At 36.1% G+C, this 72,089-nt stretch overlaps 1 protein-coding gene and 1 non-coding gene across 2 annotated transcripts; both read left to right on the top strand.

Annotated features, from left to right (window-relative positions):
- Nucleotides 1-27,155: 27,155 nt before the first annotated feature.
- On the top strand, nucleotides 27,156-41,440 carry LOC124828269 (callose synthase 5-like). The gene is made up of 40 exons (XM_088106431.1): nucleotides 27,156-27,500; nucleotides 27,719-27,819; nucleotides 29,696-29,817; nucleotides 29,922-30,018; nucleotides 30,141-30,251; nucleotides 30,338-30,466; nucleotides 30,540-30,632; nucleotides 30,808-30,899; nucleotides 31,015-31,141; nucleotides 31,271-31,408; nucleotides 31,496-31,572; nucleotides 31,683-31,761; nucleotides 31,840-31,965; nucleotides 32,050-32,164; nucleotides 32,318-32,652; nucleotides 33,153-33,198; nucleotides 33,314-33,363; nucleotides 33,466-33,552; nucleotides 33,799-33,921; nucleotides 34,002-34,055; nucleotides 34,229-34,309; nucleotides 34,386-34,546; nucleotides 34,936-35,059; nucleotides 35,163-35,257; nucleotides 35,360-35,477; nucleotides 35,578-35,729; nucleotides 36,233-36,342; nucleotides 36,425-36,550; nucleotides 36,636-36,704; nucleotides 36,936-37,125; nucleotides 37,236-37,347; nucleotides 37,429-37,548; nucleotides 37,623-37,738; nucleotides 37,820-37,903; nucleotides 38,350-38,462; nucleotides 38,593-38,822; nucleotides 39,161-39,958; nucleotides 40,365-40,415; nucleotides 40,497-40,682; nucleotides 40,976-41,440. The coding sequence occupies exons 1-40, from the start codon at nucleotides 27,320-27,322 to the stop codon at nucleotides 41,210-41,212; spliced, it is 5,556 nt and encodes a 1,851-aa protein (XP_087962557.1). The 5' UTR covers nucleotides 27,156-27,319; the 3' UTR covers nucleotides 41,213-41,440.
- Nucleotides 36,633-36,711, top strand: LOC124828270 (small nucleolar RNA J33). Its single transcript, XR_007028002.1, has one exon. It is a non-coding gene; the product is annotated as a small nucleolar RNA J33 (small nucleolar RNA).
- Nucleotides 41,441-72,089: the final 30,649 nt, after the last annotated feature.

The following is a 72,089-nucleotide window of genomic DNA, read 5'->3' as shown; positions in this document are numbered from 1 at the left end:
CCTGGTTTGGTGGCACTGGCCACGGCTCGCGATGGTTGTGCTCCCTCAGGCGGCGAAGATGCGGCGCGAAGAGAGGAGAGAATCTCTCGCGAAGGCTCCGATGGCTTGCGGCGGCTCACGGCTGCCAGTCGAATGGAGGTTTGGGCGTGCGGCGGTGGCTGGAAGCAGTGACGTCGTGGCCGCTGTTGGTTTCCGGCGATTTCGAGGCTGATGGAAGGCGGTGGCGTGGTGGCCGGTTCTGGCTGGGGCGGCGACGAACCTCCGCGAAGGGAAAGAGACCTCGGGTCTCTGAGGGGCTGAGTATGAGTATTGGGAATGAAGAAGGTGTGAGCAGACCCCTAATGGGATTCTGAATAAAAGACCTTGGGCCTAGGTATTGGGCCACATTCTCTCTGTCTGCCACCACGCGTAACTCCATTCACACCCTCATTCCATTTGGGCTTAAGCCCATTCTGTTTTTGCAAACAAAACAAAGAGAATTGGGCTTGAACATATATTTCGGGATGCACCTCCCATTTCTCATTCTTACACTCCTGACAGCATTGGCCCAAGCAAAGGAGCCTCATTTCTTCGCACCCCTGGTTTTTAATCTCTACACCCCTATTCATGTTGGGCTTTTCTCTTGCTTTATTTTTATGCTTTTGTTTTCTTTTTATTAGTTAGTTTTTTATTGCATGTAACCCCTTTTTGATAGTCCACACGCTTTTGTTTTATTTATATCGGTTAGACTTGTTTGTTTCATTTTCCTTTTCTTTTATAAAAATCAAATAAAAATATTTTGAAAAGGTTTTAAGCACACGTGCGACCGCTCGCGTAGGCCTTGTGCTGAAAATCTTTTCCTTTTCTTCTACAAAAGTTAAAAATCAAATAAAAATATTTTGAAAAGGTTTAAGCACACGTGCGACCGCTCGCGTAGGCCTTGTGCTGAAAATCTTTTCCCTTTCTTTTACAAAAGTTAAAAATCAAATAAAAATATGTTGAAAAGGTTTAAGCACACGTGCGACCGCTCGCGTAGGCCTTGTGCTGAAAATCTTTTCCCTTTCTTTTACAAAAGTTAAAAATCAAACAAAAATATTTTGAAAAGGTTTAAGCACACGTGCGACCGCTCGCGTAGGCCTTGTGCTGAAAATCTTTTCCTTTTCTTTTACAAAAGTTAAAAATCAAATAAAAATATTTTGAAAAGGTTTTAAGCACACGTGCGACCGCTCGCGTAGGCCTTGTGCTAAAAAACCTTTTCCTTTTCTTTTACAAAAGTTAAAAATCAAATAAAAATATTTGAAAAGGTTTAAGCACACGTGCGACCGCTCGCGTAGGCCTTATGCTAGAAAACCTTTTCCTTCTTTATTAAAAATACTAAAATATTCCCAGCTACAAGTAAACTTTCAGCTAGAACTACGTAACCCTGATTTCTCATTTTGAATGAGAATACGTAGGAGCAAGGTCAATCCTTGTCGGGCCCAAAAAACTAAAAAAATATATTTTGTTTATTTATAATTTTATTTTAGGGGATAATTAAATATTTTGAAAACCACATCACATTCGCGCATTTAGTTAAAGGTACTGCCTTCGGGCAGGCGCTGTAGGGTGCTAATACCTTCCCTACGCGTAACCGACTCCCGAACCCAGAATCTGGTTTTCGTGGACCGGGTCTTATTATTTTATGGTTTTTCCGTAGTTTTCCATAATAAACTATGGTGGCGACTCCAAATCTCTTTTCGAAACCCGTTTCTTATTTGGATCGTCGTCCCGTCGCGATTCCGGTTGCGACAGATGGCGACTCCACTGGGGATGTCTAGAGAGTCGAGCCATTTAATTAGATGCGCGAATTCAATGTGGTTTTTCTTTATGTTTTTCTTCCCTTTTTCTTTATCTATCTTTGATATTTGAATAATCGCATGTGAGTAAATTTGCCTGTTGGATATTGAACCCTAGGGTAGAAACCATGTTTATATCTGCCTGGGAATTTTTCTGGTTGTTTTGCAGGTGAGGGTTTGGGTATGCATTGCATTCTCCCTTCACACACGCACATTATGCATATCATGAGTGAGGCCCTATACCCGGGTCTGAGCGCAACTTAGAATTAGAGGGGTTGTGTAGCGGTGTCACTCTGGGATGTACTTCCTGTTTGGCTATCGTGAGAACCCCAGCTAGAGTCTGTTCTCTTCATTTGTGTCTTCACACCTAGTTGATTACTCTGACTGTTGTGGAGATACTATGAAGGGGGCCATAGCTCTAGTGACCGTCGACCTTTAAGTTTAGGGAACCATCCTGGTGAGATTGCATATGGTTGACCTCGAATCCGAAGCGTTGAACCTTATCTAGGGCACAAAGGGAGATGTGTGCAGCCTTATAATCCTCATTGTTTCTTAATAAAATCCAACACCTTGTATATATCTTTATACCGTTTTTATACACCTTTTTCTTTTCTTTCTTTCTTTTTCTCATGCATTTTTATGGTCTTGTCACTGGTTCTAGTCAGGAAATTATAAATTTGTGACTAAGCCTTTGAGATAAAATGGAAATTAACATGAGATCTGAAGTCAAGGGGGCTTCAAGTTCAGACATTTTAAAGGAAAGGATAGCCATTGAAGTAAAGGAGGGTAATATGGATGGCCTGAGAGAACCGCTGAAGAAAATGGAGACAACCCAAAAGGATGCATTCAGGAAGGAGTATGGGAATTTGTTGAGCCTGTTAGAGGTGGAAGTTCAAACACCGGCCATTACTCTTTTAGCCCAGTCTTATGAACCACCATTGAGGTGCTTCACTTTCCAAGATTTCCAACTAGTGCCATCAGTGGAAGAATTCGAGCAAGTCTTAAATTTGGAAAAAAATCCATACAACTACTTTGAGCAGTATATCCTTGTCTTGCAGTGAGCGAGGATCAGGAAAATACACCTAATGAAGTTGGAAAGCGAGTTCAATCAAGGGCAAAGTGAGGGGCCTTCCTCAAATATACTTATAGGAATACCTACATCATTTGGCTTAAGAGGAAAATTGGGAAATGTTTACGAATGTATTAGCTCTTCTCCTCTATGGTGTCACGCTTTCTCCTAAATGTCAAGAACCTCGTCGACTATGCCGTTATGAATGCATTCGTGGGATACGAAGAGCGCTGTGAGAATCCAATCGCTACCATCTTGGCTGAAGTTCATGGGACCCTTAATCATTGTTATGAGTTGAAGGGAGGGAAAGTGTTATGTTGTGTTCATCTCCCGTGTGACTGAGGACGCCTTAAAGGCCACCTGTCCCATGTTTGAGCTATGGCAGTATAAACCAAATGTGAAAGGGGCAAATGAATGGGCGCAACTTTGTACAAGTTTAAACAAAGAACAATTTAAATGGTGTGTCCCTTGGCAGCATAGATCGCAAATTATATATCATTTGCAGGAGTTAAAAATGAGCTTGGAAGAGTCTCCAACAAAATTATAGAGATGAATCAACAAGGCACGCAGAAACGCTCGTCACACATGCAGAAACGCTTGGCGCAAGGGTGACGCCAAGTGAACGTTCGTCCAGCTCTCAAAAGACAACGCTCGTCCTGAAGCAGAAGAGGACGCTCGTTTTGAAGGAGACGTTCGTCCAGATGACGTGAGAAGAGGACGTTCGTCCAGGACTCTTAGAGAGGACGATCGTCGAGGTAGAAATGGACGCTCGTCACATAGCGAGCGCACACAAGTATCGCGGACGCTCGTTGATAGAGAACGAACGGCAGAAGAAGCACAGGACGCTCGTCGCAAGAGTGGCCGCTCGACCAGACATCTCGCACAAGAGGACGCTCGTCCTAGACGCTCGTCCAGACATGTTAACGCTCGTTCAGAAAGGGAGCTCGTGCAGGACGCTCGCACGCTCGTTTCATGGCGAGCGGACGCTCGTTGACAATGAAAGTGGACGCTCGTGTAGCAGAAAACGTTCGATCAGATAGTGGACGCTCGTCCAGACATCCAACGCTCGCACACGGACGCTCGCCGAACACAGCGCTAGTCCAGAAGAGGACGTTCGTCCACATTCGTCTGCACGTTCGTCCAGAAATGGGACGCTCGTCCAGGAACGCTCGTCCAGAATCCAACGCTCGTCCAAGGACGCTCGTCCAGAATTGGGTCGCTCGTCCAAAAAAATTGGACGCTCGTCCAGAATTGTATCGCTCGTCCAGAAAATTGGACGCTCGTCCAGAATTGGGCCGCTTGTCCAGAATTTGGACGCTCGTCCAGAGATGACCCGTGACTCAATTCTTGTACCCTTCTTTATATCAGAATCCAGAGGCAGTTGGAAAGGGGGATCTAGAACGGGGAGGAGACCAGGGACGCTGCTGCAGCTGCTCCAAGGGACTTCCATGGTGGAAAAAATCCAATTTCCACCACCCAATCCATCATTTCTCTCTTCTATGTTGTATATGTGTAGCTAAAACACCATTTCACTGGGGTTAATAAAGATTCCCTTGGCCAATGAATCGTAGAGAGGGTTAGGACAATCAAGTTACCATTCAAGTCGATCCCTCCTTACCGAAGAAAAAAAAAAAAAAAAAACTTCGTAGTGCTGAGCAGCGGATGGAATCAGCGGTTGAGAAGTTGGAAAAATGTAGCATCAAGTTAAAAAGGAGACATCTGTAAATAATGATCTATATAAGAGTATTTCGTGGAACAAGGACAACTTACAAAGAAGTGGAAGAGAAGTCTCTCATAGCTAGCTTCCCTTGCCAATGGAGCTATTGAAAATGTCCCTAAGTTCTTAGCTGATGCTGAGTCTGTAATGTCAATCATCAACCCGCCTAAGGGGATTGAAACATTTCTCAATTGCTGCAAGAAACTGATAAGAGAAATGAAGAATGTGATGGCTAAAGCCTGAGGTGGTTGACCAAGACTTCCTGTGTCTCACGTTTTGGGAACTTCTGAATGATGAACCGCCTTATGGACTCCGTTTCGTGTTAATTTCCAAATTATACCAAGGCAAAATTTTCACAGCTTTATAATTTCCGACTAGAGTATTTAAACTACATTGTCTCTTCTTTTTCTTTTCATTTTCATTTTCATTTTCTTAAATTGTTTCATCTAAAAAAAATAATATACCTAAACATCCAAGATACCCTAAAGGACTTGAACCAGTTAATAAATCTTGGAGAACCAAGGAGAAATTCAAGATGGGATGAAAGTCGATATCCAACAACTGAAGGGATAAGTGAGCCAAATCCTAGAGGCTCTGAATGCCTTACAAAGCCCTGAAGATTCGTGTGCACCACGACTACAATACAGAGTTCGAGAGGCCTAAATTTTCTCCTCATATGGTCTTCCCCTACATTACACTTCACCCTTGGGAGAGGAATTGAGGCATGTTCACACTTAAAAGGCAGAAAATACCGTAGTTGAAGGAAGAAACAAGCTTGGGGCAACCACTTTCATGGTCCCCTAGGAGATGATTCAGCCACGCCTTGTGAGCAAGATAATGACGAAGCAACCCGAGTTGAAATCTTTCCCTCATTGTTGTTGCACCAGTGGATGTTGATGCTGACAAGCTTAAATTTGAAATACTGGAAAAAGGATAAGAGTCATGGAAGGGGGAGGAAGCTCTAAGTTTGCAAATGTTGCAGGGTTATGCTTAGTCTCAGATGATATGCTGATACCTCCCAAATTTTAAATTACCCGGAGGCACCACTTGTCCAAGAGCCATCTCATGATGTACAGAAAGAAAATGGTTGTGCGTTCCTATGATGAAAAGTGGTCAATTCGTTTTTCTAAGGTAGATTAGCTGGCATGACACCAAACTGGGGCACTCATCTTGAATCTTCGTGCATCCGGTCTTGGGGAGATTTGGTGGATGCTCTCTTGAGGTAGTACAAATACCACATGGACGGGACATCTCATTGATTACAACCACGAAGCATGGTGAAGAAGGAGTATGAATTATACAAAGGATACGCCCAAAGGTGGAAAGAGATTGTTGCTCAAGGAAAGTCTCTTATGAGTGATAACGAGATGGTTGACACATTCCTAAATACTCTGCAATCACCCTTCTGTGAGACCGTGGTGAGCAGTGTCTCCATAAGCTTTACAAACTTGGTGATGATCAAATAAAGAATTAAAATTTGTGTGAAGACTGAAGAGATCACTCAAGGTCCTACCATGGCAGTAAATGTGAACAAGTCTGGTCTAAGCTTGGGATAAGGAGAGAAGAAAGAGCTCAATCATATCCCACCGCTCAAATACCGTTGGCCTACCCTTTGAAACCGTTTTGAGGAAGATTGGAGACTAGACCCAAACTCAACTTCCTACCAAGCTGTCAGGTAGAAAAATGTTTGATCAAGAGAAAAGGCCTATGAGTTTCACTCCTATCCATATGACTTATGCAACATTTCTTCCAAGTCTCTACATAAAAAGGCTTGGTCTCTACTTGTTACATGAAGCCTTTAAAGCCTCAATACCTCAAGACTCATGATACATCATACACAAAAGGTGATTACCATGGAGTGGCTAGCGGTCATTCCACCAAAAATGCTGGTGGTTCAAGCGCAAAGGCAAACTTTGATTCATTCAAGATGATTAAATTGTGAAGAAAGTCAATCCAACATTGAGGCAAGGCTTGAGAATGCCTCTACAAATGCCATGAGGAAATGAAGTGGGCTTTAAGACCACACAAGAAATCATAAGTCATTGTACAAGTGAATTTGATGTTGTGGGGTGTCTTCCTATGGAGAAGTATGCTCATTGGTATCACGTCTTCATCCATGACTTTGGATGCAAGCATTCACTACAGGGTTTCTCCAAGTAGTGCTGGAAATCGAGTCCTGAGAGGGTATCAAAAAAAAAAAAAAAAAAAAAAAAACAAAATTGAAAAAAAAAAAATGAAATAAAGTCAATCTTGAGTCACTTATCTTTCTCGCAAATCGTCAAACTTTTGTTTTTCGAAAATAGAAAAGAGCAAAAAAAAAAAAAAAAAAAAAAAAAAAAAATGATGAATAATCAAAAGAAAAATTGGGATGTCAAGTTTTTCTAAGGTCAAGTGTTTAATCAAAAAAATAACAATTTGACGCTTTCTCCCGAGACGTTTGTGCGCATTTTGCTTGAAAACCTTCACCCTTCACTGTTCCAAAATAAAGGATGTTCCCCAACAAACACTGTCACTGCCCTTAGTAATGATGTAAGCCTTTACACTGGGGCAGATTGGCCTGGCCAAAATTTTCCTTGCTTGCGCTAGTAGGGTTATCCCTGAACCCATTGAGACAAATAAAAGAATTTTCAAAAGGAGAATAAGTCCACTAGATTGAAAACCCAAAAGGGCGGTCTAGAAAGAAAAGGAAAGGGAAAAATCACTCATGTTGAGGTCATCTAGTCGTAGAATTAATCTTTTGAAAAGAAAGCAATCAGAATTTGAAATGATGTGTGGCCATTTTTTCTTTACCAAAAAAAAAAACAAAATATATCCATTGTCACCCTGTTTTGAGCCAAAAATAAATCCTTTTTCAAAATTATTCCCAAGCAAGGATTGTCATCAGGCAGGAGTCAACTTAGGAAGCAGTTGAAGAGCACTCAATGATCAAACGGAGGAATCCTTCAAAATGGTAAACAAAAACGAAAAAAGAACAAAAAATCACAAAGTGATGAGGAAAAAATAAAAAAAATGGAGTTCAAGGAAAGCAAAGTGCTCAGAAGGTCAAATAGTTGACACAATGCCAGATGACAACCCTTGCTTCAAAAAAATGTATCCGACAAACATTTATTTGGGCCTTTATACCCCTTCCTTTCAATACCTTCTAGCCCTAGCCACATTACAAGCCTAATAAAGTCCACGCAAATTGAATAATGTTTGCTCAAATTTTCATAAAGCTTAATTTTGCGATAAGACAAAATGACTTACAATGAGTCCAAAAAAAAAACAAAAAAAAAAAAAAAAAAAAAAAAAAAAAAAAAAAAAAAAAAAAAAAAAAAAAAAAAAAAAAAAAAAAAAAAAAAGAAGAAAAAAGTAATGTCTCAGGAAGAAGGGATCTCTTTGCCAACTAAGCAAAAGCATGCAAAAGAAAATCAGACCAATTGGGGTCATCCTTTTAGCTTATCCTTTTCATGCCCACTACCTCTTCCAGGTAAGAACCCATACCCGAAAAACTGAGGCAGATTTGTGAATCTCACACGAATTCTTCGCCTTGCAACTCATTGACACATAATCCCAGACTGGGGCAGCTTTGCGGATCTTACTTGAATTTTTGACCCGAATTTTCAAAGATCCATACCCCATGCTCATTTCCCCAAACACCAAACTGGGGCAGCTTTTGGGTGTCTCGTTTCCTTTAAGCAATGTATAAGGAATGATGTGCTTATGTGGCTGTCCCAGACTTCTCCAAACCATTCTAAATAGCTCTCATTCTTCACTTGCCAGTAAATTCAAGCAGGTGTGCGTCGATGTCTCGAAAGGAAAAGTCAACATGAAATCATATCAAACATTAGACCTCGAATGTATGACATTCCTCAAATTCACAAAACATTGAAAATAAAGATCAGTTTGATGATGATTGCAAGTAAGATGAATGACTCAAGCAAAAAAGAGAGACAAAACACAAAATAAAGCAAATGTTTTCCATATGTGTGCATTCATCCATCAAAAGAAAATCTTTCAAATCGAAACCCTCTTCATTCATATGAATGGTTGTCGAATCCTTCTTCGAAAATACAAAAAGAATAACGTTATGGTTTTTTCGTCAGGTCATGTTGTTTCATGGTGATCATGTTTTTTCTCTCATTTTGGGGTTTTGACATTCACATTCTTATACCCTATTCACCGCCTTTAAGTTAGTGTTTCAACATTCTACCATGGTCTTTATACTTTGTTTCTCCTATCCTCATATTAGGACCTTCTCTTTGGAAATGGTCACTGATACCTTTTCAAAAATCAAAATTTTGTCAAAAATTATAAAAAAAAAAAAAAAAATTTCACAAAACTACAAGTTTCAAGAATTTCCAAATCCTAAAGCCCAGTTTTCACACTGGCCCCCAAGCCTAGTTTCCACACTAGCCCAAAAGCCCAATTTTCACATTGGCCCCCAAGCCCAGTTTCCACACTGGCCCAAAAGCCCAATTTTCATATTGGCTCCCAAGCCTAGTTTCCACACTAGCCCAAAAGCCCAATTTTCATATTGACCCCAAGCCTAGTTTCCACACTAGCCCAAAGGCCCAATTTTCACATTGGCCCCCAAGCCCAGTTTCCACACTGGCCCAAAAGCCCAATTTTCATATTGGCCCCCAAGTCCAGTTTCCACACTGGCCCCAAAAGCCCAGTTTCCACACTGGCCCCAAAAGCCCAGTTTCCACACTGGCCCCAAAAGCCCAGTTTCCACACTGGTCCCAAAGCCCAGTTTTCACACTGGCCCTCAAAGCCCAGTTTCTACACTGGCCCTCAAAAGCCCAGTTTCCACACTGGCCCAAAAGCCCAATTTTCACATTGGCCCACACAGCCCGGTCCCCATACTGGCCCATAAGCCCAGTTTCGCCTGGCACCCTAAACTCATGTTTTTTTCTTTTTGTAACGGCCCTCTGCTTGGCAATGGTCGGATTTAAATTTCTGTTCTGTGAGTTTGGCCCTCTGCGAGGCAATGGTCAAATCCAGGTTTTAGTTTTCTGTTATCGGCCCTCTGCATGGCAATGGTCGGATTTAAATTTCTGTTCTGTGAGTTTGGCCCTCTGCGAGGCAATGGTCAAATCCAGGTTTTAGTTTTCTGTTATCGGCCCTCTGCATGGCAATGGTCGGATTTAAATTTCTGTTCTGTGAGTTTGGCCCTCTGCGAGGCAATGGTCAAATCCAGGTTTTAGTTTTCTGTTATCGGCCCTCTGCATGGCAATGGTCGGATTTAAATTTCTGTTCTGTGAGTTTGGCCCTCTGCGAGGCAATGGTCAAATCCAGGTTTTAGTTTTCTGTTATCGGCCCTCTGCATGGCAATGGTCGGATTTAAATTTCTGTTCTGTGAGTTTGGCCCTCTGCGAGGCAATGGTCAAATCCAGGTTTTAGTTTTCTGTTATCGGCCCTCTGCATGGCAATGGTCGGATTTAAATTTCTGTTCTGTGAGTTTGGCCCTCTGCGAGGCAATGGTCAAATCCAGGTTTTAGTTTTCTGTTATCGGCCCTCTGCATGGCAATGGTCGGATTTAAATTTCTGTTCTGTGAGTTTGGCCCTCTGCGAGGCAATGGTCAAATCCAGGTTTTAGTTTTCTGTTATCGGCCCTCTGCATGGCAATGGTCGGATTTAAATTTCTGTTCTGTGAGTTTGGCCCTCTGCGAGGCAATGGTCAAATCCAGGTTTTAGTTTTCTGTTATCGGCCCTCTGCATGGCAATGGTCGGATTTAAATTTCTGTTCTGTGAGTTTGGCCCTCTGCGAGGCAATGGTCAAATCCAGGTTTTAGTTTTCTGTTATCGGCCCTCTGCATGGCAACGATCGGATTTAAATTTCTGTTCTGTGAGTTTGGCCCTCTGCGAGGCAATGGTCAAATCCAGGTTTTAGTTTTCTGTTATCGGCCCTCCGCTTGGCAATGGTCGGTTTTTTTTAAATTTCTATTTTGTGAAGTTTGGCCCTCTGCGAGGCAATGGTCGAACTCTCTGCGTTGCATCAAGACATTTTTCTTTGAATTCCATTATCGTATTTGCTTGGATAAGTTGTTTATTCTTCCATCTTTCTCTTTTGGAAATCCGGACGAAATTAGTGTTTCTTTCTTTACTTAGCTTTTACTCCGATAATACGAAAATATCAACTTTTCATATTATCCAGTAATATCTAAGTAAAGAGGGGCAGCTGTCAACACCCAATTTCGTCCGGGTTGACTAAATAATGAGTCTCTTTTGATTTTGCCTTATTTTATTTTATGTTTTTATGATTTTAATTCTATTTTTATTATTATTTTATTTCGTTTTTTTTATTTCATTTGATTTTTCATATAAGTATTTTAAAAAAAAGCAAAAAAAGAAAAAAAAAAAAGAAAAAAGAAAAAACGGTTACTCCCTCATGCATACACACTGGCACTGCCCTTTCGCTGGGGGACCACCCCTATGTTCCTCACACACCCAGAACCACCCCAACCACTTTTCCCTTTCCATTCCAAAATCCATTACCTCCAACGGCATCCATGATTCACCTGGGGACCATCCTCCATTGACTGATATACACCCATTATCATTCATCCATAGGCCCTCACAGCGAAGATCACCATCTTCATCCCCTTCATCTTTCATTTTCATCTCCAACACTTAATACCCGTAATCATCTCCTATACCTATCATCATCTCCATCCCCTGCTACAACTCCCATTGACCATCACAGGCACACACAAAAAATTTCTATTCCTCCATTCACTTAACAGAAACCATTTTTCTCCCTGATCACATAACAGACATTTTGCTCGCCACGCCTCATTGCTCCAGTCCATCACGCACTCACCTCCAGCACCATCCAGCACTCACCTACAACAAAACACAACAGAAAAGGGGGGCAAACACCATATGACCACGGCCATCATCTTCATCCATTTTCCTTTTCCGTTTCATCATCATTCATTCATCAGATACCCACTTCACCATCCAGATTCACCCATGGCCATATCATGACACTCACGGTTACTACCAGCCACCCTTCAACTACCGTTTGCTTCCACTCTTTCCGCCAAAAGGCGCCATCAAAATTACAATCCAGAACAACCAAAACTCAAGTCCATAACCCAAACCGGAAACGTTTCCATAGACTACATCATGGCCGAGAAGGGAAGGAGATAATCATCTCCCTCGCGTGCAAAAGGGAGAAGCAGGGAAGAAGAGTTGGAACGGCGGTCGGCGATAATCTCGACGGAGAGCGGCGACCCTGGTTTGGTGGCACTGGCCACGGCTCGCGATGGTTGTGCTCCCTCAGGCGGCGAAGATGCGGCGCGAAGAGAGGAGAGAATCTCTCGCGAAGGCTCCGATGGCTTGCGGCGGCTCACGGCTGCCAGTCGAATGGAGGTTTGGGCGTGCGGCGGTGGCTGGAAGCAGTGACGTCGTGGCCGCTGTTGGTTTCCGGCGATTTCGAGGCTGATGGAAGGCGGTGGCGTGGTGGCCGGTTCTGGCTGGGGCGGCGACGAACCTCCGCGAAGGGAAAGAGACCTCGGGTCTCTGAGGGGCTGAGTATGAGTATTGGGAATGAAGAAGGTGTGAGCAGACCCCTAATGGGATTCTGAATAAAAGACCTTGGGCCTAGGTATTGGGCCACATTCTCTCTGTCTGCCACCACGCGTAACTCCATTCACACCCTCATTCCATTTGGGCTTAAGCCCATTCTGTTTTTGCAAACAAAACAAAGAGAATTGGGCTTGAACATATATTTCGGGATGCACCTCCCATTTCTCATTCTTACACTCCTGACAGCATTGGCCCAAGCAAAGGAGCCTCATTTCTTCGCACCCCTGGTTTTTAATCTCTACACCCCTATTCATGTTGGGCTTTTCTCTTGCTTTATTTTTATGCTTTTGTTTTCTTTTTATTAGTTAGTTTTTTATTGCATGTAACCCCTTTTTGATAGTCCACACGCTTTTGTTTTATTTATATCGGTTAGACTTGTTTGTTTCATTTTCCTTTTCTTTTATAAAAATCAAATAAAAATATTTTGAAAAGGTTTTAAGCACACGTGCGACCGCTCGCGTAGGCCTTGTGCTGAAAATCTTTTCCTTTTCTTCTACAAAAGTTAAAAATCAAATAAAAATATTTTGAAAAGGTTTAAGCACACGTGCGACCGCTCGCGTAGGCCTTGTGCTGAAAATCTTTTCCCTTTCTTTTACAAAAGTTAAAAATCAAATAAAAATATGTTGAAAAGGTTTAAGCACACGTGCGACCGCTCGCGTAGGCCTTGTGCTGAAAATCTTTTCCCTTTCTTTTACAAAAGTTAAAAATCAAACAAAAATATTTTGAAAAGGTTTAAGCACACGTGCGACCGCTCGCGTAGGCCTTGTGCTGAAAATCTTTTCCTTTTCTTTTACAAAAGTTAAAAATCAAATAAAAATATTTTGAAAAGGTTTTAAGCACACGTGCGACCGCTCGCGTAGGCCTTGTGCTAAAAAACCTTTTCCTTTTCTTTTACAAAAGTTAAAAATCAAATAAAAATATTTGAAAAGGTTTAAGCACACGTGCGACCGCTCGCGTAGGCCTTGTGCTAGAAAACCTTTTCCTTCTTTATTAAAAATACTAAAATATTCCCAGCTACAAGTAATCTTTCAGCTAGAACTACGTAACCCTGATTTCTCATTTTGAATGAGAATACGTAGGAGCAAGGTCAATCCTTGTCGGGCCCAAAAAACTAAAAAAATATATTTTGTTTATTTATAATTTTATTTTAGGGGATAATTAAATATTTTGAAAACCACATCACATTCGCGCATTTAGTTAAAGGTACTGCCTTCGGGCAGGCGCTGTAGGGTGCTAATACCTTCCCTACGCGTAACCGACTCCCGAACCCAGAATCTGGTTTTCGTGGACCGGGTCTTATTATTTTATGGTTTTTCCGTAGTTTTCCAGAATAAACTATGGTGGCGACTCCAAATCTCTTTTCGAAACCCGTTTCTTATTTGGATCGTCGTCCCGTCGCGATTCCGGTTGCGACATTAAGCAAAGAGGAAAAACCCTAACTAATGATGAAAGAAAGCATAAATCTTAGATTAAGATGCAAGCACAAATTCCATATATGAGAGCTTCAAAAGATTACATTGATTCCCCAACAAACATACAAGGTTTAGTTCACCATATTCATGGTGAAACTAGATGAATAATAATGAAAGAATGAAAGAGATAGAAAAACCCGAGAGAGAGAAGAGGAGAGCTGTCACCATCTCCCAATCTACCCCCAAGGGGTGAAAAAGAGAGTGTTTGCTTCGTTTCTGCCAAAGATACCAACCCTAAGACATCTAGGTCTTTAAATAGGACAAAAAAATAATAGAAAACGGGTCCAGGCCCAAACAGATCATAAAATCGCATAAAACTGGCCCAAAACTCGTCTGGTTGACTTTTTTCGTATTCTGGTTGACTGGTTGACATTTTGGTTGACTGGTGGACTTTTCTGGTTGACTGGTTGACTTTTCTGGTTTCTGGTTGACTTTTCTGATTCCATCTCTCTCCTTCTTCACTTCTTTCACTAAATTCACCTTAAAACCTGCACAAAAACACTGAAATCAAGCATAAACCTGTCCAGCTCTCTTATTTCTGAAAATATGGATAAAAGCATGATTTCAAGTTAGTTTCTAAGTGTAAAGGTTGCTTTTTGTGTCAATTTTAAGCATGAAAATAACAGTTTTTCAACTGTTATCAGCACTTACCTTGTTTATTTTGTTACATATATGATATTTTAGCTTTTGATACTTAAAGAATTTAAGACAAACATTTGGATATGAACATGAGCAGCAAACTAATGCAATTTCTTAGGAATTTTAACAATTTTAGAAGAAACAAAGTATAATAGCTCGAGCTTCAGAATCACAATTTGTGCACTGAAAGGTGGTTTAAAGATAATTCAAATTTTGCTTCTACAACTCAAGTAGAAAACATGGTTTATGAGCCATGCAAAAAGAATTTCATCATTAAGCAATTTAAAGCACTCGATTTTGGAGCTCAACGATGGAGGAAATCCACCACTGAAGGAAAGCTCACAAAATTGGCCACCATGTTTGGAATTGCAACCAATTTCCTAAAATCTATAAATTAAGGAGTAGATCCCTTGTTTTGATATGCATACTGATGAGTGCATATTTATGCCCACATTTATGCTTTAAAATTCAAATTTTTGATGGGATAATTGTGCTTAAATGGTTGATTTTAAGTGAATTTGTGATGATTGGAACTGTTGGGTTTGGGAAATAAAGAGACGTAAAAAGTGAGTTTTAGCACATAAATTATTCTTGGATGTTCTAATGTTTATTTGTGCAGCTGAGAATATAAGTTTTATTGGTCCAAATGGCAATTCAAGGCCCAAAATCAGATTTTATTTGGAAAATTCAGAACGGGCTAAAGTGCAGATAGAAGAAATTTCAGGGTATTTGTGCAATTTTGAAAAGTCAGAAAATCTAAAAGATAAAATTCAGTTGTTGAATTTAATTTGGGAATATCAACAGAAAATATCTTCCAAATAATTTTATCATTATCTAAATCTTTTAGTTATTTGGAAGATATAGGATATAAGATAATTGAGTTAATATCTATCAAATATTCTTTAAAACTGATTTAATCTAATGAATATTTGAAAGATATAATATATCAACAGAAAATATCTTATCAACAAACTATTCAGAGTCCAAGCCCAATCAAGCCTATATAAAGAGACCCAAGGGAGGCAGAAAAAGGGACTTCACTTAATTCATTCTCTCATACTCCTCTCACTTTTCTTTCATCTTGTATTCAACTCCATTCATGGAGAGCTAAGCATCTATGGCTATTCTGCTGTAATTCCATGATGGATTCTGAGGTTACGTTCAGTTAATGCAATTGTTTACTTTGATTATTGATTTAAGTTGTTCTCTCTATGTCTTTCATCTCTCTATCTTGTTAAAAGCAAAGATTTTTGCATCATAATATGTTTGAATCTACATGCATATTGATTATATGAGTTTTAGGGTTTCTAGGTTTAAATTGAGAATCTACTTTGATTTAATTTAGGAACTTTCATATGATTAAATGGTTTTTACTATCAATTGAGAATGTACTTTGATTGATTAGTAATAATTTCAACTATAATCAATTGAGAATTTACTTTGATTGATTAACTTTTAATTTGGTTAGGAGATTTCAGAATAGACATGATTAAACACAATAGAATTTGATTGAGAATGTACTTTGGTTGAATTTATTGTGAATAATCTAGAAAGGTTTTGCATTTGATTGAGAATTTACTTTGGTTAAATGCATGATCGCCCTCCAATTAATTAAGAATGTACTTTAATTAATTTGAAACTTAAACAATAATCAATTGAACAATTATCCGTGAATAACTGATGATGAATCTATCTTGGAAAAGCAGTGGAATTAGCCTATTTCATCGTAATTGTTTTTAAGTTTCTTATTTATTCTTTAAACACTCTTCAACCATTACTTTTATTCATAAGCATTGCATAGCATTCGTAAGAGTCACAGATATTCAAAAGCAATTCCGTGTTCGTTGGGAGACGACTCATGGTTACTTTAGCCCTATCTACCTTCTTGAATACTACTTGGCAATACTGAAGTTGCCTTGAAAAGTAGTATTAATTTGATAGCTTCAACGACAGCCTATCAAATTTGGCACCGTTGCCGGGGAACACGGTTAGTATGTTAAATATTTTGATTCTTATTTTATTTTATTTTATTTTATTTTTTATTTTTATTTTTTTTATTTTTATCTTTATTTTATTTTTTTAACACACATACATTTAATTTAATTTGAGTTATTTTGTAGCCTTTAGTCATTCTTATTTTAGGAAAAATTTGTGTTCTTGTTTTTATTAAGAATTTCTTTTGAGAAATACTTGAGGCTAGTTTGAATACACTCTGGCTAGGAAAGACTTGGTACTTAAGTTGTCCATTGTGACGCACCTCTCTTTCCTGGGAGTGGATCCAACAAGTCTCTCTTATCTCTTATTTGAAATCTTTCTCTAAAGCAAGAACAAAAGAAAAAGGGAAGTAACAGAGAAACAACTTCAAGCAGATTGCGTAGTGCATGACCAGAGCTAACCTGGGAGAATTTTATCAAATTAACCCGGAAGTCGAAAGGAATTTGTGTAAGCTGCGAAGAAGTTTGAAATTTGGGTGTTCTACTGAGGGAACACTTCCTACATCTGAAGTCATTCCACCTTCATTATCTCCAGTCACAAACATACCATCCAATCCTTTACCTGATCCTAACCCAAACAATATGGCACAAAGAACCATTAGACAGTTAGCCACCTCCCACAATACAGCTATCCGAAGTAACATTGAATATCCTAATGAGGAGTGGGAGCTGAGACCTGACCTGTTAAATGCATTACCAAAGTTCAATGGGTTATCAAGGGAGAATCCACACAAGCACTTGAGACAATTTCACATGTTGTGTGAAAACTTTAGATCTCCCAGGATCACAATAGAGAGCCTTAAAATGAGAGCTTTTCCATTTACTCTTCAAGGAGCAGCTCAAGATTGGTGGTATTATCTCTCTGCACGGATTACAAATTGGGAAACTATTGAAAGACTCTTTCTTGAGAAGTATTTTCCAGCATCCAGATTATCAGCTATCCGTAGAGAAACTCAAGATATAAGACAGAGAGATAGAGAGAATCTTAGTGAATATTGGGAAAGATTCAAGAAACTATGTTCTTCATGCCCTCAACTCCAAATGGAAGATTTTATTCTAAGCTTTTATGAAGGCTTAAGTCCTACTGATAGGTCATGGGCAGATGCTGCAAGCGGAGGATCTTTCTTAGACAAGTCACCAGAAGATGGTATAGATCTAATAGAAAGGAAGGCAGTAGACAATCAACAGTATGGAACAAGAGAAAATTCAGTGACTTTGTTGAAGGGAGTGCATGAAATTGATAATGGTGCAGTTGATGGAAAGAGGATAGATGAAAGATTGAATAAGCTAGAAAGCAAACTCGACGAGATTGCAAGTTTGTTTAAAACCTCAACTCCACAAATTGCTAAGAAGTGTGGAATTTGCATTTCAACTAACCATTATATTGATGAATGTCCTAGCTTGGTGGAAACCACTGTGGAAAACCCATCTCAAGCTTTTGCTGCAAACATGATTGGAGGAAATAGACCATACCAGAATTATCATGATTCGTTCTCCAATAGATATCAGCAGAACAGGCAACCTTATGTTCCACCTCAACAAAGGCAGCAATCTCAGCTTGAAATGTTAATGCAAGATTTCATGAAAACAATACTTGAGCAAAATTCAGAAATCAAGAAATCAATTGTAGAGTTGACTCAGAGGGTGGAAAAATTAGAGGCTAAGGAGTCAAATAAATTACCTGCACAAACAGTGATTAACCCGCAAAATGTAAGTGCTATTATTTTGAGAACGGGTAAGCAAGTAGAAGGCCCTGAAGGAGCCCAAGAGGATGAAGATAAGGAGAAAGAAGGAGCGCAAATTGATGACAATGGAGGACCAAGTGAACCATCACCTAAGACTACCACTGATAAATCCAGGTTAGTATCCTTTAACTCTTCTTCTAAAAATTCTTCTTCATCTTATTCTCCACCTCCTCCATATCCAAATCGGTTGAAACCGAAAAACAAAGAAATGGAGGAATTAGACCAAGAGACCCCAGGGAGGCAGAAAGGGGGACTTCACTTCATTCATTCATTCTCTCATACCCCTCTCACTTTTCTTTCATCTTGTATTCAACTCCATTCATGGAGAGCTAAGCATGTAGGGCTATTCTGCTGTAATTCCATGACGGATTCTGAGGTTACGTTCAGTTAATGCAATTGTTTACTTTGATTATTGATTTAAGTTGTTCTCTCTATGTCTTTCATCTCTCTATCTTGTTAAAAGCAAAGATTTTTGCATCATAATGTGTTTGAATCTACATGCATATTGATTATATGAGTTTTAGGGTTTCTAGGTTTAAATTGAGAATCTACTTTGATTTAATTTAGGAACTTTCATATGATTAAATGGTTTTTACTATCAATTGAGAATGTACTTTGATTGATTAGTAATAATTTCAACTATAATCAATTGAGAATTTACTTTGATTGATTAGCTTTTAATTTGGTTAGGAGATTTAAGAATATACATGATTAAACATAATAGAATTTGATTGAGAATGTACTTTAGTTGAATTTATTGTGAATAATCTAGAAAGGTTTTGCATTTGATTGAGAATTTACTTTGGTTAAATGCATGATCTCCCTCGAATTAATTAAGAATGTACTTTAATTAATTTGAAACTTAAACAATAATCAATTGAACAATTATCCGTGAATAACCGATGATGAATCTATCTTGGAAAAGTAGTGGAATTAGCCTATTTCATCGTAACTGTTTTTAAGTTTCTTATTTATTATTTAAACACTCTTCAACCATTACTTTTATTCATAAGCATTGCATAACATTCGTAAGAGTCACAGATATTCAAAAGCAATTCCGTGTTCGTTGGGAGACGACTCAGGGTTACTTCAACCCTGTCTACTTTCTTGAATACTACTTGGCAATACTGAAGTTGCCTTGAAAAGTAGTATTAATTTGATAGCTTCAACGACAGCCTATCACATACTTTCATTGTCAGATTTTTAGAATAGGAGAGACATGAGGAGGTTACACTTTTGGGATTGAATGTTAGAATCATCATGAGTGGCTGAATCTCCTTATGTTGGGATTTGATGTAGCACTACGAACTTTTGTACTGGTAGTGTTATATTATTTTATGTAAGTGTTCTTTCATATGTTAGTGATTCAATTTTCTTTTATATGTGATGAACTAATCACTCATGCATTGCATATATAACTGAGTTACGCGAAAGCTAATTTGTCTTACTGATCCAATTGAATAATCTAATGTTTTTAGGTGACAAACACGCATCTATATGTTTTAACTGGTTAAAGAGTTTTAATCTTAATCCAAAAGCCTCTTCACTAGGACATGAATTCACCCTGAGTTAAAATGGTTTTAGATCCTAGGCTGCAAACATGGATATAGGATTATATTAGTTTACTTCCAAGAATAATGAATGATACTTTTTAATTCAATGAAACAATAACTATACTTAAGTAAAGAGTTGTGAAATCCAATCTCAATACGTTTTATATTATTGAATTCTTAAATCTTGATTATGAGTTCTAGATCATTCTCGATTCGACAACCAACTTTTAACTACAAATCTAATTTGAAGTATAGATTTTGATAAAAATTGATCAAATATTTGTTGATACGACACTTGGTACTACAATTGAACCAATGCACTTGGTTGTGTGATTACCTTCTTGACATAGGGACTCGTTACCAATGTGATAGCATTTTTTATGTTGTGGACGTTAAAGAGAATTACATTGTTCATGTACAATTTTTCTTGGGATTAAATATGTTTTTAGTTCCTAAATTTTGATGTGATATTGAAATTCATTCGTGTCCGAAATTTTAATACATTTTGGTTCCCACAAATTTAAAAATGAATGAATATAGTTCTTTTAACCCAATTATGTTAAATCTTTTTTGTGTTAAACACTTTTCATGCTAACATTTAAGTTGTTTATATCATTTGATATGCTTTTGCTTCAATGTTATCTATAAAGCGTGTTTAATAAGTCAAAAAGATTTAACCTAATTGAACTATTCATTTTTAAAGTTTGGGGACTAAAAATGTATTGAAGTTTTAGACAAGGACAAATTTAAATTTTGTGTTGAAATTCAAAAATTAGAAACATATTTAATATATTTTTTCATTGTTGGCATGTGCGAAAACGTCACTGGAAAACTTTTTATTTATCATTCTTTTTCTTATAAAGAGATAATCAAAGATTTATCCACTAATGATTATAAATTATAAAATTTTATATATTTGATATAATTATAGTTTTTCTGGATAGTTAATTCATATATTTACATTAATATAAATTGCAATTGAATAACTATAAAATACTTTTATATGGTGAATGAATTTCTTTTCCGAAATTTGGAAAGTCCCTAATTTGTTCTTTATTAAGAACAAGGCCTCACTGAATAAGAGGAAGCTTAATTAATCGTGGCTTTAAATTCACAATTCAGAAATCTGTACTCCTTAATATATATGGTAGGTCATGCATGACTCTTTTATTTGTGATCCATTAATTTTATTCATATTTATTTTGCTAACAAAACCAAGCTGGATTCACGGAAGGAAAAATTAATATATATTTCTATTGTGGTGGGGTGAGTGAATTATATATGGATTTTTGTAAATGGTGTGGGCGAACCATTTTTGTATCTAAATTATGTTCATTCCACCAACTCCTTTTAACTACTCTTATATACCCATATGAAAAAAAAAAAACACACACACACACACACACACACACATATATATATATATATATATATATATATATATATATATATATATATATATATATATATATATATATAATTATTCAGAAGGAGCTTAATGAGCATGGGCATCCATGATTACATGTGTTTCCAAATCACTTTTGTCTTTAAGTCATGGAATATTATATTATAGAATAAATACTATTTTTATGTTAAAAAAAAAATACACGCATCATCCATACTCTTCTTTATTTTATTTTTCTTCAAATAATTTAACAACAATGCAAAAGGCCATTATTGGTCCTTCAAACAAAATACTTTTTGAAATCAATTTTTTAGATAATCCCCGAAATTAACCTTCCTTCTTTATCTTTGCCTTTTGCTTTCTTTTGCATAGAGAAAGAGGATTGCAATGAGTTCCCTCTTTTGCATTTTTCCCAAAAAGTGAGGTGTGGTCGTCATATAGGGTGGTATATATCACCTTATCTCGTGAGAACTAGAAATGATTGACATTGGATTTTGATATATATAAATATAAATTTGTGGAGTTATATTAATGAGAGAATAAGAATAAAAATATAAGATAACGGGAGCCGAAAGAAGAAATGAAAAAAAAGGAAGATGGCTCATAAATAAAATTGTGTCAAACTCCTAAAAGTCCTAATAGTAAAATTGAGTCATTAAGACATGCAATCTTTTAATATCTATTTTGTTTGAGAAATTTAGCTTTTTCAAAAAGAGATGTTATTTTATGACTAGTGATGTCGAATTTATGTTTGTTTCTCCTTTTGAATGAATATACGCTAAGGAATCGTTTTTGTAATTCAAAATACTTTGTTCGCAGAAGTTCAACATTTTGCATTGTGCACCTTTTGGCGAAATCCCATAGCGTGTATCATATTTCTCACGTTCGATTCTCTTTCCCACGAACAAAAAGGAAGTATGATTGAAATTGAAAAGACTTCCAATGGGCCCATCACATTATTCACACAATGCTTTTTCTCTGCCCATTCTACCTTTTAGTATTCGTAGTCATTAAATTTACACTTTACAACAACTTATTTTTTAAAATTTTAAATTTAACTCAACTTTTTGCAAAATCAAAAGATGTAAATAAATTAGCTTTATTTTTAATCAACATAGAACTTTTTTTTATGCTAATATTTTTTTAATAATGGTCAAAACTTCACCTTCTTAAATGCCGAATATTTTTTTTCTATGATGAATTTTTTTTAATAATGGTCAAAAATCAGCATATAGATGTTCGCACTTTAAAGAAGCCAGGTTATATTTATCGGTCTGATGGCAAAATTGCAGAGAAGCCCAATCCTTAAAACGAACTGGAAAGCACACTTTATGATAAGCTCAACAGTGGCCCAAAACGTGTAAACACAAATCGAATACAAATCATTCTAAGCAACATCATCACCATCACGATAACTCCAACAGAATGCAGCACCTACAACACAACACACATTAAAAACACGTTAAAAAACGTAGAAAAATCGATTTCTACGAAGGAAAATTGATTCCCTGGACACCAAAATTGATTCCATGCATTTCATAAGCGCCCAGAATCGATTCTAAAGCAAATCTGTTATGAGAATTGGTTATCTGGACAATGAATCCATTCTAGAATCAATTTTTCCTTCACCAAAATCGATTCCCTTGTGCCACAACCCATTTCTCCTTCACCGAAACTGCTTGGAAGCATTTCTCCACACCATAACCCAATAATATGTGCTCATAATCATTATTATCTCACCAATACAATTGTTGTAATAAGAAAGTAAAAGCACACCTACAGAATGAAAGCAAAAATAAAAACAGAACTTAAATTTAATGTAGTTCAATACTTCAATATCTATTTTCATGAATACTTAATAAAAGTATTATTATTCAACATAGTTTTTTTTATTGAAAAAATTACAAACTTTCCTATAATTTTTAGCAAAAAATTACAAACTTTCTTATACAATGACAAAAATTATAAACGGTGTCAATTTTTTTACAAAATTTACAAATAATCTTATGTAATTTTTCTAACAAAAACTTCAATTTATCTCCTATACAATTCATTTCTGACACAACTATTTTATTCAATTGTGGTGACAACTCTAAAATCAACTATTTGTTTTTATAGTATTTTTTTCTGCTCCTTTTTTCATATTATTCATTTTGGGATTTTGATGAATACTCATTTGAAAACCAACATATCTTGTTTTATCCTCACATGTTTTGAAATTAGATCTCACACATTATTGATATATATGCTCAAACAGCTCCTTCCACTAATGATTTGTATGAACTCATTAATGGTGACAAAATTTCCCCGTTATCATTCCTCAATTTCTTGCACATTAGACTTGTTAATTATTGACAACTTCTACATCATTGTCACTAACAACTTAATGATACTCAAGGTGGAATCCATCACCAACACCACCTTAGGCAAGCTGGACTCACCTACACATGCATCAACGAAGTCATTACATAAAAAAGAATCATTAAGACTTGTTAAAACTAAAAGAGTTCAAGGCCAAAAAGTGAGGTTGAATTAACCTGGTTAAAACAATAATCAATTAAAGATTTATGAAAACTTTTGTTTAATCTTGATTGACCAAAAAGAATTCAAAAACACATTATTACTAAACACACAAATTCTAACCGATTGAAACAAACAAACATCTAGCTAAAATTTTGGATTACTTGGTTATTTTTGCAAAGCAAGTTGTGACCAACACAACCAATTTATTTTATCAAAGAATGATCAAAATTATTTTAGAATGACATATTAATTGGTTATACACTCAATCACACTTAAGTTTGTATGCAATTTCAACTTATTAAATTTCTTGATACAAAGATAAAGAACTTACAATTGATAAAAACAAGAATAATAATGCACAATAAATTTTTATATTGGTTCACTCATAAGAGCTACATCTAGTTTAGCCAAAGCAACCTGGTCTTAGCTTTCCATTATATCTAGAAATTACAAGAGTTCTTTGCATACAATTTCTTGAAACACAAACAACCATAAACTTCTTCAAACACCTATAAAAAGAGGCACACCTAATAATAAGACACTCTTGCAAACTGGGAATCACACTAGATACACAAAACAACACACAACGCACATGATTAACAAAACTTGGATGATTAGCTTTATTGAACCTACCAAAAATAAGAATTGCAAGTATTTAGTGGTCAGAATCCTTCTAAGGCTTAGAGAAAAACAAGAAAGAGCTTATAAAAATCCTTCTTCTACTTTCCTTTCTTAGCCTTATCTTAAGTTGATGCTCCTTTGAATGAATTTCCCTAAATAGGTTTCCATCTCTTGGCTTTGAGTATTTTGAGTTTCATTCGAGTCAAATTGTACCTATAGTGATTAATCGAGAGGTTCAAGCCTTTCATCCCAATCATTGTTTCCCTCATGTTATTTGTCTTTCCTCTCTTTTTTTTTCTTTTCTCAGTACTTAGAGCATCAAGCTCTAATACCTCATTGTAGAAAAAATAAACGTGACACACACTATAATATATAATACTCTTCAATTCATTGTGATAATTTTCATTGAATCTTGATACCTTTTAAATAAGTGCAAATAGGGCCTTAAGCCAACTACAAATAATAAAAACTAAAAACAAAATATAAACGACTCAAAATAAAAACAACTACTTAATTTCTCTCTATCTTATTATAAAAAAAATAATACTACACCTAAATAAATGAAAAATCAAAACTACATACCTATTTTATCTTTATCAAAAAACTAAATATTACTAGACCCAAACTAATAAAATAAGATTCAAACAAAATTATTAATATATCCCTAAAATTTAAGTTTATTCTAACAAAAATAACTTTTGTCAAACACATTCTCACACGCGTCTTCAAATCATAGATGCTTTTACCAAACCTATATTTGGGGGATCTTTTATTGACTCGTCCTAAAGTTAGGGTTAATGCTATACATCCACCACCTTAAAGTTAAAGGAGCATGTTAAGCAAAGTGGTTAACCTATATGTTATCATGCTTGCATGCATGACTCTATTTATTTTCTGCTCTCTTTTGTTTTCATTTCACCAATACACAATATCTTTCTCTTGTTCACATCTTGGACTAACAATATAGTTAAAAAATTTATTTTTGTTTCTATCATGTTCAATAGTTCCACTATCGAATCCAAAAATAGTTTGAATACTCCTTCTTCCTTTTACTCTAAAATATCTTTTAAGGAGAAAATCGTGTGACGAAACACATACTCCAAAGGAGATAATACCTTGAATGAAGGGTAATTGATCTAACGATGACACTTGGTAAAGACAAAATTGTGATGAAACACAAGTTCCAAGGTAGACAATACTTCGTATGTGAGAGGTGACCCTAATGATATCACTCAAACTTGGGACTAAAACATTGCCACCCACAATAGCGTCGATAACTTCTAAAACGAATCATCGTTTAAGAGTCGATGCCAAAGACAGTTAAATACTCCAATGTCACTCGTTGAACTTGGAATCAAAACAATGACACTCACCCTAATTTTAAGACGAACCATCAGTCCCTAAAACCCTTTATTAGGAATAAATAATTTTAAATCCCAATTTAAGTAAACATTTTTTAATTTCTAAGGATAAAATCAAATTGTTTTTATCATCTTATTTTCTTAATAATCAAGTTAATTACTTAAAATATAAAAGGAATTATGATTTATATAAAGATTTAAAACCCTCTTTAACAAGGAATTATAGTTGATCAGGTAACAGTGAAATAAAAACAAAAAACAAAATATATTATTTATAAATTGTGATTTACTATGAGACCTTTTTTTTTCGCTTTTACAAGGTAAGATTTAAGTCAAGGAACTCAACTATCACTGACAATTTGATGAAGTAGCAAGGAAAAATAGCATAAAAATAAGAAACCGAAAGTGTATAGTCAAACATTTTTAATACTTAAAATTGACCTTTACACACACACATATTATATATATATATATATATATATATATATATATATATATATATATAATAAAATAATAATAAAAAAATTATTTATTAACGTGATTTATTATGAGATTATTGTAGTTACAAACTAAATCCAACATCCTGACTCCATTGTTAATTTTATTTATTGCACATATATTATTTGTCTAAAATGTTGAAGTTTTGGGAAAACTTTTGATAAATTAATGATAATGGTAATTATGCAAGATGGTGAGGAAAGTCTCTTAAGAAAAATATAAGGAAAAAATATTTAATATTATGTATGTATTAAGATTTGGTAAAGTTAAATCTGTATATTTTGAAAACACGAGATTTCTATACAAAGTCAGGAATGTCAAATACGAGTTATTACTTATTATACTTTTTTCTAAATCCTTTCACTTTAGTAAAAATAAAAATGTAAGGAACTTCCAACAAAATATAGCTCTTCATATTTTTTATCATCTTGGTTGGAGCAGTCTTACTAGGCATTTGTTCTTTGTAATACAGTCGATGAGGAAATATCATTAACTATCAAGATTGATGCTTTTTTTTTAACAACAGTAATTATACACTTTTTTTTATCCATTTAATACTGTTTCTCATTATCATCTATTTTTTTTTTCTTTAAAAATATAAAAGTTAACTTGTGTTAAAATAATTTTATCTGTATAAAGATTTCAAACAACAGGCAAATAATGTCAAATAACAATTTTTTTTCGCTCACATGTATCCATCTGTATATGAACAGAGGCCAATAGTAATTGATAATTTAAGTAAATTAAATGAACTGTATACAGCGGTTTATGCAGTGAAAAAGTTACAGTAGAGCCATGATAACTGCCATCCCAATAGTAGTCAAGGTAGTTTCAAATGTTTGATAGTTAGGTTTCTCCCTTTGCTGTGTATCAATCATCTTTCTAAAAATTTTACTTCCTTAACAGAAATGCATTAGATCAAGGTGTGATATTTGTGAGTGTAATGACATTATTCGCTAGATAGCAGGATTCCGCTATACCCTCGGTAGTATAAAAGAGAAATTCAAACTCTCATATTCATTTTGTGTTGCTTCCGTAAAACCTGTTCTTCCAATCATTTCCTTTCTCCCTCTGCCACGTGTCATCTCCTTCTTCCTCTCTCCTATCTCCTATCTCCTCTCTCCTTTTCCTTCATCACCAGCATCCGGCTTCAGCTTCATCTGAAACCTCCTTTCTCCTCTATTCCCAGGTTTTCGTCACCACTGCACTTCAATTTCTTCTCATTTTATACGCTTTATTTTTTTTTTTATGATTAGTCGGTTAATTTTGTTCACGTGATATTGTAACAGAGGAGAAAGAGGTAAAGTAGGGAACGTCGAGGTGGCGGGCAACGATGCCCGGTCTGGATGGGGCACCGTACACTCTGACGCGGCGCCCGTCGAGGAGTGGCGCCACGACGTTCTCCACAGAGGTTTTCGACAATGAGGTTGTTCCGTCTGCTCTCGCTTCCATTTCTCCGATTCTCCGAGTCGCCAATGAGATCGAAAGCGAACGCCCTAGGGTTGCTTATCTATGTATGTTGTCGTCAATGTTGCTTAGCTTTCTAGTATTTGACACGGTTTTGCCTGAAAGAGTTGTGCAGCAATTCATACATGGATAATTTTTGCCTATCTCCTTGATAATTTACTACATCGATAATATATATTGTTTTATTTAGTAGCAAATTTGTTGTAACGAAAATCTTATAGAAAATTGTCTTAATCGCCGAAATTGGTTTGTTGGTTGTTGTAAGGTCGGTTCTATGCTTTCGAGAAGGCGCACCGGTTGGATCAGAGCTCCAGCGGACGTGGTGTGAGGCAGTTTAAGACGCTGCTGTTGCAGCGATTGGAGAGGGTACGTAACTAAATCTTTTCCCTCGCATGTCTCAAACTATCACGTCAAAAAATATATGGCGTCATTTTTAAAACTAAAAGTTTAGGGTTATTGAAGAAACAGTATTACTTTTTTCTGAAACAATAGTAGTCATACCTAAAAAATAAGAAATTATATTCTAAGGATTTTCCGCAACCTATATTTTAAAGCGCATGCCTCCATTGCAATATAAACCATTGCAAATAATAAATTTATTATAATAATTACCTTATCTGTAATAAACTCTTTCTTTATTATTCTGAAATTCGCATCGTATTCCTATTAATAAAATATAACACCATAAATAAATTTAGAAGGAAAACAAATTCTATAAATTAAAATTATTTTAAATTTAAAAAAAACTAAAGAAGAAAATTTTTGTAAACTAACTTATGTATACTCTAAGTTTAATTAAATTATAAATAAACATATTTCATTCTTTTTCTTATTTTCTCTCTTAAAAATCATTGATATCCCAAACATATATTTTTCACTTATCTCACACAATATGAGAGATTAACTTATAACAAACCAAAGAGTTATAGAAACAATAGTTTTACTTTTACAAGATCATCATATATAGGTTGGTGAAATAAATTTATTGTTTCAGACATTTTATTGTAAGAAAATATTGAAATTACTTATATAAATATAATTATTTGTCTAAAAAAATGTTTTAAATATAATAATATACTTTGAACGGGAAAAACTAATATTTTAAAGATATACCAAATTTGGTTATTCACTTAATTTAACACTCCGTATTGAAGTAAATTGTATAGAATGCTTAAATCTATATCTGCCATTGTAAGACTTACAAAATTAAGATGCTTATTTGAGTAACCATATGCATGAATTGTAGATGTTCTAGGTTATTTAAACTATCAACTATTATAAAATCAATTTAAGTATTATTTTTAAAGTATTTATTATGAAATATAATTGGTTTATCTCACATACTTAACTAGTTACATTAAATTTTTATATTACTAATATACTTAGATTAAAATTAATAGTAAATAGCTAAAAAAATTTGATGATCAAATACATGCATGTCATGCTACCAAAATTGACTTGTGTCTCTTTGCTTGTTTCAAAGTTTAATTCTTGTATCTTAGTGATGTCCACATTATTGCAGTTACTAAAACAAGAATGTATTTATGTTGCATAATCAATCATTACTTATTTCTTTTTAAAGTGAATAATAATAATAATAATATTATTATTATTATTATTATTATATTATTATTATTATTATTATTATTATTATTATTATTATCGTGGTAATTTCTCATTTAACGTGGTAGTTTGAGTATTTTTCATACTTTTAAAATGGGTTGGGATAAAATCAAAGTCATTATTGTTTATCATTATTATTCTTTTATATGACAAACAAATAAATATATTTTAAAATTAAATTAGAAGTATTGATAATTTTTTATTTTGTTTTATCGTGAACTTTATTAACGAGACATTTTCATTTCTAATTAAAAGCGTTTACTTATTTATTAATAATATAAATCACAACACATCCGTTTTTTATTTAAATTATTAGTACTAGTATGAGCATTATGTGTTTCTAAAAATAGAATTATGAAATTCTATAAGTGAACTAAGCACAGGATAACTGTAAATAATAATAATAATAATAATAAATAATAATAATAATAATAATAATAATAATAATAATAAATAATAATAATAATAATAATAAACATAATAATAAGAATAAGAATAATAATAAATTATTATTATTATTATTATTATTATTATTTTCTCCTTTGTTAAAAGGGAGATAGAAAGAGTTGCATTTTGGTTCTCCTACTCGAGCTTCTCTCACATGATTTCTTGACTCTAGGACAATGCACACAGTCTTGCCCTTCGAGTTAAGAAAACAGATGCAAGGGAAATCCAGGCTTATTATCAGCAATACTATGAGCATTATGTCAGAGCTCTTGACCAAGGAGAACGGGCAGACAGGTAAACTACACGCTCTTTAAGCTTTATGTTTCGTTAAGGACACCTCCTTCGCCTTCATGCTTAACATTACTCTGTATCTCCCCCTTTTTTATTTTCAACATTAGAGCACAGCTCGGGAAAGCTTACCAGACCGCCGGGGTGCTTTTTGAAGTTCTTTGTGCCGTTAACAAGACCGAGAAGGTCGAAGAAGTAGCTCCTGAGGTCTGTCTTGATTAATATGTACAGTACATTTTCATTTTCATTTTTATCTTGTGACAAACGTAGCTTGCCGTATAATTTTTGCTGGAAGGGTGTAAATGACAGCAGTATTTTTGTGCATTCAGATCATTGCTGCTGCAAGAGATGTCCAGGAAAAGACGGAGATATATGCACCTTTCAACATTCTTCCGTTGGACTCAGCAGGGGCTTCTCAGCCTATCATGCAGCTTGAAGAGGTATCCCTTCTGCCGCGATTGATGTTTGGAGTTAGTATTTTGTTTAGCTTTGTACCAAACTCTGTGGTTATCTTTCTGCGTTTTAGATTAAGGCAGCTGTTTCGGCGTTCTTGAATACTCATGGCCTGAATTGGCCAACTTTATTTGAGCAACAAAGGCAGAGAAATGGTGATTTGGATCTGCTTGAGTGGCTTAGAGCCATGTTTGGATTCCAGGTATGATATGATTTAATTCTTCCTTTTTATTGCCCCCGCAATTTGTTAATCTTTTTGGTTTATTTTTGTTCAGAGGGACAACGTCAGGAACCAGAGAGAGCATTTAATTCTACTTCTTGCTAATGCTCACATAAGGCTAAACCCCAAACCTGAGACCCTTAACAAGGTATGTAACTGTATGTCGCATCTTCTTGTACTTAGCAAATCATTTATAAGTTTAATAGAGATAAACCAGAAATACAGAGAACTCCCATCAAAATTATTTAGTTATAGGATAGCCAGCTCTGCTCTTGAGCCTTAGCTAAATTTCACTGTATTTGGATTTTCTTAAACAACTGCAGCTTGATGATCGCGCCATTGATGCAGTGATGAATAAACTGTTTAAGAATTACAAAACGTGGTGCAAATTTTTGGGACGAAGACATAGCTTACGGTAAGATATAACAATTTCTCCTTTACCAAACAATTTTCCTACCTTTTCCTATCATATTTTTAATAATAAATCTGAAAATATTATGCTAAAGTGTCTATGGTATTCTTTCATGCAGATACCCTCAAGGTCGTCAAGAGATACAACAAAGGAAGTTACTTTATATGGGCTTGTATCTTCTCATATGGGGTGAAGCATCCAATGTTCGCTTCATGCCAGAATGTCTTTGCTACATATTTCATAATGTGGGTACATATTTTTCAAGTGTTACAATATCTTTTGCTAGAATGTGTTTGCTGATGAATTGTAACGTTTTTATTTTATTTGTTAGTTATTTTTCTGCACGTACTAATAATAGTTAACTACAACTTCAGATGGCGTATGAACTTCATGGTTTATTGGCTGGAAATGTCAGCATTGTTACTGGTGAAAACATCAAACCTTCTTATGGTGGTGGTGATGAGGCATTCTTGCGCAAGGTTATAACTCCTATATACCGAGTAATAGAAAAGGTATGGTTTTTCAGATACTGGATCGTCAACTTACTTGAGATGCTTTTTCTTCTCGGTGATAAGTTACTACCATGCTAATCAACACAGGAAGCTAAGAAGAGCAGACATGGAGCAGCCCCTCACTCAGCCTGGTGCAACTATGATGACCTAAATGAATATTTCTGGTTCGTTTGCCTTTTAGTTTTTAGTTCTTATTGAAACTGACTTCCTTTCGCATCTTTCATGTTTCAGTTATTGCCTTTGTTGTTTTAACTTTGGCTGCATTTGGTTTCAGGTCACCTGATTGCTTTTCTCTGGGATGGCCCATGCGTGATGATGGTGAATTTTTTAGATCAACATTTAATATGACACAGGTATTTAGTCTCTTAGGAGTCACTTGCCTGAATACAAGATATTTATTTAGTCCAATACTTATATGAATTTTATATCAGGGAAGAAAGGGTGTTCAAAAAACATCTGGAAGAACTGGCAAAACAAATTTTGTTGAGACCCGATCATTCTGGAACATCTTCCGCAGCTTTGATCGTCTTTGGACCTTCTATCTTCTAGTTTTGCAGGTATTTGTTTTGAACAGAAGAAATGATTATGTCATCATGTCCCATGATTGTTGCTCTGAAAAGATCATAACATTCTTATTGCAGATGATGTTCATTATTGCCTGGGAAGGGATTTCATTATTGGATATCTTTCAGAAAGAGGTCTTATATAAGCTCTCTAGCATATTCATTACAGCAGCCGTTCTACGCTTACTTCAAAGTATGATACATTGATTCAGGTTTCTCTGTATAATTTATCATACTGTTAACCAGAACCAATAGTTTCAGTAGTTTTTATTTTTTTTTCTGGTTTTTGTTTAAGCTAGTAGTTGAAGAAGTGACATCGCATTTGTTCATTTTTATTTTTATTTAGGTATCTTGGACCTGGCTTTGAACTTTCCAGGCTATCATCGTTGGAGATTCACTGATGTCCTACGAAGTTGTCTCAAAGTCGTTGTTAGCCTTTTCTGGGTTATTGCTCTTCCACTCTTCTATGTGCATTCCTTCAAGGATGCCCCTAACTTTATGAAGGATATGCTTTCTTTTCTTCATAGTATAAAGGGGATTCCACCATTGTATATGTTTGCAGTTGCAGTTTATCTGCTTCCAAATTTACTAGCAGCTGTTCTCTTTCTTTTTCCAATGCTTAGGCGTTGGATTGAAAACTCAGACTGGCACATAGTTAGATTTCTCTTATGGTGGTCACAGGTACTTTTGTCTTCTGATTTAACTAATTCTCTTCATTATAAATTGAAATTATTATAGTGGTGTGATTCTTGTTAAAGTGCAATTTGTTTTTTCAATGTTGAAATTAATGCATATACCGACCTGATTATAGAAATCAGTTGGAAGCAATTTTTTTGAATCATTGACTAAATTTCTAACATAAATTGATAACCATCATGCAGCCAAGAATATATGTGGGAAGAGGAATGCATGAGAGTCAATTTTCTCTTCTAAAGTGAGTTTCGCAGAATACTATGTTATCCAAGTTACTTAAGGTTTGTGCTCCTATAATTAATTCGAAATTTTTTCATCATCTATTTCTTTTAAAATTTCAGATACACTCTTTTTTGGGTGATTCTTTTGGCTGCCAAATTTTCATTCAGCTTTTTTATAGAGGTAATTATTAAAATGGTTGTAGTTGTTATTTTCTTAATAACGTCTTGTGAATTTGTTGAGCCTCTTTATAACTGTTCTTTCTTCAGATCAAACCTCTGGTTCAGCCAACTAAGGACATAATGAGTATTCGGCATGTTGATTATGCCTGGCATGAATTTTTCCCTGAAGGTAGTTTTCTTCACATATTTTATGAGACCATAGCAACTTCATGTTAATTTTATTGATCTAGTATTTGTCGTCTACGCAGCTCAAAATAACTATGGTGCAGTTATTGCTCTATGGGCCCCTGTACTTATGGTGCGTATGCTATATTTCGTGGTTATACTCACGTATATCAATCTTTTCGTTTGTTTGGGATAAATTTCAATGTAAACATCTCAGGTTACATTTTGAATGCAGGTTTATTTCATGGACACTCAAATTTGGTATTCCATCTTTTCAACTATTTGCGGTGGTGTTATTGGAGCCTTTGATCGTCTAGGAGAGGTTACTGTCAATATATCTTATTTATATATCTGGAGAGAAGTTGCAAATTAGCTATTTTATTGGCTTTCTTTACTTTTGAAAAACATGTATGCATAAAAAAAAACTATAAAGTAAATACACTTGAATCTCCCTTTTCATTCTATGGAAGACTTGACATTGGAAAAGTCACGGAATAAAATACATATAGTACTTCAAAGCACAATGTTTTACCGACCAGTTAATGCTGATATCAATTTGCTTACACAGATACGCACTCTGACCATGCTGAGATCGCGGTTCCAATCATTACCTGGTGCATTCAACGCATACTTGGTTCCTACTGACAAGAAGCAGAAGAAGAAATTTTCTTTATCGAAGCGATTTGACGAGGTTTCTATCATATTTTCACTTTGGTGCTAACTACAGCAAACTAAATATAACTATTTATCTCCACTTATGTTTTTGTATAGATTTCTGCAAGCAGAAGGAGTGAAGCAGCTAAATTTGCTCAGTTATGGAATGAAGTTATCTGTAGTTTCCGTGAGGAAGATATCATAAGTGATAGGAAAGGCCATAGAATCAAACTCTTTAGTTACCTTTTTTTGTCCTAAATCATATCTTCTATTCTTTCTCCTTATGTTGATTTGTGACTTATCACCTACTAAGGACTAAACTATGTTTGTATCACTCCAGGGAGATGGATCTTTTGATGGTTCCATACTCATCAGATCCAAGCTTGAAAACAATTCAGTGGCCACCTTTTCTGCTTGCAAGCAAGGTCTGTGTAATTCAATTTTTAATATACTTGTGTTACTTAGCAGTCAGTAAAATTGGCTCACTGTATACATTTGCAGATTCCTATAGCACTGGACATGGCAGCTCAATTTCGAGGAAAGGACTTCGATCTTTGGAAGCGCATATGTGCAGATGAATATATGAAGTGTGCTGTAATTGAATGCTATGAATCATTTAAAAACATCCTGCATGCTTTGATAGTAGGAGAAGCTGAAACGAGGTAGCTTTCAGTATCTATCCCTATAGATGTTTGTCCATTTTCGTTTACAGTTCATACAAGAAGCATTATCAATGTAAGATTATAACTAATCCGAACCATGTTTTTTCTTTTTTTTGTGTAGCAAAACTGTGATCCAGTTTCATTAGCATTCTATCAAGCTTTCTTTTCCCAAGCTATTTTTTGTGAAGACTATAAATTTGGCTCTTACTGTTTCTAATTCACGAAAGCAATTAGTCTTGTTTGACGTCCATATACTTTTCATTTATTTATCTATTTATATTTGATCTGTCTGTCTGGGTAACTGACTCGAGATAAATGAATGAACATATGGTTCACTCCATTAAAATGTATGTCATTATCATTAGGCTTAATTCTTTGTGATGGAACAGGACAATCTCTGTCATCATTAAGGAAGTTGAAAACAGCATCTATAAGAATACACTTCTCACAAATTTCCGAATGGGGTTTTTGCCTTCCCTTTGTAAGAAGTTTGTGGAGCTTGTGGAAATCTTGGTGAGTTGTATAAAGAAAACTAATCATACATAACCTTTGTTGTCTTAAAGGGTTTCTTGTAACTATCTTGTTTATATGCTTACTTATCCTTTTCTGGTTACAGAAAGATGCAGATGCATCTAAACAAGGTACAGTGGTGGTCTTATTGCAAGACATGTTAGAAGTTTTTATACGTGATATGGTCGTAAATGAGAACAGGTTGGTTAACTTGACTGTACTGAATTTGGAATATAATAATTCGTATATGTTTCTTCCATTAATAACAATAATGTGTGTTTTTCATATTGTGATGTTCATCAGTGAATTGGCAGAACTTTACCATAGTAGTAAGGATACTGGACGCCAACTTTTTGCCGGTACAGATGCAAAACCAGCTGTATTATTCCCTCCTGTAGTTACAGCACAATGGGACGAACAGGTAATAATGTATTATTATTATTATCATTATCGTTTACAGTTTCCGTTATTAGTAAATTTTCAGATACTTCTGTGACTTACAAATAATTTTGGATTTTCAGATTAGACGTCTTTATTTACTTTTGACGGTGAAGGAATCTGCCATTGAGGTTCCAACAAATCTTGAAGCACGCAGAAGGATTGCATTCTTCACCAATTCATTGTTCATGGATATGCCACGTGCTCCACGAGTCCGAAAAATGCTATCCTTCAGGTTAGTTGAAGACTGGATTTGGTGAAATGCTTGAGTTCAGAACCACTCAGCAGCATGAGTATTTCTAATAATTTTGAAATCAGTTGCATTTAAGGGGAAAAAAAATGTAACTCCCTAGGAAAATAATAAGTCACTATCGGTCTATTCATCTATATAGACATTAGTTCCCTTGAAATAGAATCCATTGCCAATAAGGTCTGATGCTTGGTTTTTGTATAGAACTTGTGGCCATTAAGATGTATGCAAATGTCATGTCATGTATAATAAATTGCAGAAACATCATCCTTTCTGCTAACTTTCATATTGAATATTTAAATCCTTCCAGAGTTTAGAGAATATGTGATCATCAGGGTTAATCTCGTAATTCTTATTACACAAATTATCTTTCCCAGGTTTATGGAATATTTTACTTGTAAAGCAATTTGGAATGCATTGGTGTTGAATCGGATGTGTTCCGAAGTTGTTTTGAGCTTATAAATAGCATTTTGCTTTTTTATTTGCAGTGTCTTAACTCCATACTACAGTGAAGAGACTGTCTACTCGAAGAATGATCTTGAGGTTGAAAATGAAGATGGCGTGTCAATCATATATTACCTGCAAAAGATCTACCCTGGTGCGTAACAACTATCACTATATATCTTGACTGTAATTTGCTAGTAGCGAAAGGACTGGCTAAATTGTACTTATCTTACCAGATGAGTGGAACAACTTCATGGAACGTCTTGGTTGTAAGAAAGATAGTGAGATATGGGAGAAAGATGAACACATATTACAGCTACGTCACTGGGCCTCGTTACGAGGACAAACTCTTAGCAGGACAGGTGACTGTGACTTCTACCCTCTTCATCCCCACAAACAGGATTTGGTGATTAACATTTTCCCTCTTGTACGTGTTCATTAATGCAGTTAGGGGAATGATGTACTACCGGCGGGCTATTAAGCTTCAGGCTTTTCTTGATATGGCAAATGAAAAGGGTAAATGTGATTCTCTTCTATTCTTAGCTATTTAGCTTAGTCTAGTTGCTTGCTACTGTGGCAATGACATGCTAGTGTTCTATAGGTTTTTCAAATCCAGGGGCAGGGTTTATACATAACAATCACTTATATGAAATTTATTACTTACCATATTCTTCATGGTGATAGACAAAATAGTAGTTATCTACAAAGAATAGATGATTCTATGGTTTTATGTTATCTTGTGGGCAGAGATACTTGATGGCTATAAAGCTGTTACTGTCCCGTCCGAGGAAGATAGAAGGAGCCATAGGTCCTTATATGCTAGTTTAGAGGCCGTTGCAGACATGAAATTTACATACGTCGCAACCTGTCAGAACTATGGGAATCAGAAGCGTAATGGAGATCGCCGTGCGACAGACATTCTGAATTTGATGGTTAAGTATGTTCTCCAATTCATGAATTGAACTTAGTTCAAATGCAATTCATATTTGCCTTTGGCTCTGAAGTCCGCTTGATTTAAGAATATAATATCGAGTTCTTCATTTGTAGCAATCCCTCACTTCGTGTGGCTTATATTGATGAAGTTGAAGAAAGAGAGGGAGGGAGAGTTCAGAAAGTTTATTACTCTGTACTAATCAAAGCTGTGGACAATCTTGACCAAGTAAATGCATAACGATTCAGGATGTAATTTAATTAATTTGTGGTTAACATAGAAATGAAGGTTTTATTATTTTTTCTGAAGGAAATATTTCGAATAAAACTACCGGGTCCAGCAAAGATAGGGGAAGGGAAGCCTGAAAATCAAAATCATGCCATCATTTTTACAAGAGGCGAAGCTCTTCAGACTATTGACATGAACCAGGTAAAAGTTATAAACATTTTGTAAGTGAAAAACGTTGTAAACTTTGACCTGTTGATACGGTGCAAATTTCTTAGGATAATTACTTGGAAGAAGCTTTAAAAATGCGCAATCTTTTGGAAGAGTTTAATGAAGATCATGGGGTGCGACGACCTACAATATTAGGTGTACGTGAACACATCTTTACTGGCAGGTCTGATGAATTTTATTCGCATACAGTGAGCATTCTGTCATGTTAAGTTACCATATTGCTTAATTTTATCACCTGCTACAGTGTCTCTTCCTTGGCTTGGTTTATGTCAAATCAAGAAACAAGCTTTGTCACAATTGGTCAAAGAGTTCTTGCAAGACCACTGAAGTAAGTTTCTCTCTAGTGATTTAATGAAATGGTTGAGTTGTAAGTACCTGTTTAACTTCTACGAATAAATCAGGAACCTCCTGCAGAACAATTGGCTAAAACATTATCCCACCCAAGTTAAAACAGTGATTTTATTTTCTGCTGACCCAAAAAAGAAAACAACAGTGATTTTATTTAGAAGGGAACTACAAGTAATATAAATGTTTACTTTCAAGTTAAGTATTATTCAAATGATACTTTTATGAGTTTTGCTTATTTCTTTCTTCTCCCCTCTATTTTGCTCTTGTTGTTTGAGTGTCATAGCCCCATGTTTCAATTTTCGAAGACAATAATTAGTGAACTCTCAAATTTTACTTTGGCATATATTCTGCTATTGTTGCAAGACAATTATTAGAATGAACGCGGAGGATAATTTTGTGGCTTATACTAGATTTCTTCAATTCTAGGGTGCGATTCCACTACGGTCATCCAGATGTTTTTGATAGAATTTTCCACATAACTCGAGGAGGATTTAGCAAGGCTTCTTGTGGAATCAATTTGAGCGAGGATATTTTTGCTGGTACCCTTCTTGAAACATCTTTCTTTGTACTGAGATTTGATATTTCCTTTTCGGCATGATATATTTTTTTGGGTACATTGCATCATGTGCTTTTTTTGGAACGCTTCATCATATGCGTTTGCCTGTGCAGGATTCAACTCCATACTAAGACGCGGAAATATCACTCATCATGAATACATCCAATGCGGAAAGGGTAGAGATGTTGGGCTCAATCAAATCTCACTTTTTGAAGCAAAAGTGGCTTGTGGTAACGGAGAACAGACATTAAGCAGAGATATCTACAGACTGGGACATCGTTTTGACTTTTTCCGCATGCTATCATGCTATTTCACGACCATTGGATTTTATATAAGTTCAATGGTAATGGCTAATGCATTTAGGTTATTACATAAACAGTACTTGCTTTTGACATTAAAATTAAACTAACACTAACTTTGTATTTAAAAACAAATAAATTCTAATATCATTAATGCATGCGCAAATTAATCTCTTATCACACGAACACTAAACCATTTGTGTGCTTCCCCCAAAATGAAAACCTGACAAGAGTATTGTTACAGTTAGAACTGACAATTCGTAATTTAAGGGAAGCTATTTAATTTGTCTTAGCTATATATCTATTTAAATGTCTTTGTATTTCCTTTTCTCCATTTTGCAATTCTGCATATGCAAGTAAATCTTTCTTTTTTTATTCGTAGATTGTGGTCCTCACATGTTATGCATTCCTATATGGAAAACTATACCTGTCTTTGAGTGGATTTGAGGCTGAAATAGTAAAGTTGGCCAAGAGAAGGGGAAATGAACCGCTAAAGGCAGCATTAGCTTCCCAGTCCCTTGTTCAAATAGGAATCGTAATGACTTTGCCCATGTTCATGGAAATTGGACTAGAGAGAGGGTTCAGAACTGCTATAGGGGATCTCATAATAATGCAGTTGCAGCTAGCACCTGTTTTCTTCACTTTCTCCCTAGGGACAAAGCTGCACTATTTTGGGCGCACTCTTCTGCATGGAGGGGCAAAGTATAGAGCAACTGGCCGTGGTTTTGTTGTTCGCCATGAGAAATTTGCTGAAAATTACAGGATGTACTCTAGAAGTCACTTTGTTAAAGGGATTGAGCTCGCAATTTTGCTCATATGTTATTGGATTTATGGATCAGCCGCACCAGATTCAACAACATTTGGCCTTCTGTCGTGGTCAATGTGGTTTTTGGTCTGCTCATTCTTGTTTTCACCTTTCCTTTTCAATCCATCAGGGTTTGAATGGCAGAAGATAGTTGAGGACTGGGATGATTGGCAAAAGTGGATAAGTATTCGAGGTGGTATTGGTGTTCCTTCAAACAAGAGTTGGGAGTCATGGTGGAATGAAGAACAGGAACATCTGCAGAACACTGGGTTTCTGGGGCGGATATGTGAGATTATTCTTGACCTGCGTTTCTTTGTCTATCAATATGGAATTGTGTATCATCTCAATGTAGCCAGAGGTGACAAGAGCATCTTGGTAATTATGCTTGCTAATTTGATTTCGTTTTATGTTTTCATGTCTGGAACCACACAACAGGGTTTAACTTATTTATCACCAATGTCTATACTACTAACTCCGGTAATTGAGGGTGAGTGAAGTGTTGTTAACTGGGATGAGACAAAGTAATATTGGGTAATGAACTACAAAAAACTAGCTAAACATTCTACTCTATGTAGGACTTCAAACTATTCATAATACTCAAATTCTTATCACAATCCCTTAAATATAGAAGAATTTAGCCCTCTTCTAAATACCATGACATTACAGATCACTATCTCCTCTCCCCTCTGCCAAAAACAATAAAATAAAATAATATTAGAAATGACTATATATATATGGATAGAGAAAGAGACAAGTTTTCTGACTTAAATTTTCTCTTCAGGTTTATGCTTTGTCCTGGATAGTGATGGTAGCTGTCATGATTATTCTTAAGGTTGGTATCATGAGATAAAAAAAAGTTCTTTCTGCAAGTTCTTTATAATGATCTTATTAATTTGTGACAATTGAACTGCAGATTGTGTCCATGGGTAGAAAGCAGTTCAGCGCAGACTTCCAGTTGATGTTTCGTCTTGTCAAATTGTTTCTGTTCATGGGAGCCATTGTTGTTCTAAGTTTAATGTTTACTCTGCTAAGTCTTACAGTTGGAGACATATTTGCGAGCCTCCTAGCCTTTTTGCCAACAGCATGGGCACTTATTCAGGTTCGTGCTTAGAGGTCTTAGCCTCTTACTTCGGTTCTTGTCTTATTTTATCATGTGAAATATACATAAAACTTAAATATGTGTCCCATACACATTTGACCATATGTTGGAACCTTGGAAAATTTGTCTAGGTGCCTGTTTAGTAAATATGTCTGACTTGAATATTATGGTTCACTCATCATGGCAGAGTCTAACTCGATTAACTGTTATACTCTTAAATATTATATTACAAGTGAGGTATAAGAAGAAAAAAGTTAGTGTAAAGTCGGTTCTTTCTGATTGGTGTTATGCAGATAGCACAAGCATGCAGACCATTCGTGAAGGGCATTGGAATGTGGGGGTCTGTGAAAGCTTTAGCAAGAGGCTACGAATACTTGATGGGAGTAGTTATTTTTACTCCGGTGGCCATATTGGCATGGTTCCCATTTGTTTCAGAATTCCAAACTAGGCTGCTGTTCAACCAAGCATTCAGCCGAGGGCTTCAAATCCAGCGCATTCTGGCCGGCGGCAAGAAGGATAAGAAGAACTGATAACCCTTTAGCTCTTTGTTACAATTGCAGGCACACTAGGACAGACTTTTATGGAATATATACTTGCCTATGTACTTTCTGCATACATCAGTATACTATCAAACTCCTAAATCTGGCTCTGCATCTTTGTTAGTGGATACGTCCGGATAAAATATTTGTATGTACGGATAACAAAACTATATCCAAATTCCATACTACTCAAATTGTGTTGAACTGCCCTTGATTTTACTCCCATCTATCTCTCTAGTAAGATGTTAAACTTATTCTTATATTACAAATTAAAATGGTCACGCTCCGTCTCCATACATTCAAATATTACTTTCACGTTGAAAATAAATGTATCATCTTAAGCTAACTTTATCCTTAAATTTTCGATATTTTTACTAATTATATCACAATTTAACTTTTTTAATTGTGAAGGATAAGTTACCCACGTCCAATTTGATATCAATAATGACATTATCTGCAATTAAGTAACATTGAATGCATATTTATTAATTTCACTCACTTTTCTTACTCAAAGGTCTGACTACTTCTCTGAATGTACACTTCATTTTCATTATTGTTCATGAAATCAAATGTTCTAAATTTTCTTTAAGATTTTGAAATATATAATATAATTTAAGTTGATTTTCTCGAAGGAAGCATTTATTATATTCAATTTTTAATATTTTTTATATACAAATTAAGTTGGAGTTTAGGGATTTAAAATTTTAAAACTGCAAAAAAATACAAATTTAAGTATTGATAAAGATGAAAACAAAATCAATCTACATATCTAACAAAAAAAAATATTGTACTATATACGTAGTCGAATATCCTTTGACCCTGTCAATTCCGACCTTAATATGATTGACTAACCAAACACAAACTCGATATCTCATACTAGATACTTAATACCAGGTATCTTGTGGCCAATAGAGGTCACATGTCGATTGTTGAATACCTTGTAAAGGTAAAGCTACCCACCGAAAATTAAGGATTGCATCTTAAAGGAGCAAGTTCAACATATCATATATTAAATATCGATGGTAGACATCGAGTACCGTGCTCCCCCAACCAAACACTAAATGTCATCCATCGATGGGCGCGCTCGTCATTAGAGTCGGGTGTTGCTTACCAAGACCTATTCCTGCTTATTGAAGACATCAACATAGTACATAACTTAGCCAAAACTGACTGCATATCGCCACATTTAAACTAACCATTGGGCCAATCGGCTAATGAACCCATAATCTAGACTCATCTAGGTAAGGGTCCATGGTTAGTAAAATATTCCTATAAATATTACTTTAATCAAGTTTTGACTTCACTTTTGCATTAATCATACTTTGACCAGAATCTCTCACTTAAAACATTGACCTGAGCGTCAGAGAATCTTCTGTAGGCATCCCACCCACTCATTTTGTAGAGGACAAGTACCGAGAAAACAAAAGAGGTTTGGAGGAAAAGTACTCAGTAGAGAAAGTTTTTGAAGTGGAAGAAAATTCTTTGTAGAGTACCTTCGACTCTCTAAGTACAAATAGTTCTATCATACATTTTTAAAGTAAAAAATAATTAATAGATTCTATTAATCAACTAAATCGTTTATATAAATTAATTTAAAATATTGTTCAATTTAATCCATATTTAATCATCAAATCACGATTCAATATATTACTAATTTGATAAACACAATTTAGAATCAAGAGAAAAACTAACCTTAATAAAGAGTAAAACAAAACTCGAAGAAAAAAAATAATTAGTACAAACTCAATTCTTTGACATTGACTTTATTAATTGATCCTCAAGATTTAGTCATCAGGAATGAAGACCACCAAACAAAATTTAGAAAAGACAAACTTAAAAAAAAAAGAGAAGAGCAAAGAAAAAGTCAAAAACAAATTTCAAAGAAAAAAAAGAAAAGAAGAGACAATTCCTAAAACTCTAAAACTTATAGCAAATAATTTACGTCTATTAGTTTAAAGCACATCTAAGCTATTTAAATCCTCTAAAACCTAAAGCAAATATGGGTTTATTGTGGACTCTAATTAAGTCCATAAGTCTAACTATAAAAATTTAAGTTAATACAAACAAAATCTAATCAGCATGGGCTCTTTTACGAAATTTGAACAAATATGGATCAACTTAAAAACAAATAATAAAAAAGAGCAAAGAATTACAAATCTATCAAACCATACATAAATTTTAAATCCCTTGAAAACGTAAAATCCAATTCAAGTCAAATAAACCAAAAATAATATCTAAAAAAAATATGGTCGTATTAGCTAAAATCAAATGAGTTGAAAATAAAAATTTAAAACAATTATGTACTTAACATAATTTATTACTATTAAAATATGAAAAGTGAATTCACTTTAAAATAAAGCTATAAATGTGTACAAAATATCTGTTATCAAATTTTCTCACTAAGTTTTTAGCACTTCCAAAAAAAAGTAAAAAATTAAGAAAAGAAAATATGAACACTAAAAACTAAAAACAAGAAATGAAAACTAGAAATCAAACTTCCTAAATGGATCTTGAAAGGAGAATGTTATGAGCAAAAGGAACAATAAATCATGCATCCAAAGTGTTAAATAATCAAGACAATAAATATTTATTTCAGAATATAAATGTAAACAATAATTACAATTGAATTAAATCATGGATCAAGAATAGTAAAATCCTCACTAGTACGTGTATCACTATTCTCTAAAGTGTTTAAGATGGTGGTTACACTCAAAGGCACAAAATGAAAAGTAAGAATTACAGTAGGCTTGACAAGCCTCTACTGTACTTGAAACACATATACACCTAAAGATCAAAAGGACTTTGCATAAGCTTGTAAGGTAAAGGCACTAGAAGAAGGAATAAAAATTGTCAACCAAAGAGGAAAAAGAAGTAATGGGGGAATGAGTTAAGATAAGTAGAAAGTTATCTATCATGAAGCTAAAATCCAACATTTACTCTTTTTTTTTTTACCTTTTAGGTTTAAACCTTCGGTTGGTCCTCATTTTTGTATGGTAATCTCAGTTGGATCCTCATTTTTGAAACTGTCTCAATTGGGTCATATTTTTTGTAAAAATGAGTCAATTTTACCCTAACCGTTAAGTGCTTTCAGACGACGTTAAGTTTAGCGGAAGTGTATTTTATATTTTGATGGCGTGGCATTGTGCATTAAAATTGAATGGGTGATGTGTTTTAAATCATCAAATCCACGTGGCGTCGATGCTTCTTCTTCCCTCCAACCACTGATCACCTTTCACCTCTTCCACTCCTCCGCCCAAGCTGCTTCCTTCCCACTCCCACCCTCAAATCCTCACTCCCCAGACATACACCCTTTCTCCATCTCAAACTAAAAAACGCCGCCGTCGTGTGAGAACAAAAACCCCAATCTGGAACAAAAACGCCGTTGTTCGGAGGTCGTGCGTTGAATGATCAAAATTAAATGGAAAACATATAAACGCAATGTTTTAATATCATCAAAGATTTATGTTTAATCTAATTTAGAAGGAATTTATTTTTGACATTCTTTTCCCTAAACTTTGCTGCTTCCCTAAACTTTGTTGTTGTGGTTCGCAGACAACCATTTTGTTTCTTTCCTGTGTCTCGTGCAAGGTCCCTGTACAGGGAGGTTTCCTTCTTTCGTTGGTTTTGGTTCATATTCGTCCTGGTAGGGAGGGGAGACACCCTTCTCCCTCTTCTTTGTTGTTTCTCGCTGTGCTTCTCAATGTGTTTCTCGCTGGTAACACAAGTGGCATGACAATGAAAGGCACCATAGGACCGATCCATCTCGAGCATGCATAAGAATGAAACCTTTAACCAACCCAGAAGTCGAAAGCACTGATCTTTATGAAGAAATCTCCCATAAAGAAAATGAAAAGACAAAAGCAAAGAGAAACCAGAGACCCCAAATGGGAAAACAAAAAAAGTAGCACAATTTACTCACATCCACAATTGGCAGCAAAAGGGGTAGAGACTTTGCATGCGGCAAGGAGACTGGTGACACTCAAAATCACACCAAACTAAGCACTACTTTTGAAAGCCTCGCAAAGGCAAACATGGGCAGTTTTGAACACAGACTTGAGGCCATAACAGCAGGTACCCTTTGGCTTGTTGACGGTGCTACCATTGGTGACAAAGGATAAGCAATTGGCCATGGTGAGAACAAGGGTTGAGCAGTCCACGGACGGTGCTGGCGCTTGAGGGGATGATGCGCTTTGTGCTAGATCAATGGCACATAGAGCCATGAAACACACCATGAATGAGAGTTTTGATGTCATTTCTGGAGAGAGAAAAATGAAGAAAGAGTGAGGGAAAAGGAGAAGTGAGAGAATGGAAAATGAGGCGCTCCGTCGGCGGAGGAGAAGAGGAGTTCGACAAACGCGCCCCGACGGCAGCATTTTTTTGTTTGAGAGGGAGAAATGGTGTGTGTTTGAGGAGTGAGGGTTTGAGGGTGGGAGTGGGAAGGAAGCAGTTTGGGTGGAGGAGCGGAAGAGGTGAAAGGTGATCAGTGGTTGGAGGGAAGAAGAAGCATTGGCGCCACGTGGATTTGATGATTTAAAACACATCACCCATTCAATTTTAATGCACAATGCCACGCCATTAAAATATAAAATACACCTCAGCTAAACTTAACGCCGTCTGAGAGCACTTAACGGTTAGGGTAAAATATGCTCATTTTTACAAAAAATATGACCCAATTGAGACAATTTCAAAAATGAGGACCCAACTAAGATTACCATACAAAAATGAGGACCAATCGAGGGTTTAAACCTTACCTTTTCATTCATTTTTCTTTGTTTTTTCATCTTAAACCACAAAGTCATCATCCAATTTGCAAAAAACAAACAAAGAAACATTAAGCTATGAATTGGAAATGTAAAATCTAGAAAATTGATTCTAAGCAACAATAAATCTTTTAAAAAAAAGAAACAAGACAACAAAATAAAAGCAAAAGAAAAAATGAAAGAGAGTTGTAGAATGATATAAACCTTGCAAGAAAATTAAAAGAAAGCATTAACACTAATTCTAATAAAGGTAAATTGAAACTGAAATGAGGAAAAGAAAGAACAATAGTATTGAAATCAATAGAAAAAAATGTACAAAAATCACACGCAAAATCAGCTTCACTCCTCAAGGTGACTATGTACTCTTCACGGATCGAAACCTCCTATGCTCGGAAGGTTTAACCAAAATTTGTCCTACTCTACACTACTCATCCTCTTACTCTGATTACAACACCTACTCTACTCTTTACAGATTACACGAAAGGAACTCTAAAAGAAAAGAAAAAAAAAGAAAGAAGCTCCCCTTCTAAACAATAGAACCTCTTGTAAGATCTGAGAAAAATGTAGTAAATAGGGAATTAAGTTATTTGAGTTTTGAACATTATTGTTGGTAATTGGTGAAGTTTATGTGTTTCTTAGAATTATAATTGCTATGTTAATTATTTCATGATATTATTAATAAAGTGCAACACATGATTGGTACGTTGATAATTGGATAATTTGTGTGTTTGTGTGATACTATCAATGTGATATGTTGACTTTTTAATGGAAGGATGGTTTAGGATGGAATGAGTGTGAGTTCAATTCTAGGAAGAAAGGGAGTTAAGGGAAATTTTTGTTTTATTTATATTTTTTAGGGGTAAAATAGCTTTTTATCTTTATTTAATTGGTGTAGAATATAATTAAGGGGGTGTAGGAAGTAAAAGAGTTTGAATTAAATAAAATAAATTAAAAGGATAGAAAAGGGGACTTGAGCTAGAAGGGAATTAAAGATTTACATAGATTTGGTTTTTTAAATATATTATAATAAGAGATAAAATGTTAAAGATAAAGTTGAGTTGATTTATAAATATTAAGATATAGAGAAAGAGACATATTTGTGTTTTAAAAACCTTGGAAACTCTAAATCAAAGAGAAAACATAAGAGAGAGAGACGTTTGGGAGAGAAGAGAAAAAGCAACAAAAAAACCCTTAGTGCAACGGAAGATTGGCGGTGTTTTTGGTATTATGGATAAAACTTTAGGATTGACCAAAAGGTGTAGGGAAGCTTACCTATGTTTGTTTTTTTGTTGTATGCCATGTAATTCTTGATTATCTTGATTGGTAATTCTGGTTTTGATTCATGTGCGAATAATTATGAATATGATTTGTTGTTGTTGGGAAAAGATTTGTGTATGCATGGGGATAGGGTTTATGTCATATCGTGATGGGTTTGGGACCACCTCAATAAATCCTATACAGTCAAACAAAAGACAAATATTAACAGAAGCTGCAAAATGGAAAACAACAACATTTTGTACATTCACATATTAACTAACCATTATATATGTTATTCTATTTCAACAAAGCCATCTTAAATTGTCAAAATTTACATATCATGACCATTTTCGACAAAAACCAATTGAATGAAATGATTATTCACTTCTAAGGTCATCACTAGTGCAAATTATAACATCAACTTCATCCAACACAATCACTCATTGAATTAATAATACATTAAACAAAAATGCAGGATTATGCAAGATTGTACACGTGGGTTGAACTTTTTGTGCAAAATTTGAGAATTTGAGCTTTTGGTCCCACTTAACCTTGTATTCTTTCTTATTGGTTGTGTTGGCTAGAGACTTTTCACATGGTTAAAATATGTGTTTGGGAGTGGTTTCTTTTGTTCTTGCAACATGATTTAATTTGTAGTTGATGTCTATGATGTCTTCTTCATTCGTATGATTTTGGCTTTTTCTGATAAGCAGTTTCAAGCCCCTATTATCACTGTTACCAATGAGGAGCATTGGTAAATTTCAGGATAAATGATTTTGATGACGCTGCAAGAAGATAGACTTGAAGAAACTGTTAAAAATTTTTTAAAAGCACTTTGTAGAATATAAATGTATTAGGAAAGTCTTTGAATATGTAATACTTAGAAAATCTCGTATCTTTAGTTAAGTTACGCATTTAATTGATTATGTGAAGCTATAATCGATTATCATGAGCACTCTTGAAAAAGCATTTCGCTCTGCAATAATCGATTATTTCTTCAAATAATCGATTATCAACTGGTCCTGATGAGAACTGCCCAAGTCTCTGGAATAATCGATTGTTCCTCAGGATAATCGATTATCACTAACAATAATTGATTATCAGTGGTAATTGTAATCTGTCTTTTCAAACTCAGACCAATTTCCTTTATGTAGTTGTTCCAAAACCCTTAGAGGGTTAACTCTGAACTTTTTGAGAATACAGTTTGTCTGAGGAAGTTCCAAAAAGCTAGTTCAAGTTCTTTGCATGGTCTCGTGAATAGGAGAAGCTCGCGCTTTGTGGGTCAAAGGTTGGAGCGGTTCTCTTCGAGTTGGTAAGGCTATCATTGATGCGAGGGTCGCACCTCCCAATAAAAGTTGTGCATAGAATAATGCAGTACAGTACTAGGAAGTGACTCCTAAGAAATGACGTGCAGAGGTATAACACCCAATCCCAATTTATCAGACTGAACCTCAGATACATCCTCAGAACATGAATCAATTTCAAAATCACAAGCAATATCAACTACAGACTCAGATTCATGTTCAATGCATGGAGAATAAACATTCGGATGCGACAGCAAAAATTGGTTCTCATCATGCATAGAGGGAAAATTAAAATCAGACTCAACAACAATATAATCATCAGCATACCTCTCAACAACATAATCATCAACATAATCAAATTGAGGTATGCTTACCTCCTCTTCCTTGAAGATTGCTAAAGTGTGGGAAGATGAAGGTGGTCTACCTGGTTCAGGATTACTGCTTATTTCTGCCTGCTCCTCAAAATATTCATCACTCTCCTCAGGTGCAAGGGTAGGGACATAGGATGATGGGAAAGTAGATGGCGCAACAATAAGCTCATGACTCTTCTCCCCATCTTCTATGTTGATGCCACTATCATCATCAGGAATTAGAACAGTCTGAAATGGTGACTCTGAATCTTGAGACTGTTCCTCAGTGAGTTGAGTGGCCATCTGCCCTATCTGATCAATCATACTCTGAATGGCAGCTCCTATTTCTTGCTGGAACTGCATGTTCTCTTGCTGAAACTGAAGGTTCTGCATGGTCATCTGCTCCAACAACTCCTGCAATGTAGGCTCAGAAGTAGAAGGCTGAGGAGCTATTTGGGCAGGAGCATCATATTGCTGACTTTGGTATTGCTGGACTGGGGGAGGCATACAAGTACTCTGGAATGGTGGTTCTTGATAATGATGTTGTGGAGCATTATACCATTCTAAGGTAGGGTCATTCCATCCAAGACCGTTGCTGTAAACATATTGCACAAGGGAAAATTTGCTCAGAAACTGATGCTCAAGATATCCCCAATCGGTAACGGATCTCAGAGGAAGAGAGTCTTTCCAATCCTTAGCTGCTCCTTGTAATGAATGCGGAAATGCGCTCAAGAAAATGTAATCAAGAGGGACATCTGGAGGCTTCATTGAAGAGCACATGATGTGGAGCTCCTCCAAATGTCTGTGTGGGCATTCTCCTGCAAAACCATGAAACTTAGGCAGCAAATGTATCAGTCCAGAGGTGAGATCGCAATGAAGATCATCCTCCTTAAGTGAAACCGGCTCACAAAGAGCACTCTCAGAAATTAGAGGATGAGTCATATTGTTCTCAACATAGAAATCAGCAGAATATGAATTACAATCAGAGTAACATGCAGAATGAGAATCATAATCAGAGGCACTAGCAAAACAAGCAGTATTCACGAAATCAAAATAGGTAGACATGGAAAAAGAAGAATACTAAATATCACGAAACAAATAAAACACAACACATTTATACATGCAACACGCACACACAAAAAAGAACATCACATCACATCACATCACATCACAACACAAGACAAAACACAACACACACAAACACAACAAAAACCTAAGACCGAACCATTGGTCCCCGGCAACGGCGCCATTTTGATGCGAGGGTCGCACCTCCCAACAAAAGTTGTGCATAGAATAATGCAGTACAGTACTAGGAAGTGACTCCTAGGTCGTCTCTCAAGGACCAAATTGGGTTCAGTCTCAGATCAACACGTAGTGGGGGGGGGGGTGGTTTGTGAAAGTGTTTTGAATGCAAACAGAAATATAAAAACGATTTCAATTAAAATAAAATTTAATTGATTGGTCACTACTAACATTATAACTAAAGTATCACAACCAAGCAAAATAGACAACACTAAAATGAAAAGTGCTTTAATCAAATTAAAATGCAACGTTAAAAAAAAATTGAAAAGCTGAAAGACACGTCTATCACATCTAATATAAAAATAGCTTTAGTTTAAAATGTCAAAGCAATAAAAAGAAAACCGGATTTTATCTCTTCTGGACGAACCATGTGCACATTCCAATAAAAAAAATAAAATTTCATCACCAACCCAAAAGAGCATAATCCACCGAGTGCACCAGCTCCTTGCTTCACCTTTTCATTCTCCAAGTAATAAAAGAAATGCATTGTTGTGCACTGCTGCCAACGTCCCATCTTCCCCCACCTAATGCACTTCTCATTTCATAAAAACAAAAAAAACCATTCTCTTTTCTTCCAGCAGGACCGTGACATGTGCACCTTTTTGCTCCCATCAATCAGCACTTTCCACGTGCCAAGAGTAAATGACCTCTTCATGCTTCTCAAAAGAAAATGAAAATGAATTCTAAAAATTCCTCATCCCGTGGCACCTCCAGCTTTCTCCTTCCTTTCTCCAGCTCCACGTATGCGTGCACACCATTCTCCCTCTCGGTCACTGCTCCATGATTCCACTGCACACATCCAAATGCTCCGCTTCTCTTCCAGCTCCACCTTGCAGGTTCTCATTCACGTGCACAATACCTACTTCCATCAAATCACTTCTTCATTCTCTAAGTAAAATGACTTACTGCTTGTGTGCACCGTTCAGCATTCATTCTTCTATCTAACATAAATGAATCTTCTATTCTCCTCCAGCCAAGCCGTGGCACGTGCACCGCCCAATGAACCAACACCTACGACTACAACGGACACCTCATCTCATCATTCCAAACAGAATAGCAAATTACTGATACTATTGATTCCCGTCACCATCGATCCAATGCCTCATATATCCAAACCCTTTTTAACCCAGATCATCAATGCCATCCACGTATTGGAATCAAAAGAAGAAAAGAACATTCAATAAAAAGTGTTGTAATCAAATGGAAGCATCAATGAGTAAATTAGCAAAGCAGAGTAAAGATCATCTCTTCATTCATCGACAAAACAAACGTGCCTCCCCATTCTCTCCATTCAAAACAACGTATAAGCTCCAAGAAAAAGTTTTAAAACCAAAGCCTAAAACAAAAAAAAACCCAAGAGAAAAACATCCCCCTGCAAGTGGCGGCTCCCACGCACGTCCCACCTATCCTCCAAAATGAAATTTGCTTTTCTTTTATGTGGGAGGCAGTTGCCCTAGGTCGAGACACCCCTCCCTCCAAGCACGTCCTCTGCTAGGTGTGTTTCTCTTTTTCTGGATGGACTCCCGAGTTACTGTGTGCACCGCCTGTTGCTTGCTGGACATCGTGTGAAGTGTGCGTGTGGTGGGCCGTGGCTTCTCTTCACAAGGTGCTGCTGCTCACGTGCTTTAATCTCCAAGCTGCTGGATGTGTGCAGCCAAGCGTGGGCCAGGTGTGCTGAACGCTTCTTCCTTCAAGGATGTGGCTGCAGTGTGCTTTCTTTGTGCACCCCCTCAAGCTCAAGACCGTGAGCTGCTGGAAAATGAAAGATGTGTGATGCGCCTTGGAAGTCTATCTCCGTGTGCACCCCCTCTCCTAGCTGGTTGCTGGAATGCACAAGGGTTGGGCCGAGAAAATGAGCGTGGACGTGTGCTCTTTCTTTTTTTTTTTTTTCACGCACCACCTAAGAAAGCTGCCCGTCACACCCTCTAGCTGCTTCCGGATGCGTCTTAATGTGGGTGCTGGACTGCCGCAACTTCAAGCCCAATGCTGAACGAATAAGTTGTGTGCACCCTCGAAATTGAAATTCACACCTCCTCTTTCTTTTTAGCTTAAAATAAAATGGATGTGGCATTTCTCTAAATCCCAAAATATTGTCCAAAAATTTCCCTACAATCAATAATGCAAATAATTAGTCTCAAACAACTCAAATTAAGTAAAATAAGAATTTCTGATCAAATTGAGCACAATTAGGAAAAATGGGAAAATAGTGGACATTTAAGCACAATTCCCTGATTAATTCTAGCACACTAAACTAAGTGAAGTGAATAAAATATTGACTCATCAGTCATCTTCCGGTTCGTGTGTCGAAGCAAGATTTTTATTCGCACTGTTCCGGTTCGTTGGTCGAAGGAAAGTGTAGATTCCTGCTTCCGATTCGTTGGTCGAAGGAAGCTCCCTTCCGGTTCGTTCGTCGAAGGAAGGTTTTATCTTTCTATTTTATTTACTCCATTGTAAATCTGTGAAACTAATTTTTAGTGAAAAAAGTTAATCACTTTTTATAGTGATTAACAACTGGATGTAGATTCTTTAGAATCGAACCAGAATAAAAATTTTGTGTTGAATTTTTCTACTCCCTACACTCTTTACATTTTACGCATATCAACTGTTCGATAAATTTTCTCTAAGAAAATTAATTTTCTAAAACGGACCATCTTAATACGAGTTTGACCGAACACGCTTTCCGCTATCTATATTTCATTCCGCTGCGCGACTCTATAACGATACCGATTGTTCCGAAAATTGGTATCAGAGCTTTCTTTGATATTCTTTCAAACTTTTGCGAAAATGGCCGGTCATCAAACTCAAGTGTATGCCGAAGGTGCTTCCATCAACATACCACCACTTGTTACTGGTGATAATGATGACAAATTTATGAACATCGAAAAACGGCGCCAAAAACTTGTTTAACCCTCGGCAAGTGTGACCGAATCGTATCAAGTAATAAACTCGGTAAGACCAAGTATCGTTCTCCCAAAGGACTCACGGCCTAGTTAGTTATATGATTTCTTGATTATTTAAAACTTGTGAACAAATTCTTGAGGTTTCAAATGCAAAAGACAATAAGTAAACATGTATGCATGAGTTTTGATCAATGGAAAAGAGCAACACAAACACTTGAACGAATTAGATGGATGAGTATGTTGTTGGGGTAATCAATTTCATCTTATTCACTCTCATATACTTTAGGAATTCATTATTCCTAGCATCCCTAATTACGAGTTCATATAATTCCTAGCATCTCTAATAATTAATTCTGAAGCACAGAAGCTTAAAGGCAACCAACCCTCATATCCCTATGTCTAGGCAATATGCTATTGGGAGAATTTCCCCGGATCTAGATTTCCCCGTATGTTCCCATATCGACAAAATCAATAATCATGACATCGAATGAGTTAAACAATGCATGCTTTGAGCAAAGAAGAAAAGCCTTAACTAATGATGAAAGAAAGCATGTATCTCAAATAAGATGTTTAAACACAAATTCCATATATGAGAGCTTCAAAAGATTACATTGATTCCCCAACAACAATACAAAGTTTAGTTCACCATATTCATGGTGAAACTAGATGAACAATAATGAAAGAATGAAAGATAGAACCCTAGAAAGATGAATAGGTAGCCTTAGCATCCAAGATCTTCCTCCAAGGGGTGGAAAAGTGAGTGTTTGCTTCGTACTCTGCCAAAGATACAAACCCTAGGAAGTCCTAAAGCTTATATACTATTCGAAATATTACAGAAAAGTGGGCCTAAGCCCAAAAGACCACCGCTCAGCGGTAAACTATCGCTCAGCGGTACCAGCGCGTAGTCAATTCTCCCCTCAGCTGCACTTTCACCCCTCAGCGGAGCCAACGGGTGTTCCTGAGTGCCACTCAACAGTAAATTGACGCTGAGCGGTACTTGCGGCTTCTCTTCTCTTACACTTTTTGAGTTCTTTTCTGATTCCATCTCTATCCTTCTTCACTTCTTTCACCAAATTCACCTTAAAACCTGCATAAAACACTGAAATCAAGCATAAACCTGTCCAGCTCTCTTATTTCTAAAAAGATGAACAAAAGCATGATTCCAAGCAAGTTTCTGAGTGTTAACGGTTTCTTTTAGTATCAATTTTAAGCATGAAAATAACAGTTTTTCAACTGTTATCAGATAACTATGCATTCTGGAAAGTCAGAATGGAATTATTTATGGGATCTGTTGACAAAGGCATCTGGGAAGCCGTACAAAATGGTCCATATATTCCTAAAAGTACAGTTGATGGTGTAGAAGTAGAAAAACCATACTTTAACTATACAGTTGAAGGAAATAGACGAGCTCAGTTTGACATTAAGGCTCATAATATTTTTTCATCTGCTGTGGTACGATGAATTTTATGCAATTTTAGTGTGTAAGACAGCACAGGAGATGTAGGAGGTCCTCAGAGTCACACATGAGGGTACAGATGACGTGAAACGTGCAAGGAAGAGCACACTCATCCAGGAGAATGAGATGTTCAGAATGCAACTTGGAGAAACAATTTCTGATATCCAGAAGCATTTCACTCACATAGTGAACCACTTGTCAGGGTTGGGTAAGACATTTGATACTGATGAATTAAATGTTAAAATTTTGAAATCATTGAATAGGTCTTGGCAACCAAAGGTGACTACCATCTCGGAGTCTCAAAATCTTACTCAAATGTCAATGGCAATTCTCTTCGAGAAGCTTCGTGAGCACGAGCTTGAGTTGAGAAGATTAACTGCAGAAGAGGATCAAGGCAAAAGAAAGACGCTTGCCTTCAAGTCTGAAATCTCAGAAAGAAAAAGTTCTAAAATAATTAAGGATGATGATTCCGATGACGATGAGGAAAACATGAGCCTTATGATTAAGAAGTTTGCTAAATTTATGAGAGTAAAAGGGAAAGACAAATACCATGGAGAAAGGAAAGATGATCAAGGATCTCCATCAAGCGTCAAATGCTATGGATGTGGAGAAAGAGGACATGTTAAGACTGACTGTCCTAAGAATAGGAAAAGTGAAGAAAAGAAGGAAAGAAAGTTTCCAAAGAAGAAGAAAGCTTACATAGGAAAATGCTTCTAGTTCTTCAAGCTCAAGCGATTTAGATGAAGAAGCTAATATGTGCTTAATTGTAGACTCAGAAGATGCTGGAAGCCAAGTAAGTGATTCTAGTTTAGAGTCAAGTGATGAATTTGATTTACAAAAGGCATTTCTTGATTTGTTAAATGAATCTGAAAAAACTTGATGTTGCTCATAGAAAGTTAAAGAAAAAGCATAATGAATTGAAATTGAAGTATGAAAAAGTGCTAGATGACGAAGTTGTTTTGAGAAACAAAGTTAGTAATCTAGAAACTAAATTATCTGAATCTAATGCTATTGTACAACCTGTTGAATTTTTATCGTGTAAAAGTCATATGTTTGATATTGACATTCTTGAGAATTTACTTGCAAATGCAACCAAGCCTAATTCAAAAACAAACTTTAAAAGAAGCAATGCTACAAATGGAAACATGCATCAACACAAAAGTGAAAAGAACTCGTAGAGTTTGGGTAGAAAAAGGGACTTTTGTGAAAAATAAAGTGCATGAGGTTTGTTGTTTTTACTGCATGAAACATGGTCATACATCAAACAAATGCAATATTAAACATTTTGTTGTTCCAAATGGTAAATATGCATGGGTTAAAGTTGTGAAATGATGTATGTTTGCATGAAATAACCCCAAGGACCCATAATGAGATTGGGGACCTAAATTCTTGCTAATTTGTTTTGTAGGAACCTACTAAGTCAAAGAAGTCATGTGGTATCTTGACAGTGGCTTTTCAAGACACATGATCGGTGACAAGAAAATGTTCATATCTTTTGAGAAGAAAAAGCAAGGATTTGTGACCTATGGGGATAACAACAAAGGTAGAATCATTGGAACTGGAGACATTAGAGGAGGAAACACACTGACAATAAAGGACGTGTTATATGTTGAAGGTCTCAAACACAACCTCCTAAGCATAAGCCAATTATGTGACAAGGGTCTCAAGGTAACTTTTGAAAGTGATAAATGCACTGTATACTTTAAAAATTCTACTGATATTGCTTTGCAAGGTGTTAGGCATAATAACATTTACTTGATTGATATTGAAAGTGCATCTAGTCATAGTATAACATGTTTGGTTGCTAAAGAGGAAAATCCTTGGCTATGGCATAAAAGAGCTGCACATATTCATATGCAACATTTGAATAAATTGATTTCAAAAGATCTTGTGATTGGTTTGCCTAAATTAAAATTTGAAAAAGACAAAATATGCTCTGCATGTCAAAAGGGAAAACAAACCAAATCCTCATTTTCATCTAAAAGCATGATTTCTACATCAAAATCTTTAGAACTTTTGCATATAGACTTGTTTGGTCCATCTAGAATTAAAAGTTTTGGTGGAAACTACTATGCTCTTGTGATAGTTGATGATTACACTAGGTTTACTTGGACATTCTTTTTAACGTTGAAAAGTGAAGTTTTTAAAGCATTCAAATCATTTGCAAAACGTGTTCAAAATGAAAAGGATTTGACAATCAAAACTTTGAGAAGTGATCACGGTGGTGAATTTAAAAATGAATCCTTTGAAAAGTTTTGTGAAGAACATGGAATTGTTCATAATTTTTCTGCACCAAGAACTCCCCAACAAAATGGTGTTGTTGAAAGGAACAATAGATCATTAGAAGAATTAGCTAGGATTCTTTTAAATGAATCTAATGTACCAAAATACTTTTGGACTGATGCAGTTAGTACTGCTTGTTATGTATTGAACATGATGCTTATTAGGCCTATTCTTAAATTAACTCCCTATGAACTGTTTAACGGTAGAAAACCAAATGTGTCTCATTTGAAAATCTTTGGATGTAAATGCTTTGTTTTGAATAATGGTAAAGATAATTTAGGTAAATTTGATGCTAAATCAGATGAAGCAATCTTCTTAGGTTATTCTTTAACTAGCAAAGCATATAGGGTGTTTAAGAGAAGAACCTTGATAATTGAAGAATCAATGCATGTTGTCTTTGAGGAAATTGTGGACCTTGAGGTGATCCCTCTTGAGTCAAATAAACCAATTGCAGGAGATGATGATTACTTGAGAGAGGCTCTTGAAGAGATTTATCTAAATGAAAACTATCCTCCAGAAACTCAGAATGATCATAAAGTGATTGATCATAAAAGCTATCAACAACGAAGAGGACTTTCTCTGGACAACATCATTGGAGATATATCAAAAGGGGTAACTACTAGACGCAATCTTAATAATTTCTGCTTAACAGTAGCTTTTGTGTCTCAGATAGAACCTAAGAACATAAAGGAAGCTCTTCAAGATGATAAATGGTGCGTTGCTAGGCAAGAAGAGCTGAATCAATTTGAAAGGAATGATGTTTGGGAACTCATTCCTAAACAAGATGATTATCAAATCATTGGAACAAAGTGGGTGTTTAGAAACAAGCTTGATGAAGATGGAAACATCACAAAGAACAAAGCAAGGCTAGTTGCAAAGGGCTACTGTCAAGAGGAAGGTATAGACTATGATAAAACTTACGCCCCAGTAGCCAGGTTAGAAGCAATTAGATTGTTACTTGCTTATGCATCTTTGATGAAGTTTAAATTGTATCAAATGGATGTAAAAAGTGCATTTTTGAATGGTTTCATAAAAGAAGAGGTTTATGTTAGTCAACCTCCTGGTTTTGAGGATTTTAAATATCTTGATCATTGTTGAAAGGCTTTTAGGTCGCACTAAAAGTCAACAAACCCTAGTCCCCACTAATGTAGTATAGGACAACCAGGGAATCAATCCAAAGACTCGACTAGAATTAAGTTTAAAGTGTAGAATTAAATCTTGTATTTATTTAACACCTAATTAACTACTAATGCAAGGTGGGGAAATGAAATATGAACAATGAAATTAAAGAGAAAAGAATGAAGGAATCTGATAACAGTTGAAAAACTGTTATTTTCATGATTAAAATTGACACTAAAAGCAACCTTTACACTTAGAAACTAGCTTGAAATCATGCTTTTCTTTATATTTTCATAAATAAGAGAGCTGGACAGGTTTATGCTTGATTTCAGTGTTTTTGTGCAGGTTTTAAGGTGAATTTAGTGAAAGAAGTGAAGAAGGAGAGAGATGGAATCAGAAAAAACATCAAAAAGTGCAAAAGGAGAAGCCGAAGTCACCGCTCAGCGGCAGTTTACCGCTGAGCGGCAATCAGGAGCTTACGGGAGATCCGCTGAGGGGCAAAATGACCGCTGAGCGGTACTTTACCGCTGAGCGGCACTTTTATGGGCTTGGACCTAATTTTCTGTAATTTACGAATAATATATAAGCTTTAGGGTTTCCTAGGGTTAGGTATCTCTGGCTGGAACGAAGCAAACACTCTCTCTTCCACCCCTTTGAAGGAGGATCTTGGATGCTGAGGCTTCCTCTTCACCTTTTTAGGGTTTTATCTTTCATTCTTTCATTGTTATTCATCTAGGTTCACCATGAATATGGTGAACTAAACTCTGTATGTTTGTTGGGGAATCAATGTAATCTTTTGAAGCTCTCATATATGGAATTTGTTTTTACATCTTTTATTTAAGATCTATGCTTTCTTTCATCATTAGTTAGGGTTTTTCCTCTTTGCGTAATGCTTGCATTGTTTAACTCATTCGATGCATGATTATTGGTTTTGTCAATACGGGCGCGTACGGGGAAGTCTAGATCCGGGGAATTTCTCCCAATATCACATTGGTTGTCGTTAAGCTCCTGCACTTATGAACTAATCATTAGGAATGCTAGGAATTGTATGAACTCGTGATTAGTGAGAAGCCTTCTTGAAAGGTACTTTAGAGAGTGGCATTAACAATGATGATTTGAATGTTGAATTCCTAAAATATATGAGAGTGGAAAAGATGAAATTGAACCCCAACAACATATTCATACATATATTTCATTGAAAGTGTTTATCTTTTGCTTTTTGCCATTGATCAAAACTTCATGCATACATATTTAATTTTCGTCTTCTGCATATAAAATCCAAATATTTCGACTTTAAGTCTTAGCTAATCAATAAACCACACAACTAAACTAGGCCGTGAGTCCTTTGGGAAGAACGATACTTGGTCTTACCAAGTTTATTACTTGAACGATTCGGTCATACTTGCCGATTGAAAAACAAGTTTGTGACATCATATTTTGGTGTTCATAAATTTGTCCATCAAGTTTTTGGCGCCGTTGCTGGGGACTCGTGGTTTAACTGGTTAATTTGTGTGATTATTGATTATCTTTGACTTTAATTTTGAATTTCTGTTTTTATTTTCTGTTTTTATTTTTTCGGTTTTTATTTTATTTTATTTTATTTTATTTTATTTTTTGTTTTCTGTTTTTATCTTCTCCTATATCTTTTTGTGCTAACCAAATATTCTAGGGTTTTGTGTTCTTGTGTATGCAGGAGGCAATTCGAACTAGGAGCAAGAAAACAACAGAACCTCTTCTTGAAGGTCTAGACGAGAGTATACGGAGGAGAAGAATCCGAACATCTAGAGAACTTTTCCCTCCTCCGGAAACTCTGTTGCAACCATCACCACAAGGTTCTGTTCATAGCACAGAAAATATGGAGAACAATAATATCAGAAGAACTCTTGCTGACTACACCAATATAGCTGGACCTCAGCACTTTAACAGTATAGCTAGACCTAGAGTCAATGCAGCTAACATGGAGGTCAAACCAGCACTGATCCAACTGGTGAAAAGCAACCAATTTAATTGGTTATCTCATGAAAGCCCATATGATCACCTCACTACTTTCACTGAGATTTGCAACACAGTCAAAATTAATGGGGTGCCAGATGAAGCGATCAAACTTAGTTTGTTTCCTTTCTCATTGGGAGGCAATGCTAAGCTTTGGTTGAATTCTTTCCCAGAAGGAAGTTTCACAGAGTGGGAAGCAGTGGTAACAAAGTTTTTAAACAAGTACTTTCCACAATCAAAGGTGACAAAAGGTAAGCAAGAGATATCTTCATTTAAGCAGGGCATGGAAGAATCACTGGGGCATGCATGGGATAGATACAAAAGTCTGCTAAGAAAAACACCCACGCATGGCTTTGAAGAACAGGAAGTAGTCTTAACTTTCCTTGGAGGGCTTGGTTCACAAACCAAGATGATGCTGGACGCCTCAGCAGGAGGCAATATTAAATGGAAAACTCCAGAGGAAGCCACAGAAATTATAGAAAACATGGCTACTAGTGATAATGAGCTGCACAGTGAGAGAGGAGCTCCTATGCAACAAAAAGGGGTTCTCCAATTACAGACACATGATGCCTTGCTAGCTCAAAATAAAATTCTAACTCAACAGTTGGAGACTCTGACTAAAACTCTTGCACAATTACCTAAAGAGTTAAAAACTGCTGCACAGGTACAAACCCAGTTGTGCGAATTATGTGGAGGTGACCATATCAATGGTCAATGTGCCTTTCCAGTTGAAGCTGTAGAGGACGTTAATTTCATGGCCAATCAATTTCCATACCGTCAAGGGAATTACAATCAAGGGTGGAAACCACACCCAAGCATTGGTCAAGGACAAACTGGGCAAGCTAGTCAATATAATAAGCAGCAGCAACAACCAACCTTTTGGCAACAGTTATCTATGCTTAATGAAAGATCAACAACGTTGGAAGAAACTCTTCAGCAATTCATACATAAAACTGAATCTTCTCAAAAGAGCACTGAAGCTGCTATAAAGAACTTGGAGATTCAAATGGGTCAGATTACCAAGCAATTGGAAGAAAGGCCAAATAGAAATTTTGGGGCTAATACTGAGGTTAACCCCAGAGAAGAGTGCAAGGTGGTAAAGAGTGTTGATGATGATAAAGTTGAGTTAGATACATAAGAGAGAAGAGACATAAAGAGCAAAAGTACTTTTCCTTTTCCAATCCATCAAGGGAAACAAATGGACTTCACAGAATTATTCAGAATGGTGGATAATGAAGCACCTTGGGAACAAATTCTACAGCAAATCGCAGTTTACACAAAATCTGATGAAGAAATCTCTACAAAGAAGAGACGTAGAGATGATGAGGCAAAAAAGTGTATAACTGTTAAAAAAGAGTCATTCCCTCCTAAAGCATCAGATCCAGGCAGTTTTTCTATCCCTTGTACCATAGGGAAGAAAAAGGTAAAGAAAGCTCTCCTTGATTTAGGTTCAAGTGTTAACTTGATACCTTATTCTTTACTGGAGCAAATCGGCAATGTTAAAGTGAAACCTGCAAAGGTTAAAATAGTAATGGTCGATGGATCTTCAAAGGAGCCATGTGGGATTGTAGAGGACATTATAGTTTGTGTTGGCAAACTTCAGTTCTTGGCAGACTTTGTGGTGATGAAGATGGAGACAGAGAAGATACCTATCATACTTGGAAGACCGTTTATGAAAACGGCCAGAGCTATTATTGATGTAAATGAAGGTATAGTGGTGCTCCAGGACAGAGAAGAGAGAGTGGTGGTAGATGTCTTCAAAGAGGAGACGCAAGCAAGGGAGGAAGAAGCTAGTTATAAAGCTGCATTTCAAGATGCACCCATGACTAGCCGTAAAGATGAAAATCTCAAGGTTTCAGGTAACCATTGTTTGTTGTTTCAGGTACCCAAGGAAGAAAATATTGGAAGAGGAGGAGAAATTCCTAGTGACTGGGAGAAAAGAAAACTCCAACTTGGCTCACCTGTAAGAATCAAGAACAAGTTGTGGGTTGTGAAGGGCTTTAAAGAGAAGGAGATGATAGAGATAGAGTCTCCATATTCTAGAAGGACCAAGACAGTTCAGAGGAAACATCTGAGGAGTTGGTGGAATGACAACATCAACTATAAAGAAGATGGAACTTGAACTTTATTGGGTCAAGCTAATGACGTTAAAAGAGCGCTTGCTGGGAGGCAACCCAGTGGATTTAAAGACTTTTGATTTGGTTTTGTAATTTTTAATTTGTGAACATTATTTTTGTAATTATTTTGTTGGAGATAGCATCTACTGAAGGATGCTAGGTGGTTAAGTATCTACTGAAGGATACTATGTTTGTAACACCTACTGATGGGTGTTGGTAAGAAAATTTTGCACCTACTGATGGGTGTTGGTGGATTTTGGGTCAGGCTCGTGATGTTAAACAAGCGCTACCTGGGAGGCAACCCAGTTGATTGACAGTTGATTGAATATTTCTGTTTGTTTATTTTAGTTAGGGTTTGCATAAGCATTTTAAACATTGACTTGCAGGGAACCAGTGAGGGGCATGTATGGGAGGCACGTAGGTTAAGAAAAGAAGGAGAAGAGCACATCACGAAAGTGTCGCTGAGCGGTAATTTACCGCTGAGTGGTACTCTCGCAGATGGGCTTTAGTTCCCCTTAGCGGGACCCGAGCCCATTAGGGTATTTTTATACCTCAAGCTGCGTTTTAGGTTTTCTATCCAGGCTCTTCTCTGCACAAACACTTCCACATACCTTTTCCAAGGTTTTCCACAACTTTTCATTCTTTCCTCTTGAAAATTTCTCTTCCACTCACTTGCTCACTAGTGTTCCATTCAAGTTTGGGGTTGAAAGAGAGTATCTTAGATTGGAAACATTCTCATTGCATCTAGTATCTCCACCCAAGTAAGTAAAATGCATTTTGTTCATTCTAGGGTTTTTGATTTTGAATGTGATTGTCAAAGCATGAATATTTAGGAGTTTTGATTTCTATGCATGATTTGATGATATATTTGATGTTTGAACCGATTAAACTGCATGATTATGAACTGGAAAACTGAAAATTGCATTTGGGTGGAGTTAGGACAGCTTTAAAACAAGATTTTCAAAAATCTGCAGAGTTACCGCTGAGGGGTAAACTGCCGCTGAGCGGCACTCTACCAGATTTGGTTTTTCTGAATTTTGGCATGTTGGAATGTGGCACTAGTGGCGCTGAGGGAAATTCTGGCCCTCAGCGGTGGTTTAGCTTCGAAAGGAGTTGTGTTCTATATTTTACTAATGATTAACACCATGTTCTGTGGTTTTGTATTTGTGTTTGAATGCAGGAATGGCATCCTCTTCAGGAAAGAGATTGAAAACCATGGCAACCAAGAGAAAGGAAAAGGAACCAGAGCAACCCCACTCTAGCAGGTTCCTCTCTAGGAAACATGAGAAGCACTTTAGGGTGGTTCAGGACAGGAGACTTCTGATGGAGAGAAAGGTTGGAATGATACCTAACTTTGCTCCTCAATTTGGAGAACAAGTGTTAGGGAATGATTGGGGAAAGCTAGCCACCTATCCTGCACCTGCCAACATAGCTGTGGTAAAGGAATTTTACACCAATGCAAAGAAGATTGGTGATTATCCAGTTGAGAATTATTTGGGCTATGTTAGAGGCCATGCTATCAGGTATGATCCTGATTCTATTAATAACTTCCTGGACACTGTATGGGCTGGTGAGCAGTGCCAGTTTGCTCTTTGCATGGAGGAAGGTGCTGATTATGAGGATGTGGAGAGAGTACTGTGTATACCTGGAGGACACTTCCAAAGGAATCGATCTGGCTCAGTGGTTAACATTAGGAGGACGGATTTGACTCCTCTTGCAAAGTATTGGATGGCGTTTTCTCATGCCAACATTCAGCCATGTTCACATGTGTCAGATATTACTCTCAGCAGGGCATTCTTCATCTACTGTGCTATCAGAAACTTGAATGTTAATATTGGGCAGGTGATAGCTGATGAGATTAATGTGTGTGCCAATACCTCAAACAACAAAGCACCACTAGGACATCCCTCTTTGATCATGCACCTTTGCAAGATAGCTAGGGTGGACACTTCTGCTCCACCATTTGAGAGGCCAAGAAAAGCTATTGATGAGGCTTATTACAGGCAGTACTGTGGAGGTGAGGAAGCAGCTCAGCCAGTTCCACCACGCCGTGCTCGTAGAGAGAGAGGGCCAGCATAGAGCCAGACATCTGCTGAGACACATGAAGCAGAACCATTCCAGATGAGGGACATGTATATGTCTCTTATAGGTGCTTAGTTGCAGTCCATTCACAGAGGGCAGGTGGCCACTGCTGAGATGATTGTAGGGATGTATGATACACCTCCAGCTCACAGGTGGACTATGGATGAATTCCATAATGTGGTAGCTTGGCCAGAGGAACCAGTGCATGGAGGAGGAGCTGGAGAAGCTGAAGCTTCAGCTAGAGAGATGGAAGAAGATGAAGCTGATGATGATGATGCATTTGAAGATGATGAAGATGAGGAAGAAGAAGAAGATACAGAGAACAACTCAGACTGATGAGGAGCTGAGATATCATTTACTGATAAATGCTATCATATGATTATGCTTTTGTGGTTTAAGTTTTCTGAACTTATTTGTTTTTGTTTTTAGATTAGGGGTTTGATGTACTCTATTGAACACCCGGTTTGTTATGATGGTTTGCTATTAACTGTGATTGTGTGATAAGTAATGCTGAATGATGCTTATTGATTGATTGATGTTGAGATGATGTGCACATTAAAATGCTTATACAGGTGATTCACAAACTTTGTGAACAAATGCATGATATTATGATTGTGATTGTGAAATTAAGCAGGATGTGTATGTCAAATGTGAATGAGCTTATATGTGAGGTTTTGAGCTCCAGAGTTGTTATTGTTAAATGTTATTACTCTGAAAGCATGAATGACTTTGCCCAGGTTTTCTATGATTGAATCAATTGCTTGTTTTGCATCATATGATCAAGGCCGTTTGTTGGAACCCTTTTTATTGGCCAAATTCATAAAGTTTGCGCACTAAAAGAGAACACTTATTGTTCTATCCTTTGAACCCTTAGCCTCGAACATACACTGAAACCCTTGATTGAAAATCTTTACCTTGAGTTAAGTAGAAACAGAGAACATGAAAAAGGTTTTCTATGATTTTGATCTTGTGTGGTATTGTTAAATGTTCAAGTTTGGGGTTGTTGGGAAAACATGAAAAAGGAAAAACATTGAGCTAAGAGCCAAAAAGGAAGTATAGGCAAAGAAAAAGAAAAGAAAAGAAAAAGAAGTAAAGCTCAATGCAAATGCAAAGGCAAGCTGGGAAAAATAAGAATAATTGTGTTGTTATGATTATCTTAACTCAAGGATTTTGTGATCCAGAAAAACCAATTTTCTTGTTAGCCCAGCCACATTATAAGCCATTGAAAAGTCCTTGTGATGATGCATGCTTGTGAATGTTTTCGATTGTGGTAAAATGAAAGGCAAAGTTGATTCATGTGACATTGTGATAGTAGAGTGAATGAGTGATTACCTTTTATACACTTGTGTGTTGAGTGAAATACTTTACCTAGTGAGGAAATATTCCATTAGCACATGAACATTCATGCTTAATTGATTGGTCATTCATGAAAAAGAGCATTTGTTGGGTATTAACTGACTTTGTGAAACACTAAAGCATGTGCTCATCTTGATTGAACTCTTGGTCATAAGTTTGATTGAAGTTTTTACTTATCTAAAAAGAGGATTTTTGAATGAGTGAACCATCATATGAATAGGTTGAAGAGTGAGTTACATCTTGTTTGCTTGAGGACAAGCAAAGTTCTAAGTTTGGGGTTGTGATAACAGTTGAAAAACTGTTATTTTCATGATTAAAATTGACACTAAAAGCAACATTTACGCTTAGAAACTAGCTTGAAATCATGCTTTTCTTTATATTTTCATAAATAAGAGAGCTGGACAGGTTTATGCTTGATTTTAGTGTTTTTGTGCAGGTTTTGAGGTGAATTTAGTGAAAGAAGTGAAGAAGGAGAGAGATGGAATCAGAAAAGACATCAAAAAGTGCAAAAGGAGAAGTCGAAGTCACCGCTCAGCGGCAGTTTACCGCTGAGCGGCAATCAGGAGCTTACGGGAGATCCGCTGAGGGGCAAAATGGCCGCTGAGGGGAAGAAACGTCTCACGCACTTACCGCTGAGCGGTACTTTACCGCTGAACGGCACTTTTATGGGCTTGGACCTAATTTTCTGTAATTTACGAATAATATATAAGCTTTAGGGTTTCCTAGGGTTAGGTATCTCTGGCTGGAACGAAGCAAACACTCTCTCTTCCACCCCTTTGAAGGAGGATCTTGGATGCTGAGGCTTCCTCTTCACCTTTTTAGGGTTTTATCTTTCATTCTTTCATTGTTATTCATCTAGGTTCACCATGAATATGGTGAACTAAACTCTGTATGTTTGTTGGGGAATCAATGTAATCTTTTGAAGCTCTCATATATGGAATTTGTTTTTACATCTTTTATTTAAGATCTATGCTTTCTTTCATCATTAGTTAGGGTTTTTCCTCTTTGCGTAATGCTTGCATTGTTTAACTCATTCGATGCATGATTATTGGTTTTGTCGATACAGGCACGTACGGGGAAGTCTAGATCCGGGGAATTTCTCCCAATATCACATTGGTTGTCGTTAAGCTCCTGCACTTATGAACTAATCATTAGGAATGCTAGGAATTGTATGAACTCGTGATTAGTGAGAAGCCTTCTTGAAAGGTACTTTAGAGAGTGACATTAACAATGATGATTTGAATGTTGAATTCGTAAAATATATGAGAGTGGAAAAGATGAAATTGAACCCAACAACATATTCATACATATATTTCATTGAAAGTGTTTATCTTTTTCTTTTTGCCATTGATCAAAACTTCATGCATACATATTTAATTTTCGTCTTCTGCATATAAAATCCAAATATTTCGTCTTTAAGTCTTAGCTAATCAATAAACCACACAACTAAACTAGGCCGTGAGTCCTTTGGGAAGAACGATACTTGGTCTTACCAAGTTTATTACTTGAACGATTCGGTCATACTTGCTGATTGAAAAACAAGTTTGTGACATCATATTTTGGTGTTCATAAATTTGTCCATCAGAATCAAATCTGTATAAAAGAAAAAAATGAAGAAATAAAATATAATTTGAAATAAAAGAAAAGAAATGAGAATAGAACTCTAAACTACCTAAACAAAAACAGAAATGAAACTACTATGAGAACTTAAATGCAACTAAAATGATCCTGAACTAATGAGCATTATTACTGCCTAATAACAGAATCTAAAGATTATCACTGCAATAGGTAAATGATGCAAGAAAACAAGAAAATAAACCTAACTAAGAATGCTAAGAACAGGGGAACATATAACAAAACTTAAATGGAAGGAAAATAAAATCATAATCAAAACTAAGATTATTCTAATATCAAGTCAACATAAATACTGAAAATGAACAAGCAAACTAAAGATATTGGATAGAAAGCAAAGAACAGAGGCAAATGTGCAATAAACTGAATGAAAGAGTCTCAATTCTTCTTCAGAAAGACATTCCAAGAAATTTAAGCCCTCATTGGGGTCTTTTGAGTTCGTATTTCAGAACTTAAAATGGAAATTCTCACTCAATTATTCAATCAATACACACTTCCACAAGAACAGGAATACAACACTGAAATTGAAATCACACATACTGGAAAATAGAAAGAAACATAATAGAAACACAAAACCGAATGAATCTTTATGCATTGGATTCAACTCTAACTCGAGAAGACTTCTCGGTAGAAATTGCTCAATACAGAGTCATTTAATTCCAAAAGGAATTATAGAATGCAGAGATACAGAATCCAATTCTTTTTCTCAGAACATAACAATGGCAGAAATCAAAATCATAGAACAAAATCAACACAAACGAGAATACGAATTTGAACTTTATTAATATGAAAAAGGAAAATTACAAACACTTTACCAGAAATCACCGAATGAGGAGCTCACGGATTGTCACGGTTCCATGAATCTCATCAGCGAAATCCAGAATCAAGAACAGTATCCTACTCTAAGAAAAGCGAATAAAACCCTAAACTCTAGAACGGAGAACTGTAAACTGAAACGGTAAAAAGTGTGTGAATAAGTGTTCTCTATATCCTATTTACATGGTGAAAAACCCCTTTTATATAAGGTTGGAGAACGAAAAAAAGAAAGGGAAAAAGAAAATAGGAGAGGGGAACCTTGCTGTGACGCTTCGAGCACTCCACGTGGCAGCTCCGGTCAGCTCTTTTTTTCTCACCGGTCAGCTCCGGTCCTCTTCTCTATCTTCACCGGTCAGCTCCGGTCATCTTCTCCGGGCAAGTGATGTGCTCCTCTCTTCAGCTCTCTTCACTCATGGGAGCCCTAGCTTAGCTCCAAGGGAAGTGCTTTTTTTTCTTTCTCCAAATGAAGTGCTCCTGCAAAGAACCCCTAAGGCAATAGTGCACCAAAATGCTCCGCATCACTAATTGGATTTCAGCCCACCAACGTTTACAACAGCAGTGCTCCCAAAACGCAGTCATTTCCAGCAACCCCGCAGTGCAGTTCAAAAGCGTTTTCAGCACTTCAGTGCAAGTTAGAATCAAGTGCAGTGTTCCAGGGCCCAAGTGTTTTTTTCCAATTTATAAGGATTCATTCTGCAATATAGAAAAAAAAATGAATTAAGGCCATCAACAATTAAAAAAAATCTAACAATTAAAAAGAAAGATTTTTATTAAAGATTTTCTAAAAAATATTATTTTCCTACTAATTAACAAAAACTAAAAATTACATCTAAACACCTATTTTTAACTAGAATTTTATAAAACTAAAGAATTAAGAGAAAAACATAAAACTAGCCTAATTTTAAGAAATTAAAAACTAAGGAAATCTAAGAAATGATTTTTAACAAAGAAAAATATGTAAATCTAGAGTGTTATCAATCATGTTTATAAATTGAAAAAGGCCTTGTATGGTCTTAAACAGGCACCTAGGTCTTGGTATGAAAGACTTAGTACCTTTTTTATTGAGAATAATTTTTGTAGAGGAAAGGTTGATTCAACCTTGTTTATTAAGAGAGTAGGAAAACACATCTTGATTGCTCAAGTGTACGTAAATGATATTATTTTTGGGTCTATAGATGATTCATTGTGTGAAGGATTTGCACATATAATGCAAGGTGAGTTTGAGACGTCTATGATGGGTGAGCTGAATTTCTTTTTAGGACTGCAAATAAAGCAAATGGATGGGGGAACTTTTGTCTCCCAAACTAAATATTGTAGAGAAGTGCTTAAAAATTTTGGTATGGATACTTGTAAAGAAGCCAACACACCGATGGAAACTTCCTGCTATTTAGATAAGGATGAATCTAGTGAAGGAGAAAATCAAACCATGTTTAGAGGAATGATAGGATCTTTACTGTATCTAACTGCTAGTAGACCAGACATTATGCAAAGTGTATGTGTGTGTGCTAGGTACCAAGCTAATCCTAAGAAATCTCATTTAATTGTTGTCAAAAGTATTTTGAAATACCTTAAAGGAACCACATCTTTTGGACTTTGGTATCCTTCTGATGCGTGACCTATGCTAATAGGTTATTCTGATTCAGATTATGGTGGCTGCAAAATTGATAGGAAAAGTACTAGTGGAACTTGTCATTTTCTGGGTTGTTCTTTAGTGTCTTGGAACTCAAAGAAACAAGCTTGTGTAGCCTTGACCACTGAAGTTGAATACATTGCTGCTAACAATTGTTGTGCCCAAATTTTATGGATGAAACAACAAGTAGAGGATTTTGATATCTTCCTTGATCACATTCCTCTGAAATGTGACAGCACTAGTTCCATCAACCTAACCAAGAATCCCATAATGCATTCAAGAACTAAGCATATTGAGATTAGACATCATTTCTTATGAGATCATATTCAAAAGGGAGATTGCCAAATAGAATACATTGATACTTTACATCAATTAGCTGATATCTTTACAAAAACTCTACCTAAAGATAGATTCTATGAACTTAGAAGAGAGTTAGGAGTGTTAGACATGTCTTAAATTTAAGATTTCTGAAATTTTTGCATTTTTCGTAAACTTAGCGTTTTTAATCGATTATCATAAGATCATAATCGATTATTTTTGGCTTTTGAGAAAGGTTCTAATCGCAGAAAATCGATTATCCCCTGGAATAATCGATTATCCTAACTCAAACCCAAACCTGGGTATTCAAGAACAAATAATCGATTATCTTCATCAGTAATCGATTATCATACAATTTCTGGAAAATGACTTTTGAACAGATAATCGATTATCACTTACAATAATCAATTATCACGCGACCAGTTTCAAAAATAGAGTTGTTGCAACGAACTCTAACGGCCATAAAATGGCTAAAAACGGCTAGATTCTCGTTTTCTCTTATAAATACTCTCCTATAATCGATTAATTGTCATTCCTTTGAACCAGAACCATTGCTTAAACACAATCTGCACAAAATCTCTTCCCTTTTTTCCACTTATCCCATTTTTTTCTCATGGCTGATTCAAGAAGACCACGTAGGAGGACTACTGGTGCTTCATCATCTCGTCCCAGAAACATTCACCCTGCTTCCATCGAAGGATGGATCTCGGATGAGGAAAAGCATGTTGAGTACGTTCACTCTTAGCAAGAACATCGAATAATGGCAGTAAAGTTCATCCACCTTGACTTTTAAAGATTTTACGGCTTTCAATTTCCAGATCTGCTCCGCACTCAAGGTCTTTCGCATCTCGTCGAGCAAAAGGGATGTATATACCCTGATCTTATCCGTGTCTTCTACTTCAATCTGCGTTATCGTGACGACATCATCACCACAAAAGTGAAAGGAGTTTCAATCATTTTGGATGATGACGTCTGGACGATTGTTTCTCAACTAACAATCTGGGATGATGTTGTCCAAGTCCATATGGGCGTTGATGAGTGCATATTTATGCCCACATTTATGCTTTAAAATTAAATTTTTGATGAAATTCATGTGCTCGAATGATTGATTTAAAGAGGATTTGTGGTGATTGAAATTGTTGGGTTTGGGAATTAAAGAGACGTAAAAAGTGAGTTTTAGCGCATAAAATATTCATGGATGTTCTTACGTTTATTTGTGCAGCTGAAATTTTAAGTTCTATTGGTCCAAATGGCAATTCAAGGCCAAAATCAGGTTTTATTTGGAAAATAATGTACAGATGGGCCAAACAGGCAACTTTTACCCTTGCACCTCCCAATTTCCCTACATACACATGGTATCTAGGACTTGGGGTAAGCACGAACTCTTCCAACTATAAACCAGGCAAGCCAAGGTTAAAATGAGATTAAAATAACATGCTCAAACAAACCCCTTTGAAGTAAGTACCACACAAACATAAGGATTCAATTTTAGAAGATGAAACCTAGAAAATGTAAATGAAATAGAGAAACCATCTATCAAACAACACTAGTAAAAAAAGGACTTATTATTGCGCATATTATGCTTTGGTTCAGTGGAAACCAAAGCATAATATGGCGCGGTGGCATTTTTGAAATTTTTGGGATAGTATAGGCCTTGATTGTCTTAGAACCGAAGCAATATAGACCCCATGGCCTCAGTTTTATGTAGAACCAAATCCAAAAATCCCTGCAAAACACTGACAATCCAATCACCTGTCTGATGGAAAACTCTGTACAGAGTTTTTGGCATTGGTTCCTTGGAGAACCGAAGCCATAACGCCTAACAGAAAGATGGCAGTTGAAACGGTCAGATATTTTGCTGATCTATGCAGGAGATATGGCCTCCATTCCCCTCGCAACCGATGTCGTAGGTCACTACAAATTCTGACATTCCCATATATGCAGCCTTACAATAAAAGCGAAAGTTAGAGGGTCAGACATTTAGCCTCGGTTCCACCCAGAACCGATTCCATAGAGGTTGTTCTGACCCGCATTTGACATATTTTAAATATTTAATATATACTTTTGGTATTTTGGTCTCGATTTGGCGCGAAACCGAGGCAAAAGGTCCGATCAAATATTGCAAAACTACCATTTTGAATTAAATTCGAATTTGTTTTAAATGACTATTGGCCTCAGTTAGCTGAACAACTGA

This window comes from Vigna umbellata, chromosome 2 (assembly GCF_029865625.1).
Source record: "Vigna umbellata cultivar VRB3 chromosome 2, Vumbellata_1.0, whole genome shotgun sequence".
In the NCBI taxonomy this organism is placed as follows: Eukaryota; Viridiplantae; Streptophyta; class Magnoliopsida; order Fabales; family Fabaceae; genus Vigna; species Vigna umbellata.
The sequence above is the reverse complement of the archived record's forward strand: the minus strand, read 5'-3'. Positions and strand labels throughout refer to the sequence as shown.

Coding starts and splice junctions, on each gene's coding strand:
- LOC124828269 (XM_088106431.1), top strand. CDS start 27,320: ATGCCCGGTCTGGATGGGGCACCGTACACTCTGACGCGGCGCCCGTCG. Junction 36,705..36,935: donor TGATATGGCAAATGAAAAGG/GTAAATGTGATT, acceptor TCTTGTGGGCAG/AGATACTTGATGGCTATAAA. Junction 38,463..38,592: donor GAGCGAGGATATTTTTGCTG/GTACCCTTCTTG, acceptor TTGCCTGTGCAG/GATTCAACTCCATACTAAGA.